This window comes from Cuculus canorus, chromosome 1 (genome assembly GCF_017976375.1).
Source record: "Cuculus canorus isolate bCucCan1 chromosome 1, bCucCan1.pri, whole genome shotgun sequence".
Classification (NCBI taxonomy): domain Eukaryota; kingdom Metazoa; phylum Chordata; class Aves; order Cuculiformes; family Cuculidae; genus Cuculus; species Cuculus canorus.
The window spans coordinates 161030943-161102485 of record NC_071401.1 but is presented as its reverse complement, the minus strand read 5'-3'; the positions used below and the strand labels follow the sequence as shown (position 1 = coordinate 161102485).

The 71543-nt window shown below is 41.0% G+C and overlaps 2 protein-coding genes across 4 annotated transcripts; both read left to right on the top strand.

The window, feature by feature from the left end:
• Positions 1 to 20970: 20970 nt before the first annotated feature.
• On the top strand, positions 20971 to 55260 carry NAP1L1 (nucleosome assembly protein 1 like 1). Of its 3 annotated transcripts, none has more exons than XM_054072484.1 (15): positions 20971 to 21093; positions 34412 to 34446; positions 35144 to 35232; positions 36950 to 37052; positions 39713 to 39854; positions 40309 to 40389; positions 40650 to 40775; positions 41247 to 41318; positions 41910 to 42049; positions 43142 to 43287; positions 43371 to 43390; positions 44616 to 44741; positions 45744 to 45776; positions 46140 to 46190; positions 47990 to 55260. In XM_054072484.1, the coding sequence occupies exons 2-15, from the start codon at positions 34430 to 34432 to the stop codon at positions 48023 to 48025; spliced, it is 1182 nt and encodes a 393-aa protein (XP_053928459.1). In that variant the 5' UTR covers positions 20971 to 21093; positions 34412 to 34429; the 3' UTR covers positions 48026 to 55260. The 3 variants fall into 3 exon arrangements, with proteins under 3 accessions (XP_053928459.1, XP_053928446.1, XP_053928455.1); XM_054072471.1 differs by having other exon boundaries at positions 40647 to 40775; XM_054072480.1 differs by lacking the exon at positions 20971 to 21093 and adding an exon at positions 21577 to 21597 and having other exon boundaries at positions 40647 to 40775.
• Positions 55261 to 55887: 627 nt separating this feature from the next.
• Positions 55888 to 60860, top strand: PHLDA1 (pleckstrin homology like domain family A member 1). The gene is made up of 2 exons (XM_054055828.1): positions 55888 to 56598; positions 57504 to 60860. Exon 1 carries the CDS (start codon positions 56129 to 56131, stop codon positions 56591 to 56593), a length of 465 nt encoding a protein of 154 aa, XP_053911803.1. The 5' UTR covers positions 55888 to 56128; the 3' UTR covers positions 56594 to 56598; positions 57504 to 60860.
• Positions 60861 to 71543: the final 10683 nt, after the last annotated feature.

The window sequence follows — 71543 nt, the reverse complement described above, 5'->3', positions numbered from 1 at the left end:
TTGTTACTAACAGAATAATTTATCCTTTTTATATCAGGAGAGAAAATAGGCTGGCAAAGAAATTCTAGGATAATATAAATCCATTTAATTAAAATATAGCATTCCATATAAATTTGTGGGCTTTTTTCCTCGTGCTTGGGATGCTTCCAGATAAGTTCTGGCAAGTTATAAATAAACAGATCAAGGTATTGCAAACATTTTTTTCCTCCTCAAGAGTGTATATAGAAATAGCAATCTAAAAGGGAACAGGGACAGAATGATCTCTACTGCTGCTGCAAGAACTGCCTGCTAAAAGCTGAAATTATGGGATTTTTATGCATCATCTGACATTGGTCATCGAATGGCTTAAATTAAACAAAAAGGCAAGATACGGTTTTCTTGCTTAAAATAATTAATGATTTATAGCAACAGCATACAATGTGTGATAGTGTACTAGCACAGGAAGAGGCACATAGTGCCTGCAAATGGTGAAAGGAGATGGCCCTTACCTAGTTGCCCTCATTCTGCTGGTGCTTTCACTGAGTTGGAGCCTTGTCTAGAGAAGGACTGCAGAACCAGGCTCGCATTGCCTTGGCGTCCTTGGTTGAGATGGAACGATTCACCTTCCTGCTTGTCCCTGGCAGAGGAGAGAGGACTTTTCCCAATGTTCACAAGAGATCAGACCTTTTCTAAGCCTACTAAGAAACCTCAACCATTAAAATCTACATGAAGAAAAGGTGGAAGAAATGAAACTTCGTTATTTCCATTATAGGGAGAAGGAACAAAAGCCCAGAAGATGCAGAGCACACAGAATTAAATCTCAACCTGTTGAGTCCCAGCCCATTGCTGAAATATCTACCCAGTCTTCATCTCTGCAAAAGCTCTGGAGGTTACTCTCAATTTTAAGACCTCACAACTAAACTCTGCCAAAACCTTTGTGGGGTGTCTGTGTATGTGTGTGCCATTGAGCAGAAAGAAGAGGATACATAGACAAGTACTGTTGAGCACTGAGCTCCAGAAGCTTCGTTTCCTGTGCACTCCTTATAACTGCAAGTGCACACTGAGGGCTATCTCAAAAGTGAGCCATTGGGAAGCTCTCTCTTCTACCTGAAGTGTTTTTCTACCTGATAAGAGAGGAAGCTGGCTCTTTCTGTGGTCTTGCCTATGTGGCCATGTGTCTGATTTACAGAGCTGGCAGGAACGGTGTTACTGTTCTGTTCTCCACTTCTCTCTCGACTTAGCTGAAATCCACCAGTGGCTTACAAGGAGGAGTGGGAGGAATGGCACAGACAAGAGACAGACTGGTAGGCAGGCAGACAGAAAGCGTGAGCTTATAATTAGGATTTCCTTCAGAGAAGAGGATAGACTGTCAGGATTATTTCCTGCAAATGAAGATTTAAAATAATTCGCAAATATTGCACCTAAGGAATGGCATAGCATATTTTCACGTAGCCCATTAGCATCTCTCACCTAAAAATAGAAGTCCTAAATGGCACTAAGGAGGAAAACCTTACCAAACAAGTTTCTTGACTGCTAAAAGTCCTTCCTTCCTTCCTTCCTTCCTTCCTTCCTTCCTTCCTTCCTTCCTTCCTTCCTTCCTTCCTTCCTTCCTTCCTCCCTTCCTTCCCTCCTTCCTTCCTTCTCTCCTTCCTTCCTTCCTTCCCATTAGAAACCATGAAGATGAAAGGGATTAAAGGCAAAAATATTTATCAATTAGGTTTATTTGTTGCTTCTCCAGAGAATTATTACTAAACTAAGTAGCTAAAGTTTTCTCTTACAAGGAAGGATTACTTGCACAGGCCACTTGCGATGTGAATCCCAGCACTGGAAGCGATTTCCCATGTGGTTATGCAGCTGTAGATAAAGGAACACAAACAAAACCTGGAAGTCCATGAAATTTCCCTCTATTTAACGTTCAGAAAACATAATTGTGGCGAATCATGATACAGAGTTTATTCAATCCCATTGAGAATAAAAGAGAACTGAAGAACTGAAGAAATAAGAATGAAGAGCAAAAGCAGTGTTCTGTGAGAGTTAAAAGGAGGGACCTGCTCAGTGTGATTATATCCTAACTTTACAAACTAACCATCCATTTTATTTCAGCTCTCTGGATGCATTTTTTTCTTACATAGTTGTGTTGCATATCCTTTTTCTTATGTTTTTTTTAGCTCTCCTAAGCTGCCATTAGTTCAACAGTATTCTTAGAGGGATTCTGACTCCTTTATCCTTTCTATGAAAGGATGATCCTCTGAGCAGAAGTAGGTATCATGTTTCCTTCCTACCACCCTTGTTCCTGTCATCAGCTATTTAATTTAAATCTGAGTTATTTTAGGGATTTAGGAGCTTGGCTTTCTAAACTCTGCTAGAATAATTAAATTAAAACCATGTTCTGAATAACATCTAAATTCAAAATGAGGGCAACTCATCTTCTCCTGCAAGTTATATTTTTGTGTTGAGCTAAATCCTTTCACTGTCTTCTTGATGTGCCTGAGAGGGGATTCACTCCAGACTGACCCTCATGCTTCTCTGTGACTTTGGACTGAGACATTTTTAGGCCATGAACACCCTTTCACAAAGAGTCATATTGCACTGGGGAGCAGGGGTAGAGTTTTGGCACGTGAGCATCCCTCACAGAGCATCTCTGCCACTAAGTTGGGAATGCAAATAAAACATTTTGACCCAGAGGATCCCTCCTGCATCAGGAAAAATAAACACCTTGAGCGTCTCGTCTCCCCTCTCTAAGAGTACTTTCTGCAGCAAAGCCTAGTGGCTAAAGGAACTTCATATACAATGGATTTCTATCCTAGGAACATTAGATCTAGTTTAATTTTGCTCATCAGCAGATTAATGATGAGGGCCTCTGATCTGTAGCTAGTTGTAATTTCTAAGCAGCCTGAATTGAAGTTACTGGAGACAGGAGATGTACTTTAGCTTATCACAATGTTTTGACTAGTTGTAGTTCCACTAAAGCTGTAAATCATGGGGCTCTCTTAGAGGGGCTATCATCACATGGAGAGGTTTATCCAGCGAGAGGAAAGGGAACGTCCCCTTCCTCCTCTTTATTTGGAATCTGTAGAAACTATTCATTCTGATAGTTTTGGGGCAGGTGTAAAAAGCAGGTAATTCTGTTTTTGAAAAAGTCTCATATTTATTTATTCAGGCCTAGTTCTACTTCATTCCGATACCTGCCTCCAAGTCACTGCACAAATATTTATTCTAAGCTTCTAATAGAAAACAGGAGACATCTTACTCAACAACCAGAATAGATAACTGTTGGATAAACTTCTGTCTCTCCTTTAGAGCTTACCCCAAGTTTCTATGGGATATTTGTCCTAGCTCCTCATATTTCTGTTAGTACTATTATTGCTATTTGAATATGTTGCCCAGAGACACGATTGATGCCCCACCCATGCAAACATTTAAGGTCAAGATGAATGGTTCCAAGCAACCTGATATGGTTGAAGATGTCCCAGCTTACTTCAGGGGGTGTGGACTAGATGACCTTAAAGGTCCTTTCCAACCCAAAGTATTCTATGATTCTAAAGATAAAGAAACAATAGCAGTAATAGTAAAGGTATAAATAGTAATAATAATCATAATTAATAGAAATTATGATGATGTCTGACTTTTTCAGTCTAGAAAACTAGATTTCAAATTTCTTTTTTTATTTTCACTCATTTCCTATTCTGACTTTTCTTCTATTTTCTCCTCATTCATCAGTCTAATACTCCACTCACCTCTCTTTCCTAGAACTTTCTTGCCTCATTCCACTTTGGTCTCGTAACTTACACACTGGCCATTAGATTTCTCTTCCTAATCTTTGCTTCTCAAGCCAGAAAGAACAACTCTTTGGTTCCTCTGGAACATACCAAGGACCACTGCTCACCTCACATGCCAAGATGAGTGAAAACTTTGATGACAACAAAGCCTGAGTCAATATTTTCTCGGATCTGTTGTTTTAGAGGGTGCATGACCTTCCATCAGACCTTCCCAGACGGATGTGTAAATTTCAATGTAACCATTAATTACATACTTATAATTCTTTGCTGCACAGAACCACTGCCTTGTTAAAAGTGCAGAAAAGAGCACTGACTTAGGCATGAGTATGGAAAAATAAAAGGCAAAAACTCTTTATCTACGCTAAAATACACACTCTAGAGCTTGATGGAACTTCGGGAAGAAGATGTTGAACCAGATGGCAAAGATATATTTGGTACCAGATGGCAAAGATGTATGGTAGCTTTAGGTTAAGGGTTGGACTTGATGATCTTGAAGGTCTTTTCCAACCTGAACAATTCTGTGATTCTGTGATTTTAAAGTATCTTAAAAAGAAGAATTTGTTGCTTTCAGAATAAAATAGACTTAATTCAATATTTAGTTGGACCAACAATAGCTGAAGGTTGGTCTCTGAAATTTCTTTCTCATCCGGCTGTGACTCCTACAAAATGTGTGAAGCACTCATCAGAAAAATATGACAAAGCTTATACCACTTGTCTGTTATTTTGATAAGGTTGGGGGTTATTGTCTTCATCCACTACTCTATTTTATCTCCTATTGCAGAAAACCAAGAAATGTCTCCCTTATCCCATGAATTTGTAAACACTCATGAAGATAGGATCTTTGTATTTTCATTGTGTGAGGCCAGTGTTGGCAACATTGATCTCGAATCTTGGTCAGTCCTGAATGCTCTCTGTGGTAGGTGTGCCTCAGTTTCCTCTCTTTCACTTTCTAAGAGTTACAAGGAGGAAGAGGAGCTGTTTATCTAATATCCTCAGGAAAAACTCTCCTCATGAATATTAGCTACAGGAAGGCCGCATCAGATCCAAAAAAAGACTTTCCCAACAGAAATCAATTAAGTACACGTGTTTCCAACAAATGCAAAGATTTTTGAGAATTCACACTTTCCAATGAACAGCTGTTTCATCGGAAAATTCCTAGCCAGCTGTAGCATGCAGAAAGACAAGATCATCATGACTCGGTGTTGTCATCTTCAGTTCCTTGGAGGATTAATATGGATCAGTAATAACTGCAGCAGCCAGAGCAATTAATAATTGAAAAGGTGCTAATGAGCACATTGATGAAGTCAGCAGTCAGAAATTTCTTGCCTGTGACATTTTTGTCTTTTTTTGATCCTTTTTGCATCATGTGTTGAGCAAAATTGAGGTTTTCTGCTTGTAAGACCTGATCATCCTTTGATAGATGGAATTATATTTGATGATACTATGACTGCAAGTAGGTGCCTGGCCATTAAAATCCTGCCTGAGTTTCCTCAGTTTTCCTGCAAACTATGCTCCTCCTTTGAAGTTCCATGATATTCATTACACTTAGGGACCTGGGAGCAGCATCTGTATTCTCTGCATTACTTTACCCACGAACTATACAAGTCATCAAAGAGGAGTGACTACACATTCCCCGTACATGACTTTCTTCCTCCTTCAGAGTGAGCAATCCTACTTAGTTAGGCGCTTCACAATGCTTGCATAGCCTCTAGTAAGATCCACCATGAGCAGAGAAAAATCTTACTCTCTAGGTTCATCTGCTATCTTCATTTTTGATGTGAAGTCAGCTTGACCTTTAATTCAGGAAGTCCTTGTTAGATGCTCAGGCTGATGCTCTTTATGGTCTTCCACTGCTGCAGGCTCTGGGTTAGATGCTGTCTTAATGAAATGACCGTGCTGCAGAGGGGACCTGCTGCCTCTGAGATTGACTCTGAAGGGAACAAAAAAACATGCACCAAGAGTGGTCTGTTGTTGTTTAAGTTCAGGATATGGTGTGCTAGAGCAAAGGAATAGCAAGAACAAGTAGGTAGTCTTGTTTTCCCAGCTGTCTCATCCTTTCACTTTAGAAAACCTTTCCAATGTGACATTCTCCCTACACCAAATGTCTTTCAGGCTTCATGGGACATACCTCAAATTAGAGTTTGCCTTGTTGTTTATTTTTCACTGCCGTAATTTTCATTTATGGCACCTGCAAAATACCACCTGTGTGTGACAGGGACTATTCTGAATGCAAAGCATAGATTAAATGCAAGGTTTAGAGCTCTGAAATGTGTTCTAAAGGCATGTCATAATCATGAGGTTAAGAAAGGGATACACAGCCTGCAAACCTAAAATTTTCCCCTAAAATTACAGTGGCCCTTAGCAGCAACCTGTTTACCTCAGGAACTTCTGAAGTACACCAGGCTCCTGGGGAAATGAGGAGGAAACAGAAATAGCAGCAGTGTCAAGCTGCAGTCCTCAGGGCTGCAAGCAGAAATTTGTTTCCAATAGGAAGAAACCGATTTGTCAAGATAAGAAATAGTGCAGAACAATATACATCTCTTAGTAGACAGGAACATTGGAACAGAGTAGTAAGTGTTATCTCCTGCCCATGAAGGCAAATAAATCCAAACAGCCAATGTGGGGGAAAGCTGCAAAGGACTCTAAATGTGTGGTTGACAGTGTGCCATCGCTTAGTGAGGTGCAGTGCATTCCTGCTCTAAGTGACCCACTTAATGATTGTATCCTCACAGCAAATATGACTAATTCAGATGAGGCAGATGAAACACACATGCTCCGACTAAAGAAGAAAATAAATTATACTTTTCCAGGGGTATAATCCCATTAAACAAAGGCTGCATACAGATGTGCCACTGAGTGACAAACTGTACACTAACAGGATGAAAAATCAAGCATGGAGCAACTCTATGTATCACTGAAAGTTGCCGAGTTGCTCAGTTCAGGATCTATGTAGGAGTGTTTCTTCTAAGGACCAGAGCAAAGAAGTGTAACTCCATCCTTTGCTGTTCCATGTTCTGCCTCCTGCTTGCCCTGACCTCTGATAAAGCAAATGAAAAGCACACATTTAAAATTATTGGTCTCTTATATGTGTTCCACATGTGTGTGCCTATGCCAGTGAGAGCCCATTGCCCAAGTGAGAGAGTATTAACCTAAACTCCCCGGCTCCCAGAGGAGCCTTAATCCTGGAGGATTTTCAATCCTCTTCGAATGGCTGTGAGGGACTTTCAATACATTCTTTTTCCCATAGATTCTCTGGAGTGTACAGACACCTATCCCAACACTTCAGTCAATCTTGACAGTATCCCTTCAAGACTAAAGCAACATGTGAACATATTACAGTCTATGAGTATTTTCATTACGTTCCTTGCTGAGCATTGCATGAAGATTAGGCCCAGAATCACCTAGCACTGCCTGTGCCTCAAGTATTTTTCCCAGAACAATCTAAGTTCAAAAAAAACCCCAAAGAGATAGTGAAAAGTAAGCTACTGAAGGTAAAGAATGTATTTATGCACACAGACAATGCAAGGAGTTAATTAGTCGCAGTCAGACAATTAAAATTCAGGAGGCCACACACATTTTTATTTTCTGAGAAGCTGTTCTCCCATCTCAGTTATATCTAAGGTGACTTTTACTAAGGTTCCAAAGTTCAAACAGAAAATATTTTTTATTTAATGATTTGTAAGATTTTATATCTCTCCCTATAGAACTCCTAAGTCCCTGAAGAGACACTTAAATGTACCTTCCTCCCCAGCCACCACCTATCAAATGTTTTCAGTTCATTAGTAGGAATATGAAAACAAATATAGGTAACAATAGTGATGTAGTCTGACTTTAAATAAGAATTATCAATGCTAGACATTCATAAATATTTGGACCTCTGCTCACCTATGAATTTACACCCCATTTACAAATGACTTAATTATTGTATCACTCTGTAACAGGCAAGATATTTAAAATACCTCAGTGTTCTAATGCTGACATTAAAGTCTGAATATCTAATTGAGAACACTATTAAAAAAAAAAAGCATTTACTGTTATGTAACATGATAAAATGTAGTAGTTTACAGTAGTAAATGTTTATATTAATATTTTATAGTGCCTAATATATTCATAAATGAGATGCATTACTTGAATAGCTACAGATAATTCGAAAAGCCTAAATGTAACATAGCCTAGGCAGAGAAGTCACGAGAGATCTAGGGTATGATTTACTTCATAAACGGATTAATAGATTGAAAATGAACAAAACTTGTCTAGGACTTTATGAATTCTGGAATTTACTGAAGACTTGTTATAAAATTCATTCATATAGCTCTGACTTTACAGAGGATGTCACTTTCACAGAATGAATTTCATTATGCCTGTCCCTTCTTAAATTGATGGTAGGAATCATTTTTAACAACATCTAGATTGCCAGTGATGGCTGGTGCATAACAAATATTTATTGAAATCATATTATTTTTCATAGTGCATTAGTAGTGAATTCATGACTGGCTGCTCAACTATTAAGAAGCAATCAGGGAATCAGTACTTGGGCCTTTGACACAAGGTGGAAGTTTCTTTAAGAATTCATTTAGAGAATTTGCATAAAGCCACTTTTCACCACTTCTCTGAGTTCCTTGTTATTTTATCCACTATTAATTATTCCTCTGGAGCTGAAAAAAACCTATTCCAAAGTGATGTTTTTTTCATGAAGTTGTTTATGTAACACAGGCACATTTGGATTGCCAAGTCTGCTTTCTGACTTTTCCCTCTGCATAGTTTCATTGTTGGATCAGATTACCTCTTTACCTGTACCACATTTCGTCTGGACAAATCCTTCATATTTAAATGATGCTACATAAGCAGGTTTTTCTAGCTCACTGAGATTTGCTCACCCAAGGGGCACGTGCTTACTACAGGAGCTCTAGGCTACTCTCTAGACCTTTCAGGAATCTTGACTATCTTGTCCTTCAGGCATTTGCAGTAATGCTGAAGGACTGTGGCTCCCTGGCACAGCAAATGAGAAAAGGTATCCTGAGGACAACAACTACATCTGCCTCAAAACAGCAGAGCTGCGCTAATGGAAAGGAGGAACACATCTGATAAGACTCGCAGATGTGCCCAGGTATCTGAGGAAGAAAAGACCCAGGCAGCCACTGGGGCAGCCAGGCGAACTTGGGAGGAGATGTCACCCTTACAGCCCCAAAGCCAAGCCAAACAACCAGACCCTATGCATACTCTTTGCCTTTTAGAGTCAGCCACCAGTATGGAAAACAGAAAGGAAAACGAACACTAAACATACAAAATAATTATACTGGGTGATTTATGTTCCAGATGCTCTGGGGCACCACCAGCTTTGAAAGATACAAGCTGGTCTGACTACATTAGCTCCTTGGTTTCCTTTTCTTCACTTTAGACATTCAAAAAGAATATAGGTTGATGGACACACTTACATTCTAGCTTATCGTCTAGGCCTTGTATTGTCTATAGACAGAAAGGCATTTCTAAGGCACAAGTCATCCCACTTCAAGCATACAATTAAAACAGCCCTGGTGAATCACATCATACAAGAGTTCATCTTTCTCCACTATTAAGGTAACCCAGGAAAGTTGGGATATTGAAGCTGTGAACACCGGGAGTTAGGTGGAAGTAATTCCACCTCCTATTTTTAAAAGCTTTGGTTACTTCACATAGCAAATCACATAGCTCTCACCTAACTTCCTCTGCTTGTTCTTCTCCCACCTTTTGCAACTTTCCATTATTTTTCTGCCCAATTTCTGCCCTTCATTTTTTTCAGCTAATGTATCAATACCACAGAGTTCTTCAGAATGGCAGGTCTGTTTAGTGCAGTGGGAGACAGAGAACAATGGAAAGTAAAAGCATCAAAATAAAGCAACAACAACAACAAAAAAGACAAGAAAAAAATCCAAAGCAGTTTTATCATTATCCTCAGCTTTTAAATGCTGTTATATTTCATAAGAAAACTGCCTAAATTAGGCTATAGATATGACTTGAAATGTATAAAAAATACAAGACTAAGTGATACAGAAGCAGTATGCTCTTTTGCAGAACACTAAAATGCTATATTTATAACCAGGACCGAGCATGTTTTTATACAAAAAGACCTAATAAACAGCAGAGAATATAGCCAGCCTTTAGTTCCCAAAGTATGAAGGCTTTCTTTCCCCATGCAAAACTGTCATGCAAATTATGCAGAACAATTTTCACCTGCCTTCTACATGAACATCTTGGAATTAATTAGACAGACCACGTTGAGGGCTGTGTATGTTAGACATGCTGTGCTACTATTCCAGTAGTTTTAAATTAATGGTATTACAGTGCATTTTTTCATTATGAAAAACTTAGCTGTGAATGTTTTCACAGCTTTTCAATCTCACATCCCTAAACATCAAATGTCAACAAGACTTTTAAGTAAATAACACAGAATCACATAATAGTTGAGGCTGGAAAGGACCTCTGGAGATCATCTAGTCCCAAACCCGCTCAAAGCAGGAACAGCTAGGGTTGGTTGCTGAGTGCCATGTCCAAATGGGATTTGAATATCTCCAAGGATGGAGACTTCACAATAACCTGTACCAGACTGGGTAACCTGTGCCTGTGTTTCATCAACCTCAGAGTGAAGAATTTTTTTCATATGTTTAAATGGAATTCCTATATTTCAACTTGTGCCCATTGCCCCCTGTGTTTTCTGTGGGCACCAATAAGAAGCATCTCTATCTGTCTTTTTTACTACCTCCCAGCAGGCGTTCATAAACATTGATAAGTTCCCCCGAGCTTTCTCTTCTTGGGACTAAACAGTCCTGGCTCTCTCAGTCTCTCCTCATGTGAGAGATGTGCCAGTCCCTAACCATCTTCATGGCTCTCTTCCATACTCTATATGTATGTCCATATCTCTCTTTTACTGAGGAGTCCAGAACTGGAACCAGCACTCCAGATATGTCTCCCCAGTGCAGAGCAGAGGGATAGGATCTCCTCTCTTGACCTGATACATCCCAGGAATCTGTTTGCCCTCTTTGTGTCAAGGGCATGTTCCTCTCGGTGTTCATTGGGAGCCCCAGGGTCCTTTCCTGCAAATCTGGTTTCCAACCTATTGTTTCCCAGCTTGTACTGGTGCCTGGAATTGTTCCTCCTCAGAGGCAGGACTTTACATCTCCCTTTGCCGAATTTCATGAGGTTCCTTTCAGGTCATTTGTCCACCTTCTAGAGGTCTCTCTGAATGGCAGTGCAACTCTCTGGTATATCAGCCAGTCCTCCTAGTTTGGTATCTAGTTTTGCAAACTTGATGAGGATGCAAGTTGTCCTACCATCCAGGCCATTAATGAAGATGTTAAACAGTACTGGCCGAGGTGTTGACCCCTGAGGCACATCACCAGTGGCTGGCTTCTAGCTGGACTTTTGTGCTGCCAATCAGAACCCTTTGGGTCCAGTCACATGGCCAGTTTTCAGTCCACCTTAATGCCCATTTATTTAGTCATCAGTTTGTCTATGAGAATGCTATGGAAAACAGTGTTGAAAGCGTGCTTTGAACAACTAAAAATAAACATCCACTGCTGTCCCTTCATCCTCCAAACCAGTCATTTCATCATAGAAGGCTACTGGGAGGGTGAGGCACAATCTCCTCTTTGTAAATCACGTTGTCTACTCCCAATCACCTTCATGTCTTGCATGCGTTTGGAAATGGTTCCCAAGAGAATTTGCTCCATCACTTTCCTGGGGATCAAGGTGAAGCTGACCAGCCCATAGCTCCCTACGTCTTCTTTCTTGTCTTTCCTGAAGATGAGTGACAATTGGTTTCTTCCAGTCCTCAGTAACCTTCCCTGATTTTCAAGATTCTTCAAAGCCAATTGAGAGTGGCCTTGCAATGACATTAGCTGCTCCCTCAGTACTCATGACTGCATCCCATCAGATTCCATGGACTTTGGTGTGTCCAGTTGGTTTAAAAGTTCCCTAACCCAATCCTCTTCCACCAAGGATAAGTTTTCCTTGCTCCAAAATTTTGTCCTGTTTTCAAGGAGCTGAAATTCCTGAAGCCAAACTTATCTGTGAAATTGAGGTGAAGAAGGCATTGAGCATCTTGGCCATTTTTGTGTTATGTGTTACAGCTTTCTGGTTCCATTCAGCATTGGGCCTTTCCTGCTGAGATACTTGTACAAGTCTTTCTGATGGCTCTTCACAACCTTTAACAGATTCAAATCCTGGTGGGCTTTGGCTTTTCTAATGCTATTCCTACATGCTTAGACAGTGTTTCTATATTCTTCACAGGTCACCTGTTCCCACTCCCGCCTCATTATACTTCCTTTTTATGTCAGAGTTCTGTCAGGAGCTCCTTGTCCATCCATGCAGACCTCCTGCCACCTTTGCTTGACTTTCTGCAAATCAGGATGGACTGCTCTTCAGCTCAGAGGAGATTACCCTTGAAAAATCAGCAGGCTTGCCTGGACTTCTTTTCTCTGTGGGTCCCTCTCCTATGGGATTCCTCTAAGTAGGTCCCCAAGCAGGCAGAAGTCTGCTGCCCTGCGGTTCAGAGTTGTGAACCTGATTTTTCCTTGCTCTGTTTCCTCAGTATCCTGAACTCCTCCATTTTACAGTCACTGCAGCCAGGGTTGCTCCCAAAGGTTGCTTCACACCCTTGTCCAGTTCCCCCTTGTTTGCAAGTATGAGTTCCAGCAGAGTGCCTCCCACCATTGGCTTCTAGATGGTGTGTGTCAGGAAGTAAACATCAATGCACTCCCACACACTCCAGCTGCTCTCACATAAAAGGCAATTCCCTTTCCTCCCTCTCTATGAACGACCTGTATCCCTCTGTGGCAGCACACCAGACATTGTGAGCTAACCCACCACATCTCTGTGACCCCAATGAGATTGTAGTAATGGCACACGGAACTCCAACTCTTCTAATTGCTCCCCATGCTGCATACATTAGTGCACAGGCATTTCAGAGAGACCACAGTTGTGCTGATTTTCCAGGAAAAGTGTGATAGCTTCTCTTGTAACGTTGTCCATTTGGCACTTCTTTATTTTGGTGTATGTGCCTGAGGTCTCCTTCAGTCCTAAACTGCTGGTTTTAAGGTGTCTCCTGTCCACCCTGCATCTTTTGTTTGCAAACTTAGTCCACCACTTCCTCACTTGACTGTGTGTTGTTATTTCCCTCCCCCATCACTCTCAGTTTCAATCTCTTTCCCAGGGTGGCCAGCCTGTTGGCAAAGATGTTTTTGCCCTGCTTAATCATGTGGGATCCCATCTCTTCCTAACAGTCACTGATCCTCACAAGAGATCCGTGAACATAAAAACCAAATGCCTGTCACTGACATCAGGCATGCAACAAGATGGTGATCCAAATGCTTTGTCAAGCTACTCCCCCTCACTGACAGGATCAAGGACAAAATCATTTGGGCTCCCATGCCCTCACCCAGAGTCATGCAGTCATGCTCTACACACTCCAGGTCTCCCCTAGGAGAAGCATTGGTGTCCACTTGGAAGAGTAACAGGGGTTAAGAGTCTGAGGGCTGGATAAGCCACATTTCTCTCTGAAATATCCCATATCTGAGCCTCCAGCAAGCAGCAAACCTTCCTAGACAGCAGTTCAGGTCAATAGATTAGGGCCTTCATGTCCAAGGATTGCAGCAATACTGATGTCTAGCACAATCTTCTGGCAGAAATTTTCCTCTGGTTATTGCAGTAAACAGGATTTGAGCATCTCAGAACCTCATCAATACAAACTCTTCCAGATGCCCTCTGCGACAGAACGGGTGTCAGTTCCTGACAGACTGTTTTAAGAAACTGTATCTGGGAACATGCAGGGGTAACGTGAGACAATTCAGCTGTTGACCCAAACTCAAAGATCTTCAGCTGAATATCCTTCCCTTTCCTCTTTCTCCCTCCCAGCTCTAGCCTCAAGCCACAGGTACAGAGGAGTACAGGAGTGAAGAGAGAAAATGACCATTACAAAATAGTTTTAAATATACATCTTTTATTAAAAATTTACTTAATAAAGCTTGTTCACATGCCTATTTGACATTCCTCAGACAGCTTTTGCTATGCAGCTCATCAGTCTTTGAGTGCCAGCCACTTAAAGTGCTCTGTTTTGAACTATAATATTGAGACACTAAGTCACATAAAACCTTAATTTTTTTGCTGACTGAAGCTAGGTAGCTACAATTCTTTCCATCCATATGCTGCTCTGCTATTTGATGCCAAGACACTTGCCTTAAGGCAAAAATGTTGTCAATTTTGCAGAAAAACCCCAAAGTTTTAGATAAATACATTGAGAAAAGGAAGCAGTCTGTATCCAAGTCTGCGCTTATTGAAGGTTCACTGTCTTCTAAGAAATGAGGCAGCAAAGGAGGATGGAACTAGCTCTCTTGTGCCAGGTCAGACTCTGACTAGAGCTGCTGAGAACACTTTTTTAAAGGGCAAAGCCACAGATTAAATTGCTAATTGCCAATTCATTGAAAATATAATTGCTCATCTGAAGGGGTTAGTCTTGGCAGATGTTTCAACTCAAAAAGAATATGGGACAAAAAGTTCCAAATTGTCAGAGCTTCACAATAAAATGCAAGACTTGAGCATTATCATGATTTATAATTGCAAAATAAGAAATAATGCTTGTAAAGACATAGTGAAGCGGTAAAAATAAAACCAAAGCAGTTGCAGATGATCTAAATGCAATGTTTGTATTTGCTCAATCTGTGATTTTTTTGGGGGGGAAAAGAGGAGGGAGGGATTGCAGTCCATGAGAATGGGTTATTTTCTTTTCCTCCCTATTTGGGATGCTATGTTTTCATATGGTTCAGAACCATTTCCCACCCAGTTCTGGGTCCGAATATATATCCTGTCCCTGCTGGGGTGCTACAGTGGGCATTTTTAGCCAGAGAGTTCTGGTAGTGGTTAGTACACTTTGCTACAGTGAAAAAACCCAAACCAAATAAAACCAAACTCCAAGCCATTAAACTTGCAAAGGTTCTACCATGTGATATGACCAATAAAACTAGAAAAAAAGACTGCTCTGTATTTAGTTTTACTGTCATGTTAGATACATAAGGGCCAACTGCAGGCACTACAAGAGATATGGTTTCCCCTATTTAATGTCTTTTTTTTTTTCTTATGACTTAACTAATTTATATGCATTCTAAAAAGATTTGTTCTAATGTAATAATTTAATAATTTATCAGTTTCCACATACAGTTTCTTTAAAGTCTATTCTACAGTGATATTTCAGTTAGCACAGTTGTTTTTTTCCTGATAGAATTATTTCACAGTAAGCGTGATATTAGAATAAAAAACTCGTAGTGAGTTCCAGCCCCCAGCGATGACCCTAAAAACCACCAAGTGCACTGTCTGTACTATCTGTAAAGTACTCGTACATCCATTTCTTTATTGATTTCAATATACTTGTATGATTAACTTTTTCCCCAGATTATCACTCTACACTGTATCCCTATTTTCTTCATCTCTCCCCTAAGCTGTTTTTGTTTTATTTTGGTTTGGGTTTTTTTCTGTTACTTTTGGTTTATACCCTCTATATCTATAATGCAAGGCAAGAGTCATTATTTAGTCCCTGGGGAGTTAAAAATAACGAAAAATGAAAGATATTGAAGGCTTATTATGTCAAAAAAGTGTATAATCACATTTCAGCATTTCACTTTTTCCAAACCATGTAAAATTTCTTTGTCTTTTATTACAGCATCTCAAAGGTTACGTACACTATTTCATTAGTTTGCTGCTACCCCTGTCTGAAAATGTGTTCCCTGGGGGAAAATTTGCTCTCATTTCACAAAAGCAGAAGCAAGTACAAAAGAGAAATCTGTGAGAGGTGTTCATTCAGCTCTACACGGGGATTTGCATGATTTGCTATGTGATAGTTCAGCAGAACTTTCTATGCTGTTTGTGGGACAGTTTATATATCACTTGTTTCCTGAGATGATGTACTTTCCTTTGGAAAGCACGTAGTTCCTCAAGAAGTAAACAATATGTGGAAGAACGAACAACAGCTTTGTGCTGTATCATTCATTGGCTAGCCATATAATTTGGAATAGTCATTCAGTAAGAGTTGAAAGAAATGCTTTTTGCAGAAAGAAATCAGTTCAGCATTTTAAAAGGACTACTCTGGATTCACTGCTTTTATTGTGTCCCGGTAAACCTAGAACTTCTGCACAGGATTTCATCGCAGTTTGAGACTGCATCAAGGAAAAAGCATCTCTTTGTGGCACTTGGGCAACCTTGGGCTTTTTATGCTGTAAACAGTTCAGTGAGGGCGTTCTCGTTTTCAGTGGCTGATGATAACTTCCATGGTGATTGTAACTCAGCCAGCTACCACAGACAGAAGTAGACAAGAAGCATTCATATCACCCCTTGCTGTAACTCAGTGCTCACGTAAGGACCACTGCCAACAGATTTCAGGAGGGGGTAACCTTGGGAAATCAGTACTTTGGAAAACAGCTAGGAGTGAGCTGATCTGAAATCAGCTATGATCACAAGAGAATGTATGGTCATAGCTTTTCATACCTTGCAGTTTGAAGTGCTGAGCAGGTCCTGAGTCCTGTAAAACTGAACCTTTGGTAGGTGCCAAGCATGCCTAGTACTCTGAAGGCATATTTAGGTGTTCATGTAATCAGATCCAGGTTCATACGGAAGATCTTTTGCATTTTTCTGGTAGTACAAAAGGGACTGAAAGCAGCTTAAATGTTCAATGAATCACCTGCCACAGAAGAGTTCTTGATCCAAGGTGAGCATACCAAGCTCCATGATCAACACATTTTCCTAAGCTAAAGCACTGTCACTTTAGTTTAGTTGTAGCTTGAATGCAGCTCAAGCACAGAGGATGCGTGCTATGCTTAGGAAGATTAAGCTGGGTTGTGAGCGTCAAACTCATTTGTTGCAACAGGCTGTTACAGAAATACTGGCTTAGTGTTACCCAACAGCTCCAGCGCTTGACCTTTGCCAGAGCCTTCCATGTACGCACCCAGGCCTGTGGTCCACCCCTGAGCGTCCTCATAGCCTCTGCCTGGAGATATCTTCTGCCTAAGCCTCCCTCTACAGCCAAAGTGCAGGTCAGTGATGCAAGCTGTGGGGAGGGCGGGAGGCCTCAAAAGTGAGCATAGCTGATAAGGCCTATGCACTCATGGCAGAGGTCAGATTCCCTGATATTTAATAGCAACACGAGGAAGTCACTCAACTAGCATATGAGGGATGCAGTGAGCAGCAATGTGGAGCAGCGATTTGACCTCAAGTCACTGTCCCCAGCTTCTGTGCAATAGGGCAGTTCTCCTAGTGTCTCCTATCAAAACCCTTCCAGCTTGGAGAAAATACTGTCTCTGTGCATTCAGTGACCACACATGCAAATTTCTTATATGTTTTAAGGCTTTTACAAAAGCTTCCTTTCAAGATGTAATATCTTGAAAAATAGCACGGCTTTCTGAGGAAAATTTACCTGTGCCAGTATCTAATGCATTTTCAGGTGATTTGATTGTCATTATTCATAAAATGGTGTTATTTTGACTTCTTGTGCAATAGTAATGGTATTCAGAGCAAAGCAAAATAAAAAAGCTGTTAAAGCTTAAGTGCAGATTTAATTTCAACTCAAGTCTGACTTCAAAGTTTCTTGTTATGACTGCACAAATGCTGGGATAAGTTGAACTGTTTTGAGAGCAAAACAACCCAAAGTAGAAAGCTTTCATTTGCATACAAGTCAGGTACTGCAAGAAATAGGCTTGTCCTTTCCTCTTACCATACACATGTGATGCCGTGTGGACCTGCGAAATTTGGATGAAATTTGGATGAAATTTTCCCTCCACTCTAGAAGTAAATTTCCAGCTCAGACTTGTCCTCACTCCTCAACTCCTGCTTTGGAGCAGTGTACTCGCTACTCCGCACTGCTGGCTTCAGTGCATCTCATTTCTTCTGTACATCACCCTTCTGTAGGGGTCACCGGGTCTCACCTCAGGGTTTGGCATGTCACAAGATGCCAGGCTGCAGAACAAGGTTAGCTGCTGCCTTGTGACTCACTTGTTTACAGAGGATTGCCACTTTAGCTGATTGAATAAAGGGAATGTCTGCAATAGCATGTAATTGGTGTTGCCATAAATACCAATCGATTGCTCATTTTTATCAATTGTCCTCCCTACTCCTCTGCTCTCTTCATATTCCCAAGCATCAGACATCTCAGAGAAATAAAAAAAAAATAGCATCTAGTACAATCTTAAAATCTGAGGGTTGCAAGGGGGCTAAGGTACTTTTGTTTTAGAATCATGTAACATGTTGTGCAGCCTTGGCGTGGATCCTTCTTTAGCTTCCTTTTATTTTCACAGTTTCTAGCTATTTTAAATCGCATGTTATAAAAAAGCCTACATCCGAAATTCAATGTGCTGCAGAATAGGGCATCCTTAAATTTCCTACATAAACCTCAGTCTTGCAGATAGGATTTCTTTACCATCTGCTTTTGGAGGCTGAGATTTTGCTGCCATATACTGGAAAAAGAAAAAAAAAAGACGATGGTGTGGCATTGTACAGTCAATGTACAAAGTATAGGATCCTTTATTTTTTTGCTTGTTCTTAAGATAGAATGCGTTGCAGATACTAGGCAAATATACCTAGTATCTGCACTTTTTCTTTTGCTTTATGCTGTGATTTCCAGTGTTTAAATAGCTACATTTAGACTGCAGGCTACTTTAGATAGGTAGATGCAAGAAATGATTTAGTAAAATGTAGAGAATACACACTAAGTATCTGGTTAGTGATATTACTACAGTAAACAGTTCTTACACCATCACACCGTGCGTCTGTCCATCCCACCTGTATGTAACAATGTTTGAAATCATTGGCTCATTCCAGTCAAGAGAAGCTAAAAGTCTCAAAAAAGTTTAGTGCAGATCACAGATGTCTTCTCTAAGTATGCTCCATGCTATTACTCAAGATCGTGTGTGTGGGAGAGAAGCCCCAGGAAGGAATTAGTTTTAGGAAAGGCTTCACTTGGAGCTTGCAGTCAGTCATGAGAGACATTTATATGAAACCAGGCTGCTCTGGTCTCCGGCAGGCCAGTATGTCAATTTAAAATGGGAAGGTTGGAGCTGTTGCTGCCACTGACTGTCCATCCTGGCCAAGGCAGGAACCATCGAAACTCTGATGCAACAGCATTTGAACCACCATGCTTTTCAGCCCGGTCTTTCAAGGTAAGGTGGTGCTGACTGTGTTTTTGTGGTATTTGTAGCCTGTGTGAACAGAGTTTACTTGTTTGAGTAACTTCTATTTTTCATAGAATCATAGGATAGTTGGTTGGAAAAGACCTTTGAGATCATTGAGTCCAACTGTACCTGTCCACTACTAAACCATATCCCTGAGCACCTCACATACCATTCCTGGAAATATTTAAAAGATGGGTAACTCAACCCCTTCCCTGGGCAGCCTGTTCCAGTGCCTTATAACTCTTTAGGAACCCTTTTGCTCAGGTGCCTTCAGAAGCCTTCCCAGTTCAAGCTTAAAGCAGCACTGAAGCGATTGAGGCCACACTAAACCCTGACTCCCTGGCTTGCCCGCAGGGCGGATGAGGTGCTTTTTGTGCTGCTCTTGGGAGCACCAACTTGGGGTGGGGGAGAGGGCAATTTAGGATGAGAGGGAATGGCCTGAAGTTGTGCCAGGGGAGGATCAGATTGAACATTTGAGGGAGGTGATTCAGTCCCTCTGCTCTGCTCTGCTCTCGTGAGACCCTACCTGGGGTATTGTGTCCAGTTCTGGAATCCTCAATGTAAGAAAGATACAAAACTGTTGGAACAGGTCCAGAGGAGGGCTATAAGGATGATCAGAGGGCTGGAGCACCCCCTATATGAGGACAGGCTGAGAGAGTTGTGCTTGTTCAGCCTGGAGAAGAGAAGGCTCGGAGGAGACCTTAGAGCAGTTTCCAGTACTGAAAGGGGCTACAAGAAAGCTGGGGAAGGACTTTTTATAAGGGCTTGGAGTAACATGACAAGGGGGAATGGAGTTAAATTGGAGAGGGGGACATCTAGACTAGACATTAGGAAGAAATTCTTCATGATGAAGAACAGGTTGCCCAGAGAAGCTGTGGATGCCCCATCCTGGAGGTGTTCAAGGCCACGTTGGATGGGGCTTTGAGCAGCCTGGTCCGGCGGGAAGTGTCCTTGCCCATGGCAGGGGGGTTGGAACTGGATGGGCTTTAAAGTCCCTTCCAATGCAAACCATTCTATGATTCTATGACATTAGCAAAAAATTCCTTACAGAAAGGGTGGAACAGGCTGCCCAAGATAGTGTCTGAGTCACCATCCCTGGTGGCATTTAAAAGTGGATGAAGCGCTCAGGGTGAAGCTTAGTAGTGCACAGGTACAGTTGGGCTTGATGATCTCAAAGGTCTTTTCCAGCCCTGCGATTTGGTGGTTCTATCATTCAAGATATCAAGATATCAAGAAGGTCAATGGCATCTTGGCTTGTATCAGAAATGGCGTGACCAGCAGGTCCAAGGAGGTTATTCTGCCCCTGTACTCATCACTGGTGAGGCCGCACCTCGAATCCTGTGTTCAGTTCTGGGCCCCTTGCTCCAAGAAGGATGTTGAGGCTCTGGAGTGTGTCCAGAGAAGAGCAAGGAAGCTGGTGAGGGGGCGGGAGAACAAGTCTTACGAGGAGCGGCTGAGGGAACTGGGGTTGTTTAGCCTGGAGAAGAGGAGGCTGAGGGGAGACCTTATTGCTCTCTACAAGTCACTGAAAGGAGGTTGTGGAGAGGAGGGAGCTGGCCTCTTCTCCCAAGTGACAGGGGACAGGACAAGGGGGAACGGCTTCAGGCTGCGACAGAGGAGGTTCAGACTGGATATCAGGAAGAAATTTTTCACAGAACGGGTCATGGGGCACTGGCAGAGGCTGCCCACGGAGGGGGTAGAGTCTTCATCCCTGGAGGTATTTAAAAGACGGGCAGACGAGGTGCTCAGGGACGTGGTTTAGTGGCAGATAGGAACGGTTGGACTCGATGATCCAAGAGGTCTATTCCAACCTAGCGATTCTATCATTCTACCAGCTCACCGCGCCGCAGCCCAGCCGGGTGGGTTTGCGGGCTGGGTGCGGGAGAGGACACGGGTGACGGAGGTGTCACTGTCCCCTCTGCCTGTCCCCGCGCTCGGGGCCGCCCTGCCCGACGGCCGATTGAGAGACAGAGCGAGACAGCGCGGGTGCGCGCGCGCGTTGCCAGGCGACGCGGGGCGCGCGGCGGGGCGGTGACGTGGTGACGTTAATTCTATATGAGCGCGAGCGGCGGGAGCTCGGGTCCTTTTTTACCGCCAGCCGCGCGGCGCCTCCTCCTCCTCTTCGCTCCTGAGTCACCGCCGGCCCCGCGCAGGTACCGGCCCGGGCTTGGGGTGCGGAGCCGGGGAAAGAGAAGGGTGCAGTGAGTGGGGTATGGGGGGAGGAGGAAGGGGAGGGGGTGCTCTTGCCCCCCCTCCCCCCCCTCCGCTCGGAGGCCGCGGCCCGGCCTAGAGCGGTCCCTCAGGAGGGGGTTGTTGGGGCCGCCGCTCGCCCGGGCCCCTCGGCGGGAAGCGCTGCCCCCACCCCGGGTAAGGCCCCTCCGCTCGCTGGAGGAGGCAACACGTGGGGACGGGCCAGGGGAAGGCGGCGAGGCCCGAAGGGCGGCCGGGGAGGCGCGTGTGAGGCGGCGGGAGGGGCTGGGAGCGGGGCGGGCGGGGGATGCGCACATGGCGGGTGGCAGCGCGCCGTGGCCTTGCGAGGGCTCCCGCGCCTTGTTCTCGGGCGGAGAGGCGCGCCCGGGCGTGCTGTGCTGCAGGCTGCTGGCAGGGGGACCCAGAGATTCGGCCCGGGCACGGGGGTCTCCCGTTTCCTGCCTCGAGTAAGACCGTTTTCGGGTTTTTGGAGTTGAACGTGTCGCTTCTCTGGGTGCTGGCTATTTGGTAGCGTCCACGAGGAGGCCTTTGCTTTCTGCCTGGTTGTAGAGGTGTCCAGTGCAAAGGATAGGCAGTATCAGACAGAGGACGTGAATGACTGACACCGAGGGAGACTGAGAAACCACTTGAAAGATCTAGTAGCTGTAGCTGGAAGTATTAGTTTGTGCTTAGCATCCATACATGTCTATCTGCATACAAAACGTGTTCCGTCTACTCCATTTTGGATGCTTAGGGGACTTACGTTGCCCATGTTTGTGAAGCTTTCAGTAATTAGTACAAAACCTCCCCATTTGCTTGTAGAAGAAAACACAAATGTGTTTCAGGTGACTGTGATAGAATAATAATATCACAGTATCTTCCACAGTTTGGGTCCAAGCACGTTGTAGTTCTGTGCATGTTCGTTTGTGTTGGAAGCCCTATGGCCATAGATACATTTAATGCTCTTAACTCCTTTAAGAAAGGTAAGAAAAGTGAGTACTGGGTATGCAAGGGATGACAAATAATCATACCCTCTATTTGGATTTTAACACAGGGTTGTTAAATTAATCAGATAGGAGGCAGTGCCTGATTATTTTCATTTAAATCGTGAAAACAAACTTGAGAGAATAGCTAAGGCGTAAAGCCGTTTACAGCTGTAGATGCATTCTGATGCCAGTGTTAGGGGCTAGCTAGTGGTTAGGTAGTGGCTTGTTTTAACTGAACTGCTGTGCCCTTTTTACAATGGTGAATGCCTTAAAGAATGAGAAAGGCACTGTACTTGAAGTGATCTGAATGGCTTGCAGTCTCCTGTAACCAGAAGTTTTCTCAGTTCTGAGGGTAAAATAGAATTTGAAATCTACATACATAGAAATCTGAATGACTTGGATGCCTCTGTGCCAGGCAAAATCTTACAGCACTCAGGTCTTCAGGTACCTGAAATATTGATGTAAGTGCTCAGAATAGGCCACTAATACCGGAACTTTTGTTTATGTGGCCTGTGTATATACTTAACAATCTTCCTTCCCTTCACTTTTTCTGTATTTAGTGACAGGTCTTGCATATCATGTACACTGGTTTCTGAGGACAGAGGATTCTGAAATGAGAGTCTTGTGTACAAATGGTAGATCTGGTGTTTTTCAGAGCCTCTGGTCCTTTTCTAGCATTCACAGGACTAGGAAGCGAGTGTTGGGACTGCTGGAAGTGCAGAGGAGAGCTGCATCTTTGCAGCCAGCCACAGTGTTACAGGAAGTGACAGAAGTGCTGGATCCGCTGTAGTGGTGTGTGGGTACAGTGCACTAGTGCTCTTGCCATCCTTGTGCTTCGTCCGACCCCTACCTCACAAACCATTTTTGGGAGCAGGCAGGAGACTTGTTATGGTTATCTACCTAGTGAGCACCCCAGAAATGGGTTCTTGGCTTCTTGTATAACTGGCAATGCACGTGTGGGCATAAATGAAACTGAAAGCAAGGCATTGTGGGTATGTAAGTTACAAGCTTTGTTAACAGAGTTTTCACAACCCTGAGTGACACTCGGCTGAGACAGTGTTCTTTCGGGGAATTCAACATCTTCAAGGAAGCTTTGGCTTACTGTACTGTTAGTCACATTGATATAAATCTGTTTATTCTCTTCGCTCTTAAAAGTTTAAATACTTGTAACACGGAGAATTTAACTAATTGTGGCAGAGATTATATTCATTCGGGGAATAAAATAGCTTGAGGATTTGAATTTCAGTAGTGAAAAATCTCAGGGAGAATAAGACAAGCATCTTCAATTTTCAATTCTCAAATCCTTTGGCAGTAGGCACTTTGTTCCAGTAGAGCAGTGAGTGTAAAGAACACATCTATGGTATCTACACTTTTTTGTTAATATGGTTGTAATCCAATTCATCTTCAGATTCTTGTAACACAGCAGCAAACTTTGCTGCATCTCAGACTAAAGGTGTGATTCTTTGGAAAACTTCAGGAACTGAACAGATGCGGAAAATGGAGATGCAAGTGCTCTTTAAATGCCTGTTCATTTTTCTGCATTTATATATACATTCAGTGGAACTCCAGACTCTGGGTTTTTCCGTGAAGTGATAGTGCTTTGGTATTTGTGTGGTACTTGTAGCCAACTACGTAGAAGACAGTACTTTGCAGACAGAAACAAGACTTTGTAATGCTGGTTCGATTTTACTAGAGCTGAGGAGTCTTCCAAGTTAGCTGCTGGTCTGGATGACAGCATTCCATCTAACTTTTCATTAGGAAAGCAGCTAGTAAATAACAGAGCACAACTGTATTGTACAAGTGCTGTTTAATCTGAGGAACGATTGTGATGATGGGTTTAATGCTTATAGGTCAGTTTTCATTTGCAAATTTGAGTTCAAAAGTGATTACAATTGAAGTTAATTCCATCTAGCTGATCCTCACTCAGGATGGAGGTTAGTGCAGTTCCTCATCACCTAACCTTGTTAATTTGGAGAGTAGGTCTGGTGTCATAATGTATTTGTCTAGAAGACCAGACATGCCTGGAAGGCATCACAAAAGCTGCTTGGGGATTCATTTGTTGACCTTCTGAAAAATTAAGCTATTTAGAAGCAATGCATGAGGCTTTTGAGGACTTCCTGTTCTCAACAAAGATAATGCAAAGGGGAAAATGTTTATTAGGAATATGGCCTCATGCATTTACTGATAACTTTGACCTTAAGTTTTCGGGAAGACTGCATGTGTTACAGACTAAAACTCCAGCTACATTCAAAAAAAAGAAAAGACTTTACCAATTTACTTTTGATTCTTCACATTTCATTGTAAAATAAAAATAATTGAAGATTTGAAGTAATTTATGTTCTCCCTAAGGGTTAATCTTTTAATTTATTTACACGTTGCCAAAACATTACCTGCATGTCAGCTATGGTCAAAGATTAGACTGGAGCTCTTTCCTAAATGGCAACCTGTTCAGATTTTAGTACTGGAGAATACAGGATGCATTTCGGGGGCCGAATGTGTGCTTAAAGGTACATCTACACAGAAATAATTTACAGTGGTGATGTCCTAGTCTAAAGCTTCATTTGTGGTACTAAGTAGGCAGTTGCACATCAGCTGTTTCACCTGGTAGAATTTAGAACAAAATACCACTAGTTTATCATTAGTAGTTTTTTGTGATTAAACGGTGAAAACAAATTTTTAGATATGAAAACTTCGGTTTCTGGTTATGCCTGTAGCAGTGAAGGATTCAGTTGCTGATTTGACATTTATTCTATAAAAAACTACCACCGCCACCCAAACTAGAACCAAACTCTCACCCAGAATTTGTGAGGTATGTGAATTATTATTTTTAAGTGTTGGAAGTTCTTGTTAAGAGATTTGATTAAGTACATGTGCCTGAAAATGGAGTAGAGGAAAGCTACAGGCTTTGAAGACACAGGTTAGAATCACAAATGCTTGTCATAATTTCTGACCATCAGCAGTAATATTACTTCAGTACACTTCTTTATCTAGGTATTTTTGTGTCACTTCTCATTGTTTACTTTCCAAATACTCTTAATCTCAGATTTAAACTGCTTCTGTTCTTCAGATGTTCATGTTGCTTGGCCTTGAACTGATCTATTTACTCTTTCAGGATGTTCAGTAGTGAGTACTGTATTGTTATTAAGGGTACATCACTGAAGTGTAGAATGATCATATTTTGCATTGTGTATTAGTCACAATGGATTCATTTTGGGTCTTGACTACTTTGGCAGGTTGAAGAGTAGAAGTCTTCGGTGCACTGCAGGCAATTGTAACTGTCTTTGCACAGCAATTTTTTTACCTTCTGAATTCTAAATAAGTTTGAATTCCTTCATTTAACATAAGTTACATTAGATTTTAGTACTATTTGTTTTGCCTCACTTGAATCACTCTTTTAAGCAGTTCTTAATTCTATGCTACGCCAGTTTTGGAGATTACTCCTCTTGACTTCGGATAGTTAAGTACTAGCTGATATAAGAGCTTTATTCTGTTCCTTGCATGTGCAAGGCAGCAGCATCAGAAACCTGCTTGCTGTTTTTGAACTGGTGATGTCTTTGTGACACGGCCTCTTGATTCTTTTATTACCTTCATTGTTAAGGACATACCAGGTGGTACTGCTGGTACTAAAAGTGTGATTGGGTGAAGTTCACGAGAAAATACTTGTGAAGATCACTTTGTAAATAAGGCTCAAGTTCTTTGTCTCTCTACAGGTATACTGTCTGTTCACTTGTACTTTTTAAACTTTGCACTTGTATTAATTTGCAAGTGACTTAATGAAACCATAACTATGTGTTCTGTTGGGACTTACTACCAATTGTAACATTTCCTCTCTAACAGCCACCAAAAATGTGTCAGATTGCTGATGTGTGCTTTTTTCAATGATTGCTATCATTCGCAGAAAACTAGACATTTTAAGGCTTGCTCTTTAGTAATGGCTTTGTTTCCATGGGAAAAACATTGAACTGAAGCTAACAAGGAGGTTGCTAAATATATTTTAGTAATTGCAGGGAGTGAATGAATTTACAATGTTGCATTCATCAGATGCTCAAGGGAAAAAACCCACCCTTTTAAAACCTGTGCACATTTTTTCAGTGTGTTTCTTACTTTCTTTTCAGATAAGGATGTTTAGCTGTTTTTAAGTAAAATTTTATTAAAATTTGAATGCTGCAGTGTGTTCGTCTTGCAGATACCAGTGTAACTGCCAGTATGGTTGTGTTTGATTATGTGGCAATTTCAGTGAACTGGTACTCTCCTTTCATTCGGATGATGTTGTGGCATGCACAACTTTAAACTTCTAAAATGCACCCTGCTACCTGAAGTATTTTATTAAAATGCTCTTTTATATACTACCTTAATGCTTTTTAACAAACTGGATACTTGTACCAACATGAACTGTGCAGAGAAATACTCTCTTGGGAAGTTTTTAATATCTTTTTTAGATATGAAAACTCTGATTCTAGGGCTTCGGAATGGCTGTTGCTTTCCCGTTATCAGTGATGGGAAAGAGAAATGCAATAAGATGTTATGATTAATTTGTTTTAAAAAAAATCCTTGTTTAGTTTTTTCAGATTTGAATTTAAACTTCTGGATTACTTCTCTAATAATGAAAGATTGTCCTAAATAGAATTTGGTATGTTTTCTACTACAGAATCTTGGCATCCAGAACAAAGACTACATTGTGTGTTAATTACCTTATTTTTAGAACATGATCAGGGAGCTTGAATCAGTAGCACAGGCAAACATGCAGGTATAATTCAGTCCTGATTTTATATTGTAATGTAAATTGTAGTCAGTTTCCATCTCCTTCTGTGTTTTTTTTTTCTGCAGGAGCGTACAGGCACTTCCTAAAATTCAATAAAAATGCTACAAAAGTAGGGGTTGAGTGCTTGTTGACTGAATTACCATTTCCTGATTTAAAAATTAAGGGGAGAGCTCTAAAAGGTGTTTCCACATGAATGAAAGCAAGCCCTGCAGCGGCTAGTAGCTGAATCAGTTATATATATGATCACTGTTTTCTTTTGAAGAATTTTAAGTTTTTCCCGTTGTATAATTGACATTCTCATGCAAGTTTTAGAGCACTTTAAAGTTGAAATGTGGAAAACATGTTTTCATGCCATGACACGTATTGTGCAGAGGCCTGTAAGCACTAGTGAAAAGGTTGCATTGACAAATAGCTGAAGTTGTTGCCTTTACCTCAGGAGTTATTAGGAAAAGTGAAAATTGCCACTTGAGTGGGAGAGAACAGACAGTTTCGATTGTGTTGTGTTACTTCATTTAGTATCATCATGATTTAGTGTTTTGATTCTCTACAACCGAATTCTGAGTTTTGCCATGTTGTCCGAAGTAAGATGCTGTAGCATACTGTTTCACAGTTACTTCAAACTTGCCTAACCCTGTTCATGAGTTAGTTTAAATGAAGTGCTTGCCTGTGGTTGCTCTTTGGCTAGACCCTGCTGTTAGGCAACTTTAGGTCTAGCCCTATACAAATGAAATGCCTACCACTTTTTTTTTTTCAACTTTACATCTCTTCAGACATTGCTGATGAAAGGAATGGGGTATGCATAACTGAGGAGGAACCATGGTAAGCTTTTCCAGCAACATTTGCCGATTATATTTGCTTTATCTGACTGGAAGATCATTCAGCAGAGAGACTTAGTGCTCCCTTTATTAAGAGGGCGTATCTCCCTTGTGGTGATCCGAGTGCTTCACATCTTGGCCTATTTAGCACTTGCACATAACTAAGTGTTCATATTATGTTTTGTGAAACACCACTACTCATCTGAATTTCTTGTCCTTCTCTGCTTGGCCCAGAAGACCTTTCTCAAACTTCTGCTAAAAATTCCCATATATCACTGTGCCAGTTTGCCTTTCTGCTGTTGGCTGTGCTTGTCTTTTGGACATAGTGGATGAATTGGTGCTTGCACAATAAATTACAACAAAACTGAAGGGTTTCATTTGCTGCAAGGATCCAGTGGCACCTTCTTATTACTGTATTGAGGAAACCAGGTTCCTTGCTTCTATTGACCACTAGCTCCTTAGTCTCTTTATCAGACCTCGATTGCTTCTGTTACTACTAACTTGTTTATTAGCTCATAGTCCTGTTTTCTGTGCTTGTATTTAGGCAATCTTAAATATCTACTCTAGATCTGGAAATTTAAATTAATTTTGTCAATTTTTTGCTCTCCTACATTAACAGTCTGAAATCTTGTGTTAGCAGAAGAACTTTGAGGCACTAATAAAAAGAAATTGTGTGGAGAGTTCAGGGGCTGATAATGTCTTTCGTCAAATAGATAGGATATCTTGATATTCTAGCATAGGACTACCCTACCCACTTAATTGAGATCGGCTTTTTTTTTTTACCTTCAGCTTTCCCAAGAAGGCATGTTTTTACCATAATATGAATGATATAATCTGTTTGTAGCATGTTGCTTATCTGCTATAGGTGCAGTACCCCTTGCTTTATGGCCGGTTTCCTTGCTAGTGGTAGTAGATGTTTCATGAATTTGATCACACAAGTATAAAGGAAGCAGTTGGTCTTCTGCTTGATTTCCCTTTTGAAATGGTGTTTTTTTGAATCTGATACATTATTCAGTCGCTTCTTTTTGAAAAGGAGCTAAATGTTGTCCCGCTACTGAGCTGTGTGATCCTTTCTTATGTAACTATTAACCTACCTGGAGGTTGGTACCGTAGCTTCTACTAGCAACTGTGAAGTGATTGATGTGGTTTTTTAGGTCCTAGTTCCAAAAAAAATGAAGTGAGTAACTCTATGCCAGGTACTGTGCACTTTTTAAACAGTTCACCCTGTTCTGACATTGATGTGAATGAAACTGCACTATGCAGGACATCTGAACTCTTCTAGTGGTTTAAGCAAACGATATCAAACAATTATTTTGAACATTTAAGGTCAAAGAGCCTGCTTTTGATGGATCTCTACACTACTATTTTAATTTTTGTTTTCTGTTTTGTTGCTGATTATGTAAAGAAAAATGTCACAAGTTGCCCTGCTGGAATGCCAGGCAAGAATATCAGTTTGAAATAACTTTAAGTGCATATATTGCGCTCGAGTTTCCCAGTCTGTAGAGAGAGTTGAACATGGCTAGTATGATGTCATTTGTCTGGCACCTTTACTTTCTGCATGCATTGCAAATAGCTTACAGAATTTAATCCTGATTATTTTTTTTTTAATACAACTAGCTGTCCTCTAGCTGGACCTCTGTTTTCTTCGCTGACATCTGACCAGTCAACTTAGTTTATTACCTTATGTTGCAGCACATAGGGTTCGTTTGTTTTAGGTGTTTTCTATCAATATATTGCTTTCAGTTGCCGTGGGCTTGCCAGAGACAGAAGGAGGCTTATGCTCTCCTGTGGACAGGCTGACTTATTTGCAGTGCTCTAAATTATTGACTACTGAGGAAATCAGTTTTGGGCAAAAGGGCAGATTTCTTTTAAATATTTGAGTAAACAAGGCTTGGCTATAGGTTGGGCCCAGTATCCTCAAGAAGCCCTTTTGTCCTTTGAACTACTCGAGAAATTTATTCTACTTGCTATTGTAAACTAATTGTATGAATAGTTCCTCTGGAGAAGGGGAAAAGATATTTCCTGAAAGAGAGGGAATGAGTACTATGCATGGTATGGTATCCACAGAGATGAACAGCAGAGATCTGTTGGTGGACTGCCAGCCTTAGGGCTTCTGCAAAAAAGTTGGTGTTTTGCTGGAGGAAATGTCTTGCCTCTTCAGCGGACTCCTGATTCACCTCACTGTGACCTGTCTTCCTGAGGCTGAGCGGATGTCAGGGTAATCTAATACTGGCACGCTTACTTGGGACACTTAAAGCTGACCTTCAGAAAGGAAAGGCTTCTCACCAGAGTGTTTGTGTCCTAGCTGTAACATGGGTGGCGCTGCTGTGCAACCTCTTCACTGGTTTCTGTGTAGATAAAGGCAGACTTGGAAAGAAGACTGGGAAAGGCTGAATATTTACAGTTTGCGTTTGTCTTGAGCAAAATTACTTAGTGAAGAAATAATAATGCCTGAACACTGAATGCTTACTAATGGATAACTTAAGGATTAATATGTGGCAATATCTTTATTAATTTCTGCATGTATCAAACTACATTTCTGAAAATCATGATAGATTAGAGAGGTAAAGTGTATTTTAAACATGAAAAGAGTGAATTTTCATACTATTTTGCTAAGATTTACGTTTTTAAGGGGTGTTCTGCTATCTTTTGTTAATTATGCAGGATTCACTCAAAACTGTGATTAAGCTTGTGCTGGATTAAGTCTCCTAACCTTTCTGTTTTGAAGAACCAGTTCCTCATGGCAGACAGCCTTCTGATTTGAGCTTAAGCTACCTGTATGAAAGAGGTTTTAAACTTTAGCTTTTAGAAAACTCGCTCAGTAGCTTGCTTTTCTGTGCTTTTGCTTCCTTTTTGTAGCGTGAACTTCCTATGCATTGTCTTTAAAGCCCTGCAAAGATAACTATTTCTTTCCCTCTGCTTATTTTTACAGTGAGCGATAAAACATTGTAAGTGAAGCCTCTGGGCACCTCTTTATTTGACCATAACGCAGTGCCACTAGCTCTAGCTGTTTAAGTAACAGGGAAATAAAATATTTTACAAATAAGGAGCTTATTTGCCTGCTGGCTTTTAAACAGGAGTGGAGGCTACTCTTTATTGGTACTCAAAAGTGTTTTCTTGTTGTATGGAGGCCTAGATTCCAAGTAGTCTCTCAGCCCAAAGCAGTTACCTAGATGCTGAGGCTTGAGGTAACACACCAGCTGTACTTGGGTTTCTTGTAAACCCACGCTGACAACTGGTGAACTAGTGTCTCCCACGGAGCAATTCAAGGATCAGTACCAATGAATGCTTCTTGCTGCTCAGACACCAAAGTGCAGATGTAGTGCAAATACTACATCCAAAGGTTTAGTTTTGGGGAGATACTGAAAAATACTGTAGTGATATATTTTAATATTACTGATTGCTGTACATGTGTCTGAAGCTCTATACTAGGCTGGGACCTTGTATTAAGTGTTGTGCAAAAATACTGGAGGCTGTTTGCTCTTAAGGAGTACTTTTCTAACTACATTTTTATACCAATCGAACTGTGTTTGCAGAGAAGCTCATGGTTGTTTAAATTACAATAAACTAAATATGATGCCGCTGTAGTTGCATATATCTATGCTAGTGGGTTGCAGAGAGTAGTCTAAATGTCTGCCAACGTGGTTCTGTTGGCACAATGCCTTGTAGCTTCCTCATACAAGAACTGTTGTCTACAGCTGGCAGATGACAGTGTCATGCCAAGCAGTAGTATCTCCTCAGTGTGCAGAAATCTTCCAATTGCAAATCTCCTGATACTGAATTGTGTAAAAAGTGGAGGGAAGATTAAAAGATGAGACATGAAAGACTAATGCAAGGAGAATAGGAAAAATGGGCTGAGGCAGATAGGAGCACACTGGAGGGAGGCTCTGAAGCTGACAGCTGCTTGATACAGCCTATTTTAATTTCAAAAAGAAACTTTGAAGAATGTTATTCAAAGTCTTTGGGAAAACTGGGACACAGTTGAAAAACATACAGTGCTTGCATGGATTGTTTAAAGCCAGGAAGCAGAGGCTGGGTAACTGCCCCTTGCAGTGATGAGAGAGCAGGAGGCAGATGCTGGCCTTCCACCAGGGTTCTGTAATGACATGAATGCCTTCAGCGTGGTCATAAGAAATCTTGGAAAGAGGGGTGAACACTAAAAGGGTGAAGATTGCTGATGACATGTAGTTGTTCAAAATGGTGCAAACAGGGCCTACTGAGGAGTTCAAGAACAGAGAGACTGCTGGTGAAACTTCCTTTGCTGTGCTGTTGCCTGGTGTAGCAAAGTGTGACTTAGTTATGATTGCTGAGCTGAATGTTGCAACTCAGACAGGATTTTAGCTCTTTGGTACATGAGTGATAACATCAGCTTACCTGCAGTTTCAGAGATGACGACTAGTTCATGAAATAAAAATTTATTGTGACATTGTCAAATACCTGCACTTCCTGAGCTAACGTGTTTTTTTATTCTGAATGTGATTTGGAAGCTAGGAGACTTTGTGGGGGAGTTCTTGCTGTCTCATTATTTGTTTTTCTTTTTCTAGGCATCTACCTAATAGCTAGTGTTGGAAATGGAATGCATACTTTAAGTTTTTGGACATGACTTGGTCATAGCCAATCTCATATCCTCATTTAGGAAAAAAAAAAGCATTTTAATGAACTGTAGAAGTTGGTCTCATTCAGCAAATCCGTATCTAAGATGTTTTGGCTGCTATTTGGTCTAGCCCACTGACTAGGCGAAACCACAGGGTGTGTGTTGTCACTGGTCACACCTTTACTGAAAGAATTGCCTCTACTTTTATGGGAAGGGAAGCTGTGTTTGTGAAGAATGGAGAAGAGGAAATGTTGGTCTTTGCAGGAAATAATAATGGTCTGTGAATGTGATGACTGTCTCAGGCTTGCATAGAAATGCTTGAAAAGCTGGAGCACTGTGCATCTTGTGTTCTTTTGCACAGTGATCCTTCTAGTCCTCTTAAAAAGGTCCTGAAGGAAGAACAAGTTAAGAGGAAATGTGTAAGCAAAATGTTGTATATTTTCCATGGATAAAATCTTTTGCAAATCAGAAATAATTCTTCTTGTTATGTATGGAGACATCTAAATATGAGTTGTACTTGTGGTATGTCATATTTTTTTATAGGTCTTCAGTCCATGCTATCTTTGATAATGTCACATAGGCAGCTTGCATCCATGTGTAAACCTGAAGTTACAAGACTAGCAAACATAATTTGAATTTCAAGAAACTTAAAATGAGTCAAAAATGTTACTGGAACTGCTTGATTTCTTACTGAATTGTTGGATGTCCTTTGGTTTACAGTAATGCTGACATTCTACTTGTTAGCAAATACTCTGTTATTTTTCTGAAATAGGTTGACAAGTAGTTGGCTCTCTAGTTTTTCAGTACACTAGGGAATTGAACCTTTTTGGTTATGTGCAGTGTCCTAAATACTTGTTTTGCACTGTAAAGTTGTGGTCCTAAATAAAGGCATCAGATATTTCCTTCCCATGTAGTTGTTGGGAAGGAGTTGATACCAGAAAGATATATTTTGATTATATATGCATAGGTGTTACATACTGAAGTTTAGAGTCTACCTTTTCCTTCATATTGACTTTTAATGTCGTGATCTTACTGAACTAGTTGTGCTCTTGGGCTACACACTTCGGACAGATCAAACACAACTTTCATTTTTTCTGGAACACACACCTCCACCAATGACTAAAATTCTCATTGTAATGCATTATAAGAAATAGAACTTACCAAAGGAAGCTTGATTTTGTTTAGCTTACTGGACCGCAGCTGAAATGAGAACTTTGAAGGCAGTCTTCCATGCTTCCTGGGCCAGTGGTATTCTTGGTACTTGATGTCTCCTGAATCACTGGACCTAAGATAGCAATAATGGGACAGTGTTTTCTTGTGCATAGTATTTTCTCTTACTTCAAGCTACCTGAAGCATCTTTTTGTAGACTAGACTCCTAAGTACTGTCTTCCTGGCGGAAAACACTTTTTATCTTGCAGGACATTTGAGAACATAGGTGTTTCATGGTACAAGATTTGCAGTAGTCTCAGCATATAAGGTTTCTAATCACTGTGTGTGGAATGTATTTATGATCATTCAGGACGTGGAAATAAGTTATATTTAAATAGCTTGGCATGTGACATTTTTTAATGTTGCCATTCTCTGAGTATTCTGAGGAACTACTTGGATTTGCTTTGTAAAGTTGAAATTAAAAGTCAATCAACAAAAGGTGTCTTTACTACTAAAAGAAACTGATTTAACTATAGGTATCCTTTGTCTGCTATTATATGCTGGACATGAGTAAACAGTTACCAAAAGGATTCTAGCACCCTTTTTGCTTCAGTTTTTCTCAGCTTATATTTCAGTTTTCTACTTAGACAGGATAGTCAATTTGTAGTATTAGTACAGCCCTATGATACAAAATGCAACATGATGTTTTGCTGGTACTTAAATTTATGTGAGTAGATCTATTGGTTCTCAAACAGAACAGAGTTTTTCAGTGTTTCTGTAGTCTTTAGAGTGAGAGCTCAAAAAATACATGGGGGAGATCACACACTTCAGATTGTATTAAATATTTATCCTATTCATTAAAGGGGACATGGTTTGTGTTTCTTTCCTTTTAAGTATTATAGTAATTGCTGGTAGACCTTGTAAGGGAAGTCTAATGCTGCTGCTGTTACACATTTGGTTTTTTTTTCCTCTAGGGTTTGAAATCCACGATAATGGCAGACACAGACAAGTAAGTAAAATCTATAGGTTTGTGATGCTCTGACCGTATTGTATGCTGTGCCTCCGATGGCATAGGCAGAGTCTAGGTAGTGATCTTGGCACTGTGGCAAGATGTGAGGCTTGTAGAACCTTGGACAAAATCTTGAGTTGCTCATGCCAGATGAATTTGGGATCTTAATTGCAAGCAAATCTAAAACTGTGACAACGCACTAGTCAACTTACTGTGTTAGATAGCATTCTGGATGAGAAAAACAATAGTACTGCCCATTACTGTTGTTTCACTGTATGTAGTTTTTTTCTGTACTTCGAATTCTCATATTTTGTGATGTTTGAAGTATAGTTTAGGTGAACCTACCCTCACTTCTCAAGGGCTGCACAGCTTAACAAAGAGGATGTGTAGAGCAGAAGGAGGCTTTGATGTGTTGATATGAGCAGGAGCTTAAGGAATTATTTTGTGAAAAAGGAATCTTCAAAATTCTGGAAAGCTGCTAGTTTGTTAAACTGTTCTGAGGTTGTCAAATGTGTGAGACTTGAATCTATGAGGTCAAATCTGGCTTTGTTTGGATATTAAGACTTCATTTATCATAGATCAGAACTGATGTGACAGTTTATTTCTACCCATATGATCTCTAATTTGAGCTCTGTAAGCTCATTATAGTATTTTATAAAGTTAACTTCTTGATCCTGTTATTGACTATTCCTAATAGCAAAGAGCAGTCTGAACTTGACCAACAGGATATGGAAGATGTTGAAGAAGTAGAAGAAGAAGAAACTGGTGAAGATGCTAACAGCAAAGGTAATATCTTTTTTTACCCTCAGCAAAAAAAACCATGAACATGTACTGGAATACTGATTTTGCCTATGCTGAACAGTTTTACTTATGCTTTGTAGTTAAAAGTTTGGAGGCACAGATAGAATCTGAAGAGCACATAGCTAAAACAAATGTTAGTAATTTTGCTAGAAAATATTTTGGATTTTTGATACTGCCATGTTATATCATTGCTTGAACAGAATAACAACACTGAAGAAAAGTAGGTTAATTTTGCTCAAGGTTATGTTAGAGACTTTGCTATATCAGAAAAAGTGTTTTCAAAACTGGATTGCAAAATTCTGGGGAACACAGTGGTCAGCTGAAGAACGGCTTACAATAATTAAATTACGACTATTCAGGTGTCCCAAAGAAGCCTATGCATGAATAATATGTATTTTTAGTGATTAAACCTAGATATTGTAGATGAGAATCCAAGGGGGATTATAATATAAGAATTTTGGAGAGAAATTGGATTTTATAAATAAACATGTTTCAGCAGTAGGGAAGCCTGACACAGTGTTAAGCAATTCTTTGGCATCTGTAATTCTTGCTTGTATAGGTTTATAGCATTTTTTAATGCACAATTTTTCCCTAGGTTTTACTGATTTCCTTTTCTCAATCTATATAATTTGATTTTTTTAATATGTCAAAGGTGCTTTGGTGGACACTAAAGCAGTCAGGATTTTAGGAAAAAAGATCTTTGAAGAAATAACATCCTTGGATCCAACAACTTGCAAAAATTGCAGTTATGTGGTTGGATTTCAGTTTAAGAGCATGTGGCTGTTGGCATACCATGTGTAGGATACAATATTGAAGAATAATATTAAAGATTTGATATAAAGAATAACTGCCAACATACTCAAAGGGAACAATTGGGTAGGTTTTCCAGTATAGGAAAGATGAATGAATAGAAAGACCAGAGGAAACTATATTGTCACGAGCAGTAGTGCTGACTAATGAGAGGTGGTACTGTTAAGAAGTAGTTAAAGGTTCTACTGCTAAAATATAAACCCATTGCAATCACTATGAAGAAGCAAACTGGTTTTTTTGATGTCACTTGAAACATAACTTTTCAGCATGTATTTTAGTGCTAGAGTGTAACAGAAGAGACTAATCATATGTAGTGAAGGGTATAGAAATGGAAAGTGGTATGCCATTTCTTTGTGTATCAGGAAGGATTCACTCTAATTTGAAGGTGTTAGAATAATGTTACATAAAACCTGATATCTTATATGGAATATAGAGTATTTGTGTGCCTATCTGAAGATATTAAGGATAGGGAAGAAGGCAAAATGGCATGATAAAAACTGTTGATGAATTCTTAGTAAAAATATGAAGTTCTGAAATTAATTTCTTCAGGTTGGGGCACGGATTTTGATCAGAAGTAAAGGAGTTGATGTTCATATGAATAGTAAGAATGGTTAGGCTAGGAATTTCAGTGTTTAAGCGTACTTCTGCCTTGTGGTTTGGAACAGGTTTTCCATTTCGACAAATTGCTTTATAAAGATGTAGGTGATGGACTACAAGGGCCTAGTACTGATATTCTTGTAGTCAATAATATGTCAGACTACTCTAATGAGTAATCTTTCTACAAGTTGTGTATAGTAAATGTACTGCTGTTTTGTGGTATTTAAGCAAGTTTTCTTTCAAGATAAGTCTAAAAGATGCACTTTGCACTTAACAATTTTCTTTTTTAATTTAGCTCGGCAGTTGACTGTGCAAATGATGCAAAATCCACAGATTCTTGCAGCCCTGCAGGAAAGACTTGATGGTCTGGTAGGAACATCTACAGGATATATAGAAAGGTACAGTATTTGTTCAGTATGAGCAGAGTTGTAGATATGGTTCTTTTGCTTTCTGAACAATATTGTTTGTAGCACTAATAGTCATAAACCACTATGCTCAGATAGCAGGAAAACTAATAAAACATGTAGTGCATCTCAAACTTGAAGAGTTTATTTGGGCTTCTATGAAGAAAAGAACACTAAAATATTTAAGGTGCTGACCGGCCTGGCTGTGATAGGATCCTACATTGCTGTGGACTTTACCTGAGGCACCTACTGAGTAACAGGTGTTGTTACTGCTGCTACTCATACCACTTTTCTGTTACAGAGGGTAGCATGGAAGAAAAGGCCATTTAACTAAGAGCCTTCCCCAATAAATATTGGCTCAAGAAAGATCATGGAGTCAAAGGGTACCCACGTTCTCTTGCTTCTGGGTACTGTGCATTGCAGGCTTTCTAAAACCCAATATTTTTTCTTTTTTTCAACAGATGTTCATTAACCTCTACTAATCTTTCAGGTCGTAAGAAGTGGGCAAAAGTGGTAGCATTGATTTACGTGGCATTCTTCTAGTCGGCTACTCCCTAAGATACTGTACCATTTCTTCATTATTTCTAAGTACAGTAGTGCATTCTCTGTCACAAAAGAATTGCAAACTTTGCCACTGTACCCAATGCTTGACTAACTTGTAATATGAAAATAACTGTATGTAACTTGAGCCTGCAGATTCTCAGCATATGCATGCTGACTTAACCACGCTTTACAGGTGCCTCTCACATGTCTTCCCAAATATTATTTTCAGCTTATTTATTTACAGTCTAGACACTGAGGTGGTGCAGAAATCAGCAGGAATCTAGAATCCTAAAAGCCTGTTAAGTGTGCTGTTAAGGGACTAGGGGCATAAGCTGGTAGGAAACTAAATAGGTTCCAGGTCTGCTCAGGCTTGCCATTGTTTTACTTCTGCAGTCCAGTTCAGGTTTCTTGGTCTGCTTCTCCATTTTGGATTTAGTTGGTAAGAGCTATCTATCTCTTTCATGAAACTACTTAACTTTTTTTTTAAAAGTAGAGAGTTTATAAAGCAAGTGATAGTATAGACTGTGAAATTTGAACTAGTTGGCATGGGTTGTAATGAAACGCAACTTTGACACATGCAAAAGATTCTAGATTCTCTAATAGATATTGTCTAGTTCTTTACTCTGACATACTGGAATCAGACATGCTGCATGTATGGCACTATCTCTTAGAAGTTTCGTGCTTTACATGCAGTTGCTAGGACCAGTACTCTTTCTGCATATATACACATCAGGCATTAAGTGTACAGTTGTTGTATCTCTGTGGTCGTGCTGATTTTCTTCCTTAACACTTTCTTCTGGAACTAAGTGAACTTGCTACTTGAGTTGCTATTAGTTGATGTTATAGTTGAAGGTAAAATTACAGCAAGGTTGACTTGACTAACTTTTGGAAAAATATCAGAGTAAAAGGATGTTATCAACCATTTATGAGTGTATGTGACTAAATTTAAGCTGTTTTGGTTGTTTGTGTAGCAGATGTACTTTGTTCCAAATTGGAAGGTTAAGTGGAATCTCGCTTTAATGATGATATGCATATTATCATAGTAACCAGAAACAGCATATTCATGTTGAGCGTAAAGACACTGGGGAGGAGGGTTCTGCATGTTAGAGTAAATGAGGATGTTGGAATATGTGCTTGTCCTACCTAACAGAGGTAAGATAACTTTAGTAATTAATGTAGGCGTTCAGTGTTTAGCTTAGTGTTTAATTAAGCTAAAATATTGTTGGTTATTTCATCTAACCTGGAGCTATTCCTAACAATTAAAAGCCATTGTTTATTGCTGTGTTCTAAATAACATGACACAATTGCTTAAATAAAATGAATTTGAGAAGTTAACATAGTAATCTTCTGCAGCCATATGCTAGGTTTTCGCAAACCTTACAGGCAGTTGAGGCTGTCAGCAGTCTACCCCATGGATCTTGCTGTTAGCCTTGATGTAGGTAACTTCCTATCCTAACAGTAGATCTGTGTTAGCATATTTTACTAAATGAAACTAGTATTAGAGTTGTAGCCGAGAAGTATTTATAATGAGGATTGGATAAGCTGCTTTCCTTTTACACAGGTATAATACAGTGGTTCCTATAGCAAAACAGTTCTGGCTCGCTTTGGGCATGACAATTAATATGCTAGAAGACAGTATTACCAGCTACTTTCCTCAGTGAAACAAAAATGTAAATTTTTAAGATTAACTTCCTTAGTGAAGAATAACTCAATCGTCTTGAACTTTCTTTTGTAAAACCAAGCCAGTTCGTGATAAGACCTTTGTTAATTATGCTTAATCATATGAATTTACTATGCTGCTTGGTGGTAATGTAAATCTTGGTTTTAGTATGAAATTTTATTGCAGAAGTTTATCTCATGATTGACCCAAGTGTTTGGAATGCTCTGGTTCTAACTGAGGTTAAGCCTCAATTTAAGAGCCTGTACTAACAGTTTCAATCTGCATGGTGCAGTGGGTCATAGCTTGACTTGTACAGTTTTCTAAAGCTTAAAATAGAGTTTAAAATCAGTTCTGATGCAAGTTGGTGAACTTGCAAGGGGACTGGTTAAGGAGGGGTCAATGTGTGCTTAGAATGCAATATTAGTAACTGTTCTATCACTGAATTTTTCAGCTTGCCTAAGGTTGTTAAAAGACGTGTGAATGCTCTCAAGAACCTTCAAGTTCAGTGTGCACAGATAGAAGCAAAGTTCTATGAGGAAGTTCATGAGCTGGAAAGAAAGTATGCTGCTCTCTATCAGCCCTTATTTGACAAGGTATTTTAATGCTAATCTGATTTGTACTTAAAAGCTTTAGCTAAAACACAAAATGAACATAAGCTGAAAGCTTATGCACGTTCTGAATTACTTCAGTCTTGTATGTGCCCATTCAATTAATTTTACTGTCCATGTGAATATCAGCTAAGATTAAGGGGAGGAAAGATTCAGTCTGTTCCATGGTTACCAAAATCATTTCAATATACCAGGACTCATCTTGTTAATTGAGTAGATACGTGTCAGATGGTGTTGTAACCTTTCTGGAACTTTGGTTATTTTAGTATGTTGAAAAGCTTGTAACTGCTGAGTAATCTTCTAGGGCCAAAAGAAAAAGTTTGGAAAAGTAGTTAACGTATCATTGATTGCCTAGCTTTAGAGTTAGGAATTTATTGGTTAGGGCATTGCTGGTTGCATGACTAGGAAATGTGAAAACATTCTTGGTTTAATCTTCCAGCGAAGTGAAATCATCAACGCCATTTATGAACCTACAGAGGAAGAATGCGAATGGAAAGCAGATGTCGAAGAAGAAATTTCAGTGAGTATCTTAATCAGTTCTTGTCAATGTCTGAATCTTAGCATGAAACAAAATCCAACACAGTAAATATCTTTTTAAACAAATGGGCGCTTATAATAGTGATTATTACTTGCTTATAGTAATGATAATAATTCTTGATGATTGCTTGAAGTGTGCACGTGAAATTTGATCTATACTGGTATCAACATAAAACTGTAAATGGACCTTGTGGGTGCCCTTATAAAATCAAGAAAAACTAACATTTTTATTCTATCAAGGAGGAAATGAAAGAGAAAGCCAAGCTTGAAGAGGAAAAAAAAGATGAAGAAAAAGAAGATCCTAAAGGAATTCCTGAGTTTTGGCTTACAGTATTTAAGAATGTGGACTTGCTCAGTGATATGGTTCAGGTAGGTAGTGGCCCAGACTTGTTTGAAGTTGTGTTAGTGTTTAGGAAGGGAGTAGAGATAATACATTACTTGATGTGCCTGTAGGAGAGCAAAAATGGAAGAAGTATTTGCATGTCTTCTGTACTTCATTTAACTGAGAGCACAGAGCACTCTGAAATACCTTCTTACTGTTATTTGTTGAAGTTATTTTGCCTTACTAATATATTTTCTGTGCTTGAGAATGTGTGTATGAGATGTATTAGATACTGCTAAAAACTAGGTGTTTGTGTGGATATAAGTTATGTACTGCAGTGGAAACTGTACAGCCGTTGTTGCCATCTGCTGGTGATGTTCATGAATATATTTCAGTACTGGAACAAGGTTCTTGTCCTATGAAAAACTCATTAAAAATACGGCTTTTTATCACTGCAGGATTTTATATCTGTGTACAGTTTAATGTTATGACAACTGAATGAATTTTTTTCTTTATAGGAACATGATGAACCTATCCTGAAACACTTAAAAGATATAAAAGTGAAATTTTCAGAAGTTGGACAGCCTATGGTTAGTTTAACTTATTAAACAAGATTATTTTTGTGTTAAGACTTTTATATTAGTAACATGGTCTGTGATAGCAAATTGTCTTATGGCAATCATGAGAAATATGCAGCTGCTTCTTGTCTTCTGAAAAATAATACAAGGACCCATACCAGTCTTGCAGTATTGTATGAATTAATTTAACGTTCAAATGCTGATGAGTTAATAACTTGGTCTTAATATCTGACTGTTTCACCTTTAAATCTTGATATCTCGGGTACTGTTACAATAGGATATAATTTCCTTGTCAGAAACTGGGTACTTCGCTAAGTTTTAATGTTTATCTTTGTTAGCACCAAGAAAGCTGTGCACTGGGAGATCTTGTGCATTTACTGCAACTACTATATTAAATAATAAGCACAAGATCAACTTGGTAAATGAAAATATTTGAAGATTTGCTGTACAACCAGAATAAGTTTTATCTGTGCACTATTTCAATATTTGTAGAGGTGGATATGTTCCATTGTATATGTTTTTTATTTTGGATTTTGGGTACATTGAAGTTAAAGGTGTATGTGACCAAATTGCTGAAGTTGTTGCTCTAAAATTCTTTTTAAGAGTTTCACACTAGAATTTCATTTTGAACCAAATGACTACTTCACGAATGAAGTGTTGACAAAGACATATAGAATGAGGTCAGAGCCAGATGATTCTGATCCCTTCTCCTTCGATGGACCAGAAATTATGGGTTGTACAGGGTAAGTGCTAATAAATAACTTCTAGGCAATGTAGCAGTTTCTTCCTTAGCATTATCCAATTGTAGACTTAAGCATCTTGAGAAGGTGCAGGGAAAGATATTGCTACCTAATACCTTGTGAACAGCTGGATTGGAGTAGATTTTTTTAGTGTTTTTCAGTAACTTCAACAGAATATATAAAACTATATATTTTATTATGGAATGGCTTGGGCTGGAAGAGACCTTTAAAAGTCATCTATTTCAACTCCCCTGCAATGAGCAGGGGCATCTTCAACTAGATCAGCTTGTTCAGAGCACCATCCAGCCTGACCTTGAATGTTTGTAGGGGTTGGGGCATCTACCCACCTCTGCAGGCAACCTGTTCCAGTGCTTCACCACCTTCATTGCAGAAAATATCTTCCTTTTCAGTCTGAATCTAACCTTTTTTTAAATTTAAAACCATTACCTCTTGTCCTATTGCTACCACTTCATTTCACACTTAGTTAACATAATTTCTGCACATGTCCTGTTAAGATTTAGTCTTAAGTGCCTGAGCAGCTTCAGACTGTTTTGTCTTCTTCAGTCTGGACTATGAAAAGCATAAATCTTGTTAGAGGTCACCATAAGATGATCTCTGCTCCTGTAAAAATGATTTATTCCTAGTGTTTGTTTTGTGTTTTAACTAAGACAGCCTCTTATCCCTAAACAACTCATCCCCTTCTTTTGAATCTTTTAAAGGAATCTAACCAAACCTCTGCACGTGTGGATGGTCTTTTTGACGTGACTTCTTCATTTACATGTGTCCAGAATTCTGTGTCAGACAAACTTATGGGCATGATTTAAGAGCATGGAGTTAAAAAAAACCCCAACAAATACAGAATACAAAAAAACCCACAAACAACTGAAAAACAACCAAAAGCTTCAATGCTAAGATGAACCCATTAGTTTTGGTCTGAAAAATATAAACTAATGAAAAGTTAGCACTTCGTAATTACTACCACAATGTTTTATATTCACTGTATCCTTTGCAGTTGTGATAAGTCTCAGTAGGTGTCTGTAACAAGGGGAATGTTATTAAGTTGCAGCTAGTTTTTCTTGTTTCTTTCCTCTCCAGTTGCCAAATAGACTGGAAAAAAGGAAAGAACGTTACTTTGAAAACCATTAAGAAGAAGCAGAAACATAAGGGACGTGGAACAGTTAGAACAGTAACAAAAACTGTTTCCAACGACTCTTTCTTCAACTTCTTTAGTCCTCCTGAAGGTAAACTGAACTTTAGTTTGTCTGCATTAACTTGAAATATTGTATGCGCTTTCCTCACTTGTTTCTTCTTTTTTTTCCTACAGTTCCTGAAAATGGAGACATGGTGAGTTGGCTTATTTAATATAAAAGGGTGGGGGGAAACACCAGTAGAAGACTTCATGCCTTTCTATAAAAAGTTTGTTGAAATTGTTTGGGAATTTGTTAAACAGCTTCAGCTTTAACTGTTCCTGTATTTAACTAAGAATACTTGTGATGAATAGTAAGTACTGGAGTTTTCTTTGTTAGAAGTATTTGTTGAGTTGGATGGTAAAATTCAGGTTAATAACCCATAAGACCTTACCCTTCCTCAAAGCTTCCTTGTGAATTGTGAACAGTTGTACAAATACAGCGGTCTTCATTAATACCCTGTGGTGTTAGTCTCTCCCTTTGGGCATTGTTTGGATCATCTTCTCTAATGGCTGCACATATCTGATTTGCATTTTATTATGTTAAAAAATTCCCCAGCTATTTAACTGTTGGAGAAAGTAATAAAACAAGAATAGAAAACTGCAAGAGCTGACTCTTCTGTGTGCTCACAAGTAGAAAACTCTTTGGCAATAAGCTATGTTTTTATAAGGAGGAAAACTACCCAAAACATTTCTGTGCTGAATAAATCACGGCGCTTGAGTGAGAAATCTGATTAAAGCCTCCAGAAGCATTCTGTTAGAACTCTAGTTGGCATGGACACCAAAAGCTGTATGTTCATGATGTTAAAAAAAAGCCAAGCTTTTTGGATTGAAGACAACATCTCGGATGGAAGATAGCAGAACACTTGATGTGTAAACAAAAGGAATGAAAACAGGGGTGTTAGGAGCATTTTTAGGTGTTCAGATGCTTCACAATGGTTTCCTTCATGGGAATAGTGCAGACTACTCACAGTAGGACTCAGAGATAGCTTGCAAAATCTTTAATTGCATAGACTTACCTGGTTATTGTTTAGTTCTTCTGGTTATTGTGTGCGTGAACTGAAAATCTGTGGGAGTTATTAAACAATTTTTCTACTTAAAACAAAGGCAAGTTGGGGGTGAGGGAAGAATAAACTTCAGAATTTTGTATAACTAAAATAACTGAAGGAAATGACCTCTCCGTCCTGCATAATGCAAGTAAGCTGTTTAAAGTGTAGAATTTGACTCCACAATTTCAATTCTATAAACCAAGTCCTGGACCAAAAAAGTCAGTATAATGGCATTTGTATGAATGTGACCACATCAAAATCTGTGCAAGTTGTGGTTTTCTGTCAAATGTAGTTATCAGCTTATGGTTTAGGAAATAATGTTGTTTTTATACAGGATGATGATGCTGAGGCAATCCTTACTGCAGACTTTGAAATAGGTCATTTCTTGCGTGAACGTATAGTCCCTCGATCAGTATTGTACTTCACAGGAGAAGCTATTGAAGATGATGATGACGATGATGTAAGTTTAATGTTCTTGCAAAACACTATAAACTTTGAAATAATGCTGCTTAAAGACTTTGGGTAATTTTTGACTTATTATAATGTTATCCGTAGAATGGGGTATGTCAGCATTACTTTCAGCTGAGCTTCATACAGTGTTCAGTAAAGAGCAGCATGAAAGTAATCTTTGAAGTAATGACTTCAGAGTTTTGTTTCAAAAGTAGTGGTAGAAGATGAATGGTTAGAGGATGTCTGAGTTGAATTTTGTGTATAAGGCATTGCTAAAGTGCCATACTCAATACTTTAGTAGAACCGTAATGAGCTGCCAGAGAACAAATTAGTCTATTTGTCTAGCTGGTAAGGCTCCTCTTTGTTTTTATAGTCATACTAGGCTACTAAGTTCCTTGAGATCCAAGCCTGATCCTTTCAGGAGTTCAGTCTTAGAAAATGATAGATAAGCACATCCAAAGCATGCCAAGATGTTCAAAGAAAGCTCTGCAAAAGCTTGAATTAAGTGCTTTAAAGCTGAAAAACAGAACACTAGACCTCTGAACTGTTGATGGGTAAAATATTTTCTCTCCTTTGCCTCTGCACTAACAAGGACAGTTCAACCAGTTGATTGGGGTAAGATAAGTCCTGCCTTAAAATGAATCTTTAGAGTGTAAAATGGTAGTAGCCCTTAGCCCAAAGCCAGGCTAGGGGAGGTGGGAAAGGGAAGTGACTGACTATACAGGATTCCTTAGGCTTTGAGACGCCCTGCTGGCCGGAAGTGTTATCACAGTCTAATAAGGTCTTTCACTGTTGCACACAAGGAACTTAAGATAAACAGTTTTTCCCTACCAGAGAGTAGCTTAGAGATTTAACATTGTTTACGTTGATGCAGAAAGCATTTAGTCAGATGTAGGAAGTTCTCTTAGAGCACAATACAATGGAGTCTCTGGCATTTGCTTGAATTATCTGGCTCTACTTGACCCATAAATGGCTGCATTTATGACTATCAACCATTTGTTTTCTTTCCTAGTATGATGAAGAAGGTGAAGAGGCAGATGATGAGGTAAGTGGGCAGGTGGCCTTGATTTAAATGGTTTCCCTTTTGTAGTTTATCTGGAATAAGTTACTTTGGTTTTTTTGAATGTTCTGGACACTAAGTTTAAGTATTACATGTAAAAGTAAGATAGAATGCATAGTTTCATACAAAAACTCAGCAAAACTAAACTAAGACAAACCTAAAGTATCTTACGAATTAAGCTGTAACTGATGTCAAAAGCTGTGTTTTGTGCAGCACAAACTAATAAAATATGTATAGCTTCAAGTGGTAATTAATGTATTTAAGAGTATAAACTAATTTTCTTGAAAATTGGTTCAGGAAGCTGAATGTATATAAGCCAAAGAAATAAAACCAGATGTTTTCTTTCAGGAGGGTGAAGAAGAAGCAGATGAAGAAAATGATCCTGATTATGACCCAAAAGTAAGGAATGAAAAAGAATGTTTTAAGTTTCTGTATGCATATACACACTTAAAAATTCATGTAGATTTAATCTTGATTTTTTAGTTTAAGTTAAATACTTAATACAATAGCTCCTATGGTGAGTATGTTTTGGCTGAGGCTGTTTCAGGACTAACATTGGTAAAGCAACTTTTTAAAAAATTCTTCCTACAAAAATCATTTTGTAGAAGTAACTTTTGGCTTTGAGCACTGAAATTAGTCAGGCTTGGGTTTCTGTAAACCTGTCTTGCAGCAAGTTTCTGCTAGTGATGAAAAAGTTCTGTAATGGTTTTATGGACATGCACTTGACTAATCCAGGTTCAGTTTTTGGGAACTTGTCACAAACTGATTCTGGCACAGAATTTCCCAGGACAGTACAAAACTGAGGCTTTTTCGGAGTAGATGACAAGCAAACCTCTTATTGCTTGAGGTAGCAGAAGTCAAGGTTTAGGAATGCAACTGCAGCCAAGTACTAAAATGTGAACACCCAAGAGTAACTGAGCTTTCTTATTCTGTGGGAAGGCCAAAAAACAAGTCGGGCTCAGTTCTCTGGAAAAGTGATGGTGAGCCACTCAGTTCATAGCTTTTTCTTGGCTCAGGGAAGCGCACGTTTGACCACCTGAAATCATCTGATGGTGGTAGGTGAAAGCTGCAGTCATGAAAATCAAGTCTGTGTGAACTAAAAATTTCTGCTGCAAGATACACTCGCAATGTATGATGAAGAAGCAGTATATTTTTCAGTAGGAATGATTTGAGCTACAATCAAAGTACTGTTGAAAGAATTACACAATCTTAGCATTTTACCTAGAAAGATGGAGGGTATAGAACTATTAATCAAAATGCACACCCTGTTGGTGATGTTTTGTCTGCTGTAGTGTACTCAAATTGCTTCCTAGTCAAAAAAGTTTTGGGATAAAAATGAAACAGCTGCAAGATGGGCTTCTTTTCACCATTTCAGATTATTGTTTCTTTAGCCTAGAAGAGCAAAGGGCTCTGTATACTCAGTTTCAGAGAGAACAGCCAAAGTGCTAGAGGCAATAGTGGTACTACAGCATATTGACTAAAGAATACATATCTGTAAGCTGATCACAGGCTGAAAGCCAGCTAAATTTTTTAAAGCACTGTGGTCCTAGCACAGCTATCCAGACTAAGGTAGTGGAGTCAAACTTGCTACTGATCTGTGCCCCCAAAAAGTATTTTCCTTAAATTCCCATATTACTGTGAGGTATTTTTGGTTGTCTGTTTCAATATAAGAGAAGAAATTTTCCATGTTAGAGTGTTCTAACAACTGGAATTAATGGCAAAAGATGTTCACAGAGTGTTGAGAACGTACTATGATTGGTGTTATATCACATTGGTCTGCACTGGCTTCTGGAGTGAGGCCATCCCCTTGTTACTGAACATAGGAAGTTTCTTTTGCCTTAAACTGTGTAAAAGGCCTAAAAGGCCTGGATGCTGCTTCTGAGCCACATTCTTTATTATTGTGCATAACTCTCCTCCTTTTTTGGTTTTAGTGTCTTTCAGAGTGTACCACTACACTTAGTTCTGAACCGATTTTTGTTCTGGATCATACCTATGCACTAACAAAGACAAAATAAATGCATTGTGGATGTTGCCACATCCAAAGACAGCAGAATTACTAATACTAGGCAAGTACTTTAAGGGAAAAGATGGAGGAAGAAGTTGAATATTGGAACTTGAGAAAGTATGCTTAGCAATATTAATAGTTCTTCTAAAACACCGATATATGTAAACTGATTTTTCCTTTTTTTCCTCAACAGAAGGATCAAAATCCAGCAGAATGCAAGCAGCAGTGAAGCAGTGTGTATGTGGCCTTGAGGATTACCTGCACTGTAATAGCCTAAACACAACTATTAGTTACTTACAGCCTTATGTTTTGTATCTTGGTAGAATTAAGTAACCAGTTTGTTAAAAAAAAAAAAAAGAGTTCAAACACATAAGAACCAGTTTAAAATGTAGGTTCAATCTACCTAGCATTTTAACAGTATAATTTTCTGCCAATATGTAGAATGCAGTAAATTCCCTAAAGCATGAATGTTAATTCATTGCTACATAGTTTGGTTCTTGTGAAGTCTTTATTATGTAGCTATTAGACTGCAGCTGTGAAGATTATCAGAACTGTTAACTTGAGACCAATATTTGTTTAGAGAAAACTCTCTCCTGAAGAACCAACCAAAGTATTTTTCAGCCCAGTAGTCTGAACGGGTTTAAGTCTGCTTGCACTAGCTGTGCCTTCATTACCTTGTTATAGAAATGGCAGTTGACTTGTACTAACTAGGAGATGATGCATTTTGGGTTTGACTACTTGAGAAGACTAGTATAACTTGTTTAATTTCCAACGAGACCACATTAAAAGTTCATAACTGTCAGCTTGTTGATGCTATCGGTTTTGTATTTTATGTGACATAGTGATCTACAAAAGAAACCTAGTCATCATATTAAGGTTATTGTTTACCTCTGGGGTGTGAATAAAACCTAGTATTTTCAGAAGCTAGTCTTGTTTTATTATGATGTGTGTATCTGCATGTGTAAACTGGTAAGGCATATCTTTCATGCTGCAGTTCACTTTTCACTAGAAACAAAAGTTGAGAGTTACTGAAAAGTAAATTATGTAGCATTTTAAAAAAAGAAAACACAGTAGTTGGAGAGTTTGATCCATTCTTTTCCATTTGCAGTAATACTTGTGAATCTAAGCTAGGTGTTCCAGTGATTGGTCAACACTGCCATCTTGAGAAGACAAGTTTTTAGAAGTGGGGCTAGATCTGATAAAGGACTTCAGTATTGCTGTGCCTGACTAAGGCATTGGTTATTAGTATGAAATCTTGAGGCAAGAAGGGTGCCTTGGATTTCCAGTCTGTGTAGGCAGAGTTAGGTTGTCCTGAACAAAATCTACCGTGCAGCCTAAGGGAGCGCTAGAACACTTAGCTGTATTCTAGTTTATACTTACTGTATCCAGCATCTACAGAGGATGAAACAAATCTCAAGGAATCCCTCACCCAGTCTTCTGTTTACTACATTTAAGTTTGCTTGTTCTGATTTGTACTTTTTCCATATTGGATGTTCATTGTCAGTTGAAGCATATGGAGTAGGTGGTCTTCCTCATACTTAACCTTGCCTCTAGCCTAGCAATGGAGGTGAGATGTGGAATTGAATACAGTCAACTTGAAGAGATTGCAGACTGTCTTCCATTTGAGTTTTCTCACTCAGTAACATGCTGCTGTACTCTGTGCAGTCTTGTCCTTGACATAACTATAGAAGTTCTGATCTTCTAAGTAAGGTTTTAGGTAATTCTGAGGGATGGGAAAGTCCTCACAAGCTTGGAAAGAAATGTCCAGCGTAGCCATGGATCTGTTTCTGCAGTAGCTATGCTTTTCCTCTTTTTGTCTTGCCACCGATTACTAATTTAGCCATAAAGGGTTGAAGGTTTGAAAAGAGCAGAGCAAGCCAGAGGCAACAGCCACTTGAGGATGGGGCTGGTAGAAGGGTTCCTCTAGCATGTCTCTTGGGGGTTAAGTAATACAGAATAAGGTATCCCAAGTGCCCTTCTGACTTCTCAGCCTTCCCCCCCACCTTCCTGAGACGAAGAAGGTCTAGTATGCTCTGACTAAACTTTTTTGTTACGTTTTTTATTCCTGTAAGGCTTAAATACCACACAGCTTAATTTCAGAATCCTTGTCAGGCTTCATCTTTATCCTCCAGATATTCATGGATGTGGGAGAAGGAGCTCTTGTTGTCTATATCTGTATATATAACAGTACTGTCAAAGCTGTGCTCTTAGGTGTTTTTTAGGTAGCCTGCAGATAATAGAAAAATACAGTAATGAAAAGCTAACATCACGTTCTCTGGTAGTTGTGTGTTAAGGTAGATGTCCTTGTGTTGTGTTCTTGTGATGACATAAATCCTGACAGAATATGCTTATCCTTGGAGGCACCTGACTCTGCCATGTGTTTGGGTGTCATTTGGTCTATTCTCTGAATGTCTCCCAGGATTAAGTTTAAACTTGAGATTCAGGGCATGTGGAGAATAAACTGATATGTTAAGAGCTTGAGCAGTCATTAATACAGGGCTTGAGGGTACATACTTTCAGACATGAAAAGTATCTGAAGTCCTTGCTTAGATCTAGCCCGTTTTTACTAGCAGCATCTGGCTATTGTATCTGAAAAAAAGAAAGCACTGTTAAAAGTTGTCTGATTAATTTCAGAAGCCACTGTTCATAAGAAATATAGCTTGTGTTTCAGTTGCTTTCTCATTAATATCTTTATATCATACAATGGGATACAATATTTGAAAAGAGTTCGTAGATGTCAGAACTCATTTGCAGCCTGCAAGATGGAGAACCATGAATCCATCTCTGTCAACAGATATTGGCAAGCTTCTTTCTAGATTGACTTGCTAGTTGTAAATGAGCAGTTCTTGTGCTCTCCAGACTGCAGCAAAAGGAAGGATATAATCATACAAATTGAGGTGCCAGTTCTTAGGGCGTCAGTTAAATAAAAACTGTTTTGGTGCTTAACATAGTTTTGTGATCAACAACACTCTTGTTTAGCATTCTGAAAGGCAGTATGTAGCAGGAACATTAAACTTTAAACATTGATTGGAGTATTGTGACTCATTCTTTTCACTTCTCGTTAATTTATAGCAGCTGTAGAGGAAACTGTTCATTTAGACTTGCGGAAAATATGTTACCTTGTTAACAAGTTCAGGTTAGGAAGATGTGTCACTGAAATAGGATTTCTTGGTCACATGTTGCAGTACTGCACCAAAATTTAAGACCTGTATAAATTATATCTTCTGTCCAGTTTTGGTTGCTGTGTTGAAGGAAGAAGTATCTTAGGGGAAAAGGGTGAGTTGGTGAGGAAAGAGGTAGGACAAGTAACAGACTGTGAGGTGGAGGAGTACTCGGAGCTTATGCTTAATGGAGAGAGGTGCTTTTTGGTAATTCTACACTTTAAGCAAATGTAGATTAGATTACATTAGCACTGAAGAGTTTTCCTGTCTGGTAAAACTTTAACATAAAGAAAACCCAACAGAACAGTATCCTAAAAGTAGTATACGAGATTTAAGCTTAGCATTCCCAAGTTGTGTTTTCTGGAGAAGGGCAATGTTAGAAATGTTACCATGGCTTATTCAAACAATATACATAGCCACACTTCTTACCAATGTCTTCTAGAGCTAACTAGCTTCATAAGCTCAGATGCTTAATTGGATTCTTGAAACTGATGTTTCCTAAGCTATGTAGCAGATGTTTTTACTTTGACATGGTTTTATTAATTAAATAATTTTTAAAAAAAAACCCAAAACATAACCAAACCGAACAGAATGTAGAAAGCTGCAGGAATTGAATGTGTTCATCTTTGTCTTCAAGCTGGTAATTGCCCTTTGTTTTAGGGGCCACTGGTATAGACCAGATTCAGAAATCAATAGGGAATTTAAACTAATCACCCATTTGTGCATGTCTGCCAGACATGTCCAGTTTCCAAAGGTGTCTGTGCAGCAGCTGCTTCTCAGGTTCCTTGTGTTGGGGAGGATTGTGCTCACATACTCCATGACTTAAAGAGAAAAAATGCTAAACTTTGTACAAATATAGCTTCCTCCGGCCCAAGACTTTATTGTACAGATCAGAAATCATTGCTACCACACTGGGGTTTCTTTCTTAACTGTAGTTCTGTGTGAGATGAACTGATGCCCTGCAGGTTTTCAAGAGGGTGTTGAAGTAATGATTTTTAATTGCTCGTGCCTACCTAAAGCGAACATATATATGTATGTACTGGAAACAGTAAGCCTTACTTCTGCGTGCTGTCAAGAGGGTTTGGAAGTTCGCCCACATGGCATGTTGGATGACATTTGTCTTGTCACTCTTTAAGTTCTGTTAGACCTGTGAGAGCTAGCATCTTCCACGCTAGCTCAAGAGCTAGTATCTTCCATGTGGCCTGTCTCTCAGCTTTTGCAGGAAAAAATAAAGCAGACAAGACAGCATGCCAAGCAAAAGATAAGCTATTCCACATTTCAGTCTGCTTGGTGTATTCCAGAAGCTGGGTGCACAAGGAGTGTGTGGGGGTGGCAGAACTTAGCTGTTGCGAGCTGTGCTTCTGTATGCTCAGGTGTTGTATCTGCCCAGATTTCATGCTTACCCTGCAGTTGATGAGAAGCAGTTTGCATATTCTGAACTCATAGCATGTTTTATTCGGCACATCAGATCATTTAAGCCTTCTTTCAGACCGGCTTTGCTCTATAATATGTATCTAAGCGTTAAGTGCTTTTTTGATAACTTTAAGAACTCCAGAGAAGCCAAGCTGGAGAAGCTGCAGTGCCAGTAGTCTGTGCATTGTACACAGTTGCTTCACTGGATTCTGCCATGGGTTAGCAGGAATGGGGCTATGCAGCTGATAGTCACAGTAAATCTTTCATCTATTTATGCCCAGTTCACTGTGGGGTACCCAGTTCACAGGTATCTGTGAGATGGAGTTCCTAAAAGGAAAAGTTTGCTCCCCAGATCACAGGTCCAGTGCTTAAGTGTTCGCTTGGCAGCAAGTTCAGTGAAATTACTGGGAAATGGTAAAGGTCAAGAAAATACTTTTAACAAGTAACCACTTACTAATTTCTTTAATTGCATATTGCAATCTATTTGTCATATATTTCTCAATCTTTGACAACTTTTTCCTTCATTTTCCTTCTGTCTGGTCGTGACCCACTCATATTTCCTTTATGTTTCCCTCTTAACTGTTTTCCAGTTCTAGTCATTGCTCTGTAATGGAAGAAATGATGAGATTTTAAGGGTTGTCCCGCAGGGTAGGTTTAGCATCCATGTCAACCTAATAGTTGGTGTCAAGCTGCTATCTGCAGGTTTGCTAACCAGGAGAACGCTAGTAAAATTATGAGCATTTTAGTCTTTTACTGTGGCTTCCCAAAACAATGTTTAACTTGCTTTGGGGTTTAAAAAGAATGCTTTAATTACTCTTACCATAACTAGTCTCTAATTAAGGTTATGTGTACAAAACTTCCACTAGTGTCTAAGTTAGGGACCTTTTGGTATAGGAGATCAGTGTATTTGACAACCAAACATTTCTGTTACCAGTATCAACTTTGAACATGGAAAAGGAAACACTCTGTAAGGAATAAAAGGCATCTTGGATCTATAGGCTTTGAAGGATCAGATTCAGTGCTTTTCCAGGTTGTAGTACTTGAGGTTTGACAGTAGGAGGCATCTGCACATCAGATATTTCAGGAGGAAGGGATGCAAAACCTTCATAGTGAAACTTCGATGCAGATGGCAAGTAGCGAACACAGAACACATATAATTGCAGTGGTTTAAGTTCATATTTAAAGAAAAGTAAAGTAAAATCTCAGTGGGATACGTAGTGTGCTTTACTGTGTTCAATGTGTTTTTTCGAAATACTACTGTAAGCAATGCTTCAGGTAGTTCAGTTTTGACTTCCATCTAGGAAAATGAAGTTGGTTATCCTTTATTGGCAAGTTCTGCACAATTAAATTGGGACACTAACTTTTATCAATGAACTGTCAGTATTTAATCTCACCCTGGTCTCCTAGGTCTTGACTGACTTGGTGGTTTTGGTAGAGTAGTTTATTTTAAATAGCAGTTAATACTTGTTGCCTTTTAGAGTATAAATTTAAATGGATTTTTGGGATGTTTACTTCTGATCACATGCTTAGGTGAATTTCACTGGGAATAAACGTTTGCTGTGAGTCTATACATTAGCAGAGTGTTCATCAGTGCTTAGAACCGAGTTAAAAATCTGACATTCAACACTTTGGAGAACTTTGTGTCATAGAAGGCCAAAGTAGAATGGATTTAGTCCCTTTCTTATGTATATTTGATGAAAGCTTTTGGCCTTCCACACTAGTCTTACTTTTCCCCTTTGATTAATTACAAATTACTGTCAGTACTGAGAACAAGCAAAAAAATCTTGAATGCTTGTTACAGGATAATATGTGGGAGTCCAAAGTCTTAGGCAAGTTTCTGTACTACTGATTAGTGCATTGACTTGGAAGCAAATGCCAATGGCTTAGAGTAATGGAGCAGGAAACAAAACTCTACAGGTGAATTATTAGGAATTAGTCTCCTGCGAGTTTTATTTCAATATGCTATGCCTCACATACACTTAGTATTTTAATAAGGTTGTTTGGTATAGATGAATATATTTTAACCAGTGTGTTCTAGTTTGATAAGTTGAAAATTAAGTTTCTGCTAGTGTGACACAGTCGGGAGTGGAGAAGTAGATAGAAAACGTCAGGTGAAAAGGCAGGCGATTCTCTTACCTCCCTCCAGCTGTACATGAGGCTCCTTGTATATGCGCATTAACAGCTGAAGATGCAAATATTTGCACTGGGGAATTTAGGTTCAAATGGCAGAGAACTGCAGATAGAGACAATCGTGAGTGGTGCTTAGGTCTTTCGAAAGAGCATGTGCCTCTTAAAATAGACATAAAATGTTTGTGAGAATGAACAGTATCAGCTCTATGGAGAAGGGGCTATTCTTTACTCAGTGGATGTTTAAGATATTAACCTCCTTTTTTCTGTTCCGTTTGTGGCTAGCAAGTTGCTGTTATTACTGTTTTGGGCATCTGCCAGTCACCTCTGGAAAGGTAAAACAGCTAAGTAGTTTTAATTGCTGTGATTACCCTAATTGTTTACTTCTCAACAATTTATTAAAATTAACTTTGAAGTTCAAGAGGAAAAGATTACGAGGAAATACTTTTTTAAAAATGTTATCAAACTCCATTAAAACCATAATTAATGTTGATTTTGTTTCTCATGTGCTCTCACTGACCTATGCATTCAGCATGACCTGCCTCGTAGCTGCCAAGATTGCTGTGAGGAGGGTTGTATTTTTATGGCCATGTTAAATACATATTTTAAAAATATGTGCTCTTAAATGGAGTATGAAACTGACGTTCATACTCCAGAGTTCAGCTGACGTTGGCTTTGTCAGCCAAATTCGGTTATGTGGGCTTTTGATTTACATCTGACACATCAAAGGGCTTTTAAAATAAATAGTTTATTATTAACCTTAGGTCACTATTTTTTCTACTCGAGTAAATTAATTCACAAGCTAACCTCAGGGGATAATCCAAACTACAAGCAAATGTGTGGCAACAAGAAAAATGGTCCTAGCCGTTTGCCAGGTTTTTTTTTTTTTATTTTTGCCTCTTTTTAAAAATTTCCAATTAATGAGGTTCTAGCGTTTCCTTTGAGAAATGATACCGTTACTTGCTTTCTTTAGGCATCAATCAAACTGGTGCAGAGCAAGGGTGTATTTTATCCATACAGTACAAGCCGCTTCGCCCTAGCGCAGCCGAGAGCAAGGCTGAAGGGTAGGGATAAAGCTGTTGTACGTGTCCGGCTGTTTCCTTTGTTCCGCGGAACGATGACTATTTAAATATCGGGGTGTTGCCGAAAACCGGCACTGGTTTTATTGGACTTGAATGAAAAACACACAGGAGGGGACTCTTTGCTGTTCCCCCCCCCCTCCCCCCCGAGGGAAGGCTGAGGAAATTTGTTCCGAACAAATACCGCCGGAATACTCCGGGGAAAGCAAATGGGCGGTTTGGAGCATTAGAATCGTTACACCAATCCCTGCATTAGCCTGTCGGTTATTAAACGGGCGGGGAAGCAAACCCTTCCCGCAGCACCTCGGGCTGCGCGGTGCCCGGGGCTCGGCGGGGCGGGGCAGCCGCTTCGCTCCCGACGCCCGGGCTTCCCCGCTGGCGGCGGGAGGAGCCGAGCTGCCTTTTCCGCTGGGTGTCACTCTGGGGTGGGAAAGGCTCGTTCAAAAGGCGAGGGGAGGGAAAAGCCCTCCGCCGCCCGCCCCGGCAGCAGCAGCCCGTCCGCGTCCTGCGGGGCGGCGAGCGCTCGGCTGGTGCCGGCTGCGCCCCGCAAGGATGCTGGAGAGCGGCTGCAAGGCGGTGAAGGAGGGCGTGCTGGAAAAGCGGAGCGACGGGCTCCTGCAGCTCTGGAAGAAGAAGCGCTGCATCCTCACCGAGGAGGGGCTGCTCCTCATCCCCCCCAAGCAGCAGCCGCCGCCGCAGCAGCAGCAGCAAGAGCAGCCGCCGCTGCCCGCCGAACCGGCGGCCAAGATTAAGGAGCTTCACTTCTCCAACATGAAGACGGTGGACTGCGTGGAGCGGAAGGGCAAGTACGTGTACTTCACGGTGGTGATGGCCGAGGGAAAAGAGATCGACTTTCGGTGCGCGCAGGAGCAGGGCTGGAACGCGGCGATCACGCTGCAGATGGTGCAGTACAAGAACCGTCAGGCCATCCTCGCCGTGCGCTCCACCCGGCAGAAGCAGCAGCACCTGGCGCAGCCCCACGGGCCGCGGCTCCGCAGCGCCTCCAACTCCGCCTAGCGCAGGTACCGGCGTGGGAACCGCGGGGGCATCCTGCCGCCTCCGTGGCCTGGATAAAGGCATTGGGTGCGCCCTTAGCCAGCTGGCAGGCGACACTCAGCTGGGGGGAAGCGTGGGTCTGCTGGAGAACAGGCTGGAGCGATGGCATGAGGTTTAACGGAACCAAACGCTGGGTCCTGCACTTGGGGCACAATAACCCTGTGCAGTGCTACAGACTGGGGGAAGAGTGGCTGGAAAGCTGCACGGAGGAGAAGGACTGGGGGGGTGTTGGTCGATGGCCGACTGCACGTGAGCCAGCAGTGTGCCCAGGGGGCCAAGAAGGCCGATGGCATCTTGGCTTGGATCAGAAACAGTGTGACCGGCAGGTTCAGGGAGGTTATTCTGCCCCTGGTGAGGCTGCACCCTGAGTACTGTGTTCAGTTCTGGGCCCCTCGTTCCAAGAAGGATGTTGAGGCTCTGGAGTGTGTCCAGAGAAGAGCAACGAAGCTGGTGAGGGGGCTGGAGAACAAGGCTTACGAGGAGCGGCTGAGGGAACTGGGGTTGTTTAGCCTGGAGAAGAGGAGGCTGAGGGGAGACCTTATTGCTCTCTGTAATTCCCTGAAAGGAGGTTGTAGAGAGGAGGGTGCTGGCCTCTTCTCCCAAGTGACAGGGGACAGGACAAGGGGGAACAGCCTCAAGCTCTGAGAGGGGAGGTTCAGACTTGGTATCAGGAAAATAATTTTCACAGAAAGGGTCATTGGGCACTGGCAGAGGCTGCCCAGGGAGATGGTGGAGTCCCCATCCCTGGAGGTGTTTAAAAGACGGGCAGACGAGATGCTCAGGGATGTGGTTTAGTGGCAGATAGGAATGGTTGGACTCGATGATCCAAGGGGTCTGTTCCAACCCGGTGATTCTATGGTTCTTCTTACAGGTGAAGATAACGCAGCGGGACCCGCATCAGTCACGGACTGGGCAAGCGCCGGGGATGCGGGTTGGACTGGAGAGAAGCGGCTCGACCACCCGAACCCCAGCCGCGCTGTTGCTGCTTCGCCGCCCTCAGTGCCGAGAAGCATTTCAAATCTATTATTTATGAACCTTGGAAAGGCTCCTTTGGTGTGATGGGACTTGTAGGAGACGTGATGTACTGTAACTTTATTTTAATGTATTTTATTTTATTTATTAGGGTTGTTTTTTGTTTTGTTTTGTTTTAAAGGCTTGTTTGCAAGACACTTCTGAATGTAGGCCGTGTCCAAAAAGCAAAGGAAAACACGATGTGTATATTAGCTCCCTAGAGGAACTTGAAAGTTTGGCTGTGTGCGATTTGACAAAGAGTTTTTTTGCTTTTTGCTGAAATACACTAACATGGAAAATGTGATGTGTCCGTTGGAAATTGGCTGAAAACCATACTGCATACAAAAACTCCTCTCTCTAACGACATCAATAATGATAATCTGGGTTCTAAATTATTTTTTTTTAAATATTATTCATGGTGGAATGTGATAAAACTTATTCACGCGTGGTTATTCAAAAAAGTAACCTTGATAGTCATTCCAAGATTAAAACATCTGTTTAATGTATGAGCAGAGGGGAATATGACCAACTTTTATGATACAAGGATCACAGCTGGATTCCAGTTATACGTTTTATGTGCTTGTTCTTTCTAGGCTGGAGGGCAGGAGATGAGAGTGCTTATGAATATTCCTTAGTGTCCAATTTCAGACCTCCCTCTGCACAGTTGGTTCGTAAGCGGTCTAGGCTCTCATCTTTGTTGACTTTTCACTGGCAGTTTTTAAATGTCTTGCATTAAAGTAGCCTCTAGTTAAAATCCATCTTACTTACGTCTTAGTGTGCAAACGGATAATTTTGGTCACAATTTTCATAAGCTGAAAGTTGCTCTCTATCTGAGATAAACTAGATTAATCGTGGTGTTTGGCACTGTCAGATGTTGAGAGAGGTGTGTGATCTCGCCTCTAAAAATGTTGACAAAGCCATGAAGTTGGAAAACAAAGGGCTAATTGCACAGCTGGTTTGTCTTCCTCTGCTTCTTGAAAGTCAGTGGGAGTTTGGCTGTTGATGCTGGCGAGAGCGGGTTGGAGATGTTCAGAGGAGGGAGCCAGGCGTAGGCTGGTGGGCTTTCTAGGACAGGGCCTTTCAGGCGATGGGTGATTTCTTGTTATGTGCTGCTACAGCCCAGTTCTCCGCTTTAAATTGAGCAGGGAGCTCGTAAGATGGGGGACAGAGAAACGTGGCCCGTTATCTCTGGTTCAAGGTGAAAAGCTGCAGCTGCGGAGCTGTTTTGTTTTAACTAGCTGTGGTGAGGAGAAGGCTTTCATCTTTTAAAAAGCCACGCATCCAGGACTTTGTGTAACTGAGGCATGGCTTGACTGTAAAAAACCTACATTCTTGGTTCAAGCTGTTTCTGTGAGTGTTAAAAGCAAAAGACTGAAGTGGCACTCAAAGGAAGATCTCAGAACTGGCTATTGCATGTGATGGCCCCTTCTTCTATACCCGAAATTTAAGCTTAGGCCTGTCGAGATCTCTTTTAGCCATCGTCTTTTGTTCCTTGCCACAAGGTGCTGGGGTCACATAGCTTAGACATGCAAAGCACATCATGATGCAGAATCAAAGCCCGCCTTGGCACTCCTCTGTGGTTACTCCCTTGTGCTGCTTTTTGATCTGGCCCTTGACAAGGTTGCATGACGAGCATGGGGTGGTAGATTACAGCTGTTCTAACAAAGTTATTACTTTGAGACTAATTGAAATTGAAGGTGCCCTGCATCTTCTAGGATTAGATTCACTGTCTTGGCAATCATAATAGCCAATTTTCACATCTCTGTACATCTGCCATTATCATTCTGCTAATGCTTGGATGTTAGAGCTGCAAGGGGATTCTCTAATGAGCTAGTCAGACTCAGAATAGACTGTAATTTCTAATTCGGCTTCTCTCTTTGGAGTAATTAATTACAGTTTACTGAGTAACTAATCCACCTTTTCAGATATACAGATGTATCACTGATATCTCACCTACTAAAATATGTCTTAGCCTACTGAAGGATAAATATAATTGATGAAAATTAATTCCTGTTTGATCACAGACATGTACTTCTCTAGGGAAGGAAGATTCTTCTGTGCTCAGTAGATGGAAGCCCTTGAATGCCACAGAAGTCTATGGATCTGTCTAAAGCTGAAATTTTACTGCTCTTCTGGAAGTATATGTACTTCGGAAAACAAGAGACAATTTTAGTGTTATAACCAATACTAAGATCTGAGAAGTCAGGTTTCATTTTGAATTTGCTGCAATTTTTCACCCATTCAAGGCCAACATCCCACTTTAACCTTAACGTTTCTTGTTTTAAGTTGGTCCAAAGGATGTTCTCAAACCTATTTGGATTGATGTAGTTCACCAACAAACTTTTGCCTGTTGTCATTGCCTGCAGTGTTACCTTTTTAAAACGTTTGTGTCAGCCAGACTCTTAGTGTGAGATATGGTCAGGTCACAAAATCCACCTTGGGCTGTTTCCTTGCCTGCAGCAGGAGTTTGTGGGATGGGGGCAAAGATCAAATCTCCCTTTGCGCCTCCGGACTGTCTCTTGGAAACTGAATGGGAACAAATTGGCTGGGGTACCCTGGGGACAGTCAGACCGTGGGGCTCATGCCATGTCAGTATAAATAAGGCTAAATTGTCTGACATGGACAATCTGACAACTTTCTCACGCTCTGAATTCCATGGAATTTTTTTGACTGATAGTAATTTTTAGACCAAGAAGTTGTTTGTTGTTATAAATGAGGTAGTTCTAGGCTTTTTTTGGCTTGCTTCTCTACTACTGCAGAGTCTTCATTGGGGCTGCTTGGTTAAATGCTGTCTCTGCTTTGTAAGCAATGGCTATGAAATTAGATCCAGTGATTCGTAAAGATGACAAAATTATGTGGTTTAATTAAAAAGAAAAAGTGATGAAGGGGCAGATTCGGCAAGAAAATCCAAGCTGTGGTGACCAAGAAAATTTAGAAACTGGGGGAAAGGGAAGATGGAGTGGATGTTGTCTCTGTGACATCCTGAAGTATTTCCTCTTTTTTAAGGTTCATGATATGCAAATGCCAGCTTCTGAATTATAGCTGCAGTGATGTACCAAATGTTTTCTAGCATATCCTATTGTGAGCAGAAATATCAGTGTCGTCAAAAAAAAAAATTGTGTGTAAATATGACTCATAAATGATTTCTGAGAGATGTGATTTATTTTTCATATTTTTCAAGATGCATTCCATTTCAAATAAAGAGGTATCTATTGAATGAGCTCTTGATATGTTGGAGGAATGGTTGTTTGGCAGCCTATCTGTTATGGTTAAAGCCTGATCTAAGCTTTTCCAATGTCTAAGAGGAGTGCTTTGAACCTGTGTAGATCCCTTCTGAGGGAAAGACTAACTTAAAATGCTGCAATTAATCCTTATACATAGCTTAATTACGAGGCTCAGAGTCCTCAGGTTTGCTTCTTGCTGTGTGTGATGTGTGAGCACCCACGCAGAACTACTGAGTTTAGTAATACTCTGCTTGGAGTCGCAGTCCACCTACCACAGATCTTTGGGATGTAGACTTTAGGCTCACTAATTATCCATAAATGCCTCACTCTGTGTGACATTAGGAATCTAAAATGAAGTATCACATGTGCCTTCTTGCTCTTTTTTATGTATCTGAAGTGCTGGGGTTGAATTTCAAGTAGTTTGAAAGTGGTCCAAAAAGAAAAACGTACAGTGACTTCTGCTGCTTCGAGCTCTCCACAGAACAGCGGCTGTTCGGGTACCTTGAACTCCCTGGAGGTGTATTTGTATTGCAACAGATCCTCATTTTTAAGCATCTTCCACAGTGATACAGCGCATTGACCTAGACTTGTTGGTGCTGTTCACCTTCACTGGAGAAGGCTATTGCCTTCTTCCACAAGAAGGTTATTACTGTAACAAGTACTAGTTCTCTTTGCAACAGAAAATACCTGAAATACAGGCATTTGAACTTAATATTTGACACACAAATGGTGGCTTAATGATGGCTTGAGAGAGCTCACTTTGGTGCTCAGCAGCTTTGAAAAACCAATTAAGCATCAGTGGATTTATTGTCTATTCAAGCCCCACCATTGCTTACAGCTTTAGAGATGCCCCTTACGTGCTTTTAATAAGTAATAAATAAGTATCTCTGTAAGGGTATAAATATAGTAGAACAAGAATTTAGTAATCTGTCAGTTTCTGCTCTTGCAACAATGGTGATCATCAAAAAATATGTTTCTCTGCTTTAAGTTTTGACTAAGGATGTAAAATAAGGCTGCCTGCATACTCATGGTACGTACCAAATTGTCCTAAAAACTCAGCCATTATTTTCCTGATAGGGAATACTGTCTTAATAGGGTTTTCTCAAAAGTTGTCCCTGATCCAAAGTGGGGTAGGAAGAATGCTGAAAGTCAGGGATCAGTGTGAGGTACAGAAATAAAATCTGGGCCTGATTAAAAATCCATTGAAATCAATAGGAACTTTTCCAGCCTTAAGTCAGATTTTGACCTTTTGCAAAGGTGGTGGCTACTTCTCCTTTTCCGTTTAGAAAACGCAGGAATGAAACCCCAGAAGCAAGACCTTTGCCCATAATCTGTGCCAGGAGTGATGGTGTGTGATTAGGATAACACTAACATTCTGGTTTTCCATCTTTTCCAGTGAAATGAGGGGGAGATAATAAGAAGATGGAACAATGCCTATGTTTTCAAAGTAAAATAAAATATGAAGGAAGACTAATCTAAATATCTTCTTTCCCCTCTGAAACAAAATCTAGACTAGATTTTACAGTTTCATTGAATTCATAGCACAGCTGAAATGGAACAATTTGCTTTGTAACTGAACCCAAATCAGAACTAAACAAAAGCTTTTACTTCTTTGGCTGCCTCTTTCTAAGTAGGAATATCTCAGTCATTCCTAGAAAATGCCTAAATCACATACCTCACCTACCATATTTATTTTTTTAAATCAACTGTTGTGAAGACTGTCAACCTAAGTCTTTTTGAAAAAGCTTAATTTTTTTTCCAAAGCTGTAAACAGTATTATGGGTGTTTGTGATAATTTTTTTTCTGTCTTTCCTCTGGGAGATTTTTGATGTGTGAGGTAAGGACCCCGGACACGCTGCATGGCTGTTGAACAGTGCTCACAGCAGTGCTTCTTGCCTTCTGTGCTGAAGACAAGTAGAGCAAAAGACAGTGACTGTGGTCCACGCTCAAGGTGTCCTGACACCCAAAGAATCTGGGAGCTACTTGGGATCTCATAATGGGGTTCAGCTACTTCTGGGGTGTTGGCTTAATGCTACACACTGAGTTGACAAGGAAAGAAAGCAGCATCGGCTCCTGGATGAGGCACTGGGAAATGAGGTTTCATTTATAGCTGGCACCCATGTGAAGCTCAGGCTCTGCATCAGCAGCCTGGTTTGATTGCAGCACCTACAAGTTTTGGTTGGGAGACTTTGTAGGCAAAGCTAGAGACGAGGCTTCTGTGCTTAAGTGCTTGGGACTTTTTTGTTTGGTTTAGATTTTTAGAAAAACATGAAGACACATTTTGCCCTAGTACAGACTCATGACAGGCACTAAATTTGCCAATTTTACTGCGCTTCCAAATCATTCTGCTAGATGCCTCTAGCAATGCCAGCTGCTGCTTGCAGGAGGAATGGTTGTGTAGATGGTAGTTTGATTGATATTTTGTGTAAAATGGTGCTATGGCAATGGTGGATTTTACAGAAGCAAATTTTTTATTGACTGAACTTAATAATCTTTGTCTTGCAATAGTTTGTAACCAGCCGTAGTAGATTAATCAAACTTTAAATATGTATAGAATGACTAACCATTACAATGAAGAGTACAGCGCTCTGTGGTCAGCAGAATATTTTAAATGAGGCAATTTACCCCAGGTTTTGTAAGGCTTCCAGCAAGATGAGGAAATCGCTGCTTTTGTTTTTAAGATCTTGTCAGTGTTTTGTAAATATTTCTAATAATTATGACTGTACATTTGGTTTTGATTATAGCTTACAGAAAGCTCAAGACTTGGGTCATATACTGTCTAAGAGGGGATTATTTCATTTGCTGTAATTTTTGTTGGGTTTTGTTGCTCAGCCTTCAGAGCCTCCTGCACCAACTGCCATTCACAAAGGTAGAAGTATGGTATGTAGTAACAGCAGTGAACCTACAACTCAGGAGAACAAATCCGGCCCGTTCTTGGTTTGGCTGCCAGAGCCAGGGTCGTTTGAAAGAACAGCTCTCCTTCGTGTTACTGTGTGCTTTGGACCTGGGCCTAGGGCTGATAACTCCCTGTACCGGTGATAGCACCTCTCTGCAAGGCTCTCAGCCCACTTATATATCATATCTCTGTTTTGAAGAAGAGGAAACTCGGGACGGGAGAGCTTGTGCCGCCTGCCCAAGGTCGTGCCTTGGGAGATGAAGAGCATCATCCACCCCTAGGCAAGGTCCCTGTTTCTGTGTGAGAAGAGCTGTCTCTGGCAGCAGAGGCTAATTCATTTTCTGTGCTTGGTAAGGACCTTCCTTAGAGCCAACTGCAAGTGCGGTGTCCGAGTTGATGCCACAGGTCTCTGGATGGAGATCCAAATCAGTAATTGCCCTGTCAGCTAAGTTCCAGCATTAAAAAAATCATCGCGGTACAGCTACTTGTCCGATGCTGATAAGAACAAGACAAAACACATTTCATATAGGACTTAGCAGAGTCTTTGGATGATTTCCGATTATTAAATCAGCTTCTGGTTGTTCCTGGCTCTAGGCGTTGTGCAAACAGTGTAGTAGGAGCGAAGGGATCTGTGATCTGGAGCAATTAAGCTTCTCTATTTACTGCGGATTACAAGGACAAAGAGAGGTTAACAGCCCCATAATATCTTGAAAGGGCTGTATAGATATGAATCCGGTGTTAATGCAGCTTTTCCAGCCTGCTGAGTGCCTCAACTAAAACACACAAAGGAAAAAAACCAAGGGAAGGGAGGACAATTTTCATCTCTCTACCATTCTGTTATCACTTGACCCTTTCACTCAGAAATAAGGAGTTTTGAGAGAAAAGTTTTTAGTCAGAAACACTGATCCAAATAAAAATGTATTGATGCACAAAGCTGTAGTAGCTCATAGACAACCGGCTGATGATAACCCGCTGCTGGGGGGTGATGGAGTTGTGTGAGTCTATCTTCATGGGCTTTCGCAATAGCCCCTTAAATAGTCTGTGGAGCTGAAAGCTCCTCCATGCCCTTTCCTGTGCCAGCAGTTACTGCAGTAGGCAGATGACCTTGCTGAGGGTTTTTCTTGTACACAGAACGAACATGAGAAAAAATACTCCTTTCTTTTAAAAGTTGGCCTTGAAGTGGAAAAGCTATTTCATTATTGACTTTTTGGGAGGGCTGTCACTACTCTTAGCCAGTCATGAAGTGGTGCCTTCAGCCAAGTTAGACATGTACTGGCTGCTTTCTTCATTTTTATCACTGATTGTTAGTATTTCCTGTTCCACTAAGCCATGCTTCCCTGGTACTCATTCCTAGTGCTTGGCTCCTAAACAAAGTCACAGCTCTTGTCACAAGGCAGCGGGCTGCATACTTATCCTTTATGCAAGTGATGACTGAGGGCTCAGCAGTAGGGAAGTAACGCTGACAGCTCCGCTCCCGGACGGCAGATTGTCAACATTCCTCACCAGGGCACCCAGCTGGCCTGGGAAAAGGTTGCTCTTTCAGGGAGAGTGTTTCTGAAATAGACCGCCTGTCCCTTCAGAGCCAAGGAAGATGGAGAGAGGTGGTCAGCCTTTCTCTTTCTGAAGATGAGTCAGACTTGCAAAGCTACAGAGCCCAAAGTGATTGCTATGGTTCTGCAGGTACAACCTGAGTGGTCTGGTGCGAAGAGACACGAGTATCTGATGGCTGAGAGGGTACTAAGGCATTATAAAATGATGATAATTTTCAACAGTAAGCCATTTCCCCCCATTCTTGTCGTTACATTACAGAAAAGACAGTAGCTTGCATGAAAGGAAGGATGACATCTCGCAGGATGGATGTGTCTGGGATGAAACAGCACTGCTGCGGCGAATCTGTGGGCCCACTCCTGTATTGAAGAATTAGTCCAGAGCCAACTGAGAGCAGCAGCTGCAAAGGAACACTGAGCTGCTGCCCCAGGGAAGCTGCTGCAATCACTCCCGAACAATTTGGAAATTGTTCCTTTGTGTTTTCCTGAGGTTTTAAGCAGCTCGCAGTTGTGGCTCGCAGACTGGAATTGTGAAACTGCAGCCATGGGGGGGGGGAATCAGATCCCTGCTGCCTGCTGCCTCCTTCGCTGTCCTTAGTCATCTGGGATGGAGGCCAAGGAAGGGCTTGGCTGGGCAGGAGGTGCCTCCCAGGGGTAACTCAGGGCCGGCAGCTGGCAGGGCTCGGTGCTCAGCTCTGTCCTCTGATGCTGGGTTGTGTCTGATGGGAGGAGGTTTCTGGGGTGACTCCTGCTCTGAAGGTCTCTATGCCTGCAGGAGAGGAACGGGCTTTGTCATAAATGGTCTTGAAGGTGCTTGCTAGTCCTCTAGGTATGTGCCATTCCACTGCCTTGCTGGCAGCTTCACCAGCACTGCTGTTCCTTGCCAAAATTGTGTGGGTATTATCATGGAGAACGAGCGCCTGAACAAGGGCTTCTCCAGAAAGCTTAACAGGGGTCTTCAAAACACCTTCTACCCTGCAGTTCTGCTGACCCATTGTGAAGTGAGGCTGGGAGGAAGGTGCTCTGTGCTGGACATGTGAGGTGCAACCAAAGCATTCATCTTGAGAACAGAGACCCCCTTGCCCAGTGCCCGGCTTGTCAGCTGGGATGCAGGAGTGTAGCACCTTTGCTTGACACTTTTATTTGCAGGGTTGGGGGCCTTCTTTCTTCCTGGGCTTCCCTAATTCTGATGGTTTCAGCCACAAAGCCAGCTACCGACAGACGTTTTCCTTTCCCAAAGGTAATTCTAAAAAAATTGGTCATTTTCCCATTGGCTGAAAATTTGCTGAAACTAGTTAAGCAAGGGTAAATGTTTCCACAGGTAGCCTTAATATAGTATTTAATTGTTGTTCTGGGCAATGGCAGGGCTCTAACACTATGCAAACCTTACATAAAAGGAAAGATTGTATGTACCTGCAAAGCTGGCATGGCTACGAAGATCATTTTGCTGGCTTTGATTTCCTAATGTTTTAATTTAACTGAATCCAAGAGGGATTTAATGGTTAATTTTCAAAGCATTCACTTAAGCTGTGTTTTTTTTTTTAAAAGCATTTACTCCAAATGAAGTCAAAACCTTAAATCAAGCTGAATTTGGGAGAAGTAATTTAGTTTTGCTGAGCTCTGGATATGCTTAGTCTTTCTCCAGACCTCTTTTCCCTTCCTCATGTCTGAGTTTAGCTTGCAGCATTTAGTCGAAGAGCTTTGCAAACCACAATGCCAGCAGCTGTCCTGCCTTCCATTTTGTGTCCGTCTCTGATAAGACGAATGCCTTGTAAAGACAGTAGCCCTTGAGCAGACGCAGGTATGTCCTCCGCTCAGGCTGTATGCAGCCATCCTCTATTAGGTTTACCCTTGTAAAATGAAACTCTGGCATAGCTGGGGACTTGCTCTTAATTCAGCTGTCACAGTCTGCCCCAAACTGGCCCAGGGGTACATGATAGGGAAAGCCCTACAATGGCAGTCCTGCACCGATGTCCTTCAGAAAGGTCTTTTTTAAAAAGAATTTTTATTACCACACCTTTATTGCAGTCACTGAAAAGCATTTGCAGACATTAAGAAGATGAAATTGTGCTTTCTCCTTTCACAGCTCCTAACGTTGCTTCCCGTGTTCAAGTGATTGATTAAAGTGAAATCTGCTTTGCCTTTGCTGCTGTCATTGCTGACTTTCTGCTGCAGACAAGAGTGAGTTAAGGTGCCCTGAAAGAAAGAATGGTTATAAAAGCACAGTTTATTTCTGTGATGCTCCTAGTGGGTCTTCCAGTCTTCAGCCTTGTGCTCCTTTCTCTCACCTTGACCTCATTCTGCTGCTGTAAACTCCAGTAGCTCCCTGGCCTGCGGGCTGGGAGAGAGAGGCTCAGGGCGGCAAGGTCTGTGTGTACCAACTAGAAAAGAAGAATGCTTTTATAACCTAAAGATTTCCCAGTTCATGGAAAGTGCCTGTCAGAGGGCCAGGACCTCACTTAGCGTAGTACTTGCAGAAGTGCCCGGCTCCTGAAAGTGTGGCTTTCTCTGGAGCTGGCAGGATTAGCCCAGATTTAGGGGTCTTCATGAGCCACCCCCCTGTTCCTGTGCATGAAGGCAGTGGAATACAACGGTTTTCAGCTCCCAGATGTTGACTACGTGACACCGGAAAGTTGTATCTGCAATTTACTGTTGTTGGGCTGTTTAATAGTATTGCTATCAGTGCTACGGCATCATCAGTGGACTCAGAACTGCAATCAGCTATTTCAATTGCTGCCTGCTCCCAGCCCATAAGAGTCCTTAGCTTTCATGAAACCTCATCCCTAATCTTCCTTCACATCCTTTAAAGGCTTTTTGAAGAGGAAAGATTCATTTTTGTATACTTCCCCTCCCTCCTCCAAGAAACCTTGCTTTTAAGTTTGTCACATCTTAAAAGAGATCTCCAGTCCCCAGGTTTGCACACCGCCTGCCCAGGGCGTTCAAATCTTTTGCATCCTCAGATATGCGCAAAAGTGAAGAGAAGAAGTATCGGGAAGGCCATTCTGCAGAGGATGGGTTTTGCTGCTGGTGGTCCTTATGCACGTTGATGGAAAGCAAATAGTGGAGAAGGGTGCATATTTCCCATCTTTGCCTCTGATTAACTGTGTGGCCTCCTTGGCAAGATGATCTCCTAATCATGCAGGCTTCCCAGAGGGAAGAACACTGCATACTTTAACATGTGTCCTCTATGCTGAGTGTTACCCAGCAGCACATGGAGAGCTTTGGTCTTTCAGTGGAGCAACTGACTGGTGAAACAGCTTAAGAAGCACAGTGACTTCAAAAGCAGTGGACTCACATAAAGGTCTTGAGGCTATGGGATACCAGGGCCTCTCCCTGCACCTCCCCAGCCTTGTAACCAGACACCAGGCTGATGTTCTGGAGCACAAGTCATAGGAGGAGTGGCTGGGGGAACTGGGGTTTTTTAGCCTGGAGGAGTCTGAGGGGAGACCTTATGGCTCTCTACAACTGCCTGAAAGGAGGTTCTAGCAAGGTGGGTGCTGGTCTCTTCTCCCAGGTAACAAATGATAGCATGAGAGGAAACAGCCTTAACTTGTGCCAGGAGAGGTTTAGATTGGATATTAGGAAAAATTTCTTTACTGAAAGAGTGGTTGAAGCTTTGGAACAGGCTGCCCAGGGAAGTGGTGGAGTCACCATCCCTGGAGATCTTAAGAAAACGTGTAGGTATGGCACTTCTGGACACGGTTTAGTAAGCATGGTAGTGCTGGCCTGACAGTTGGACTTGATCTTGGCGGTCTTCTTCAACCTTAATGATTCTGTGATTCTGCTCCAGGGAGTCTTTCCAACAGACTTCAGAACATGCTGGCAGAGGCTTTAGTGAAGACGACACCTGGCTTTCCTCAGCTGTGTGCCACCAAATCTCATAGAGACCACTTCTACCTGGATCCAACATGCTGCTGTTTTTTTCTGGTGTGGCCCCATTTGCTGTGGCAACTGTGCTGATTAAACCTTTCCAAATATTTAGAAGGAACAGGTATAGCAAACTACTGGGACGTTTAGGAAAATAAAGCACTGAGCGTGAAATTATGGCAACGCTGAAGTCTGTGACAAAATTTCATTGACTTGAGTGAAGAACTTGAACCTTTAGAAAGTCTGGGGTAAAAATAGGAAGTTTAGGGACCTATTCAGTTGCCAATATGAAAAGAAAATCAGTTGTATATGTCACAAATCTGTTTAGCCGCTTTATTAATGGGAGAAGGAAAGTCAGGCACCAAAAGGAAAAATATCAGATAGTTAGGCATTCATCCTCTAAAATGCTGATCTCTGAAAAATCCAGTCTTGTCAGTCCCAGAATGAGGTGCAGAGCGCACTTTGGAAGCTCCAGTGCTTGTTTAGATGTTGAATAAAAAGCTTGTTCAGCACACGGTCCCCAGCTGTGTGAAGTGATGTCTGACCTGAGCTGGAGTCTGTAGCAGCCATTTCAACACAGCCCCACTTTCCTGATTGTCTTTGTGAATCCAAAATTTATTAGTAGTAACACAAGAGGTATTGCTTATAAATGATTAAATTCTGCCATCTTTTTCATTACTTTTATTTCTCTTTAGAAGGAATAGCCATTGGGCTCTTCTCAACGACACTGTAAAACTTAATGTTAATTTTATGAGTTATTTCTGATGCTGCTGATAATATCAATTTGAGAAAAAACAAGCATGGCAACATCAGATAGCGTCGTAAGAGAGAGCACTTAGCAAAAGGAATAGGCAGCCTGCAACAACAGACCCACGCTGCTCCTGCTCGGCAAAACCTCTGCAAATCCTGATGTGCCAACACCTGCTCAGAATTTTCCCTGAGGGTGGGAATTGGCTCCCCAGCTTCCTAACTGCGGTGTAGCTTCCTCCCTGCTTGAGCCTGTTTGCTTTTGCTTTGCAAAGCTGCCACATACCTGTGCAGCAGCATGCATGCAGGAGTGAAGCCCAGGGCTACCCTCATCAGCCCCTCAGGGAAAGGCACCCACGCTGCCCTGAGAGCTGTGCTTAAAGAAGCCTGTTTGTCCTGCCTGGGCTTCCCAGGCTGATGCTATCCCAGTTCCAGCCTTGCTGGCCTCCCTCACCCGGTGGGCATTGACGGGCCTAGGGTACCCCTCTGCCAGTGGGATGCTGCAGCTGGGAATATGCTTCTTGAGAGCAGCAAAGGAGAAGGTAAACCTTCGTCATGTTGGCAGAGCTGTATGGCACCAAGTGGCTGACATGCTTCTCTTGGTTGCTGGTTCCCCGGAGCTGCTCTTGAAGGCTGGCTCATCTTGGTAGCTCTGCTTGCTTGCCAACAGCTGCCTAATAAGTCTTTTCTCTGCACAGTATAAATAATTACTGAGCTGTCTTCTCCTCTGTTGCTCACCCTGCCTCTGAGCCAGCCCCCGCTATCAGGGTCATGTTTATGCTGTCTATCTCCAAGACTTCCCGCAAGCCCTGACATGCTGTGCTACGCAGCCTGCAAGGAGAGCTGCGACGAGCAGCCGCTTCCTAGGGAGTGGGGTCATGGAGGAGGCAGCAGTGTTCCCCCACACAGCTGCCCCAGGGATGCTCTGCCAGGCAGCTGCTTGCACCTAGGCAGTCTGCACCCCATGCACCCCACACTTAGGGTGGTTTCACAGCTGCCTCTTTCTTTGAAAAGACATTGCTAATGCTGGGGGAAACGAGTGAGAGTCCAAATTTATCACAGATAAATTTGCCGAGAGCAGGAACATGCCCTTAATCTATCTTTGCATAGGGTGAGGTTTCTTCATGATCCTATATGTCCTGCCCTCACCACATGTCCACATCCGCCCAGCAGTAGCTGCAGGGCTGGTTGGTCAGGGAGACGGCTGCCTGAGGGTGTCTTAGGGCCATGCTGGTGCAAACCCTGGTGCAGCAGTGCTCCTCACTGCAGATTAGCCAGACCTATGTGCCACAGCTGAGTTTAGGCATAATGTTTTGGTTTGAAGAGCACTCTTCTGAAGTCTGATGCTTTCCCTTCAAGCACACTTTGGCTGTTATACCCTCCTTCTGCAGTCATCGCGTCCAAAGCTGGAGGGTCCATTATATCTGGTACATGAAGAGTCGCTTGTACCTAGACACCTAGTTGTTAGAGGCAGCTCTCACTAGGTTTCCATTTCTGTCTTCCTCTGTGGCAGATCCTCATAAAATTACGGACTTAAAACTAAGGAGCAAGTCTCGTTTGCCAGGTGCTGGTGGCGTTCCTGCCAGTTTAATTAGCCCTCTCTGGTTATAGGTAGATGA

Bases quoted from the DNA above. Each gene is read 5' to 3' on its own strand.
- NAP1L1 (XM_054072471.1), top strand. The intron at 41,319-41,909 runs GTTAGTTTAACT...ATTCTTTTTAAG, and splicing joins CAGAAGTTGGACAGCCTATG to AGTTTCACACTAGAATTTCA. The intron at 43,288-43,370 runs GTAAACTGAACT...TTTTTCCTACAG, and splicing joins CTTCTTTAGTCCTCCTGAAG to TTCCTGAAAATGGAGACATG.
- PHLDA1 (XM_054055828.1), top strand. From the start codon at position 56,129: ATGCTGGAGAGCGGCTGCAAGGCGGTGAAGGAGGGCGTGCTGGAAAAG.